The sequence below is a fragment of the Epinephelus moara genome, chromosome 1 (assembly GCF_006386435.1).
Source record: "Epinephelus moara isolate mb chromosome 1, YSFRI_EMoa_1.0, whole genome shotgun sequence".
In the NCBI taxonomy this organism is placed as follows: domain Eukaryota; kingdom Metazoa; phylum Chordata; class Actinopteri; order Perciformes; family Serranidae; genus Epinephelus; species Epinephelus moara.
Window position 1 is genome coordinate 17,071,875 of NC_065506.1, and position 68,750 is coordinate 17,140,624.

At 41.6% G+C, this 68,750-nt stretch overlaps 1 protein-coding gene across 1 annotated transcript; it reads left to right on the forward strand.

The window, feature by feature from the left end:
* Positions 1-29,706: 29,706 nt before the first annotated feature.
* On the forward strand, positions 29,707-53,314 carry loxl1 (lysyl oxidase-like 1). The gene is made up of 7 exons (XM_050051409.1): positions 29,707-31,280; positions 36,705-36,813; positions 37,917-38,054; positions 46,235-46,391; positions 46,776-46,871; positions 48,755-48,870; positions 51,683-53,314. Exons 1-7 carry the CDS (start codon positions 30,113-30,115, stop codon positions 51,687-51,689), a joined length of 1,791 nt encoding a protein of 596 aa, XP_049907366.1. The 5' UTR covers positions 29,707-30,112; the 3' UTR covers positions 51,690-53,314.
* The last annotated feature ends 15,436 nt before the right edge of the window (positions 53,315-68,750 follow it).

Genomic DNA, 68,750 nt, shown 5'->3' on the forward strand with positions numbered 1-68,750 from the left:
GCGGGTAGACACTTTTGTATCAGTTTCTTGGCCTCAGGTCAGATCCTCCTGCACAGCTCCTCGGCTACACAAGAAAGCTACCACACTTACCCATGCAAATCTGCTCAGATAATGGTATTAATGGCTACACCTACAGGCACAACAGTCTCTGTGCCACCTTGATAACCCTGAAAACTCTGTACACCGTCATAGGGGGAGTGAGGAGATCTTTACTAAAAGGTTTAAGATGAACATGCTTATACAGAGGTTGGAAGGATTATATACTTCCTAATAAACAACCCCAACACATGAAGAAGCCATCACTTTTTATCCTGGAGGGAACAGCGTCTAAATACTGTGGTGTACATGTCTTCCATACAGTACCTGCAAATTGGCAGACACACACGTATTTGGTGAAGGAAGCGATCAGGCGGTTGTAAGTCTGTGTGCGTTCAAACAAGAAGTCAAAGTACAGTGGTGAGAACAAGCATCATTCTGCCTCTCTCATGCACTCTCAGTCTCTCTCTGTCTATATGCTCTGGTAAAGCCGAGGCCAGTTTGGCTTCATTTGCAGCACAAGCCTCTTAATCCCTGGAGTCTCCAGTGTAGAAAGGGACATGAGGAGCATATGGAGGGCCTCTGATCCTTATTAGTACATGGCACAGACAGCCAGAAAAATTCAGGTAATTTTAGAAAGCTTGACTTTTTTTTAAGCTCTTCCGGTTTTATCTTTATTTCTCCTCACATCATGGCCCGTGGGGCTCCCTTTACTTCCTTTGTAAAAACTTCCCTCAGTGAACAATTCCTTCATATTTTAAGAAGTTAAAGGGGATATGAAATATATATTTACCTCACATTTTCCCCCAATATTTAAAGTTAAGATTTAAGTCTCATTTGTTCAGAGAATTTTCTGTGCATGTGTTCTCTTCTGCAGAAATGCCCTACTTTACGCTCACTGCTCATTCATGCATTAGAGCTGCCCACTAAGACCACAGTCTTTGACTGCAGGTCTCTAAATAGCTCCACTTAAGCTGTTGGGGTTAGGAAGAAGGGATTATTCATTCACTTTCAAAGCCAAGATTTTAGTGCTGGTGCAGATTTTTGACCCAGCAACCCTCCAGTCACACATTTGCTGCCATCCGTTTTCAGTTTGGTCCATGATTTGCCTTCCTCAGGCATATCATAACGTAGCTGTAAAAATCTGAAACAAGAGACCATCCAGCTTAGTGAAGCGTTCTCACAAATCACAAATTACTCCATCGTCTGGAATAAATCTTTCCACTCTGTCTGAGTGGATGGGATGCAGCAGCCCAAACACCACCTATCTGTCTGTGTACTGGCAACATCACATATTTAGCTATTTATAACATTTGTACCAAGAGTGGTTCAACCTTAACTTCACCCCACTGCTCAAAAAAGTGAACCATGATCTACCATGCTGGATGAATGCACCCCTCTCAATCACAGACTGAATGTCTACAATCTCTAAAAATAAACTGTAAATCTGTTTGCCATGGTTCCAGCTAATAACACTCCTATTTGATTCAAATCCCTTACTGCCAACATCTCAAAATTTCACTCTAAAAACAAAACACCCAGAATTAAAATATCCATACTTCAAAAATTCAAAACACTTAGAAGTCTTGAAGCCCCAGATTTATTTCCAATACATAATTAAGTGGATCCATTCAAATGAGTCAGACATCTTCTGGATAGAAGAATTCATCAAACCAGCTATCAAAACCTTGTTTCACTAAACAGTGGCACGTTTAGTGCTTATATCACAAAATTCACTTATCTGTTTTCCACAGTAATACCCTGGTTTCATTCTTTCATGTAGTGATGATTTGCGGCGGCCTGGTCCTGACAGCTTGGGGGTTTGAGGGTCAATAAAAAATACTTAGGAAGAGTTGGTCTAGTTGGCCTAAATGTGTCAGTTCACTGAAAAGAAGTAGTTTGTATGATAAGGCCTTCAACCTTATCTGAAAGCAAAAATGTTTATAGCTGTTCCGAAAGGCTACACTTGAAGACAGGGTTAAAAGCCTGTGGTCATAGAGAGGCAGGAGACATGATAATTGTTTAAATATGGGGATAACAGAACACACCACACCTGCGGACAGAATTTCCTTGAAGGAATTTATTGTGTTGCACTCAGCTGTACACAGAAATTTTAACAAAGCACTCCACACACTTGGCCAATAGCATAGTGGGCATGGTAAATGGAATAGTCCCAGTCTCAGTCCCAAAAAGTTAACATTCAGCAATTGTCAGACTTCATACTTTCTAGCAGCACTGGCAGGGCAGTTTTTTTCTTCAAAGTGAAATAGCTAAACAACCACTGGATAGATTGCTATGACATTTGATACACACATTTGAGGCCCCTCAGCATGAATCCTGATTTAAAGTGCCATTGCCAGGTCAAAACTGATATGCAGTCATTTAGTTTATGGCCAAATACCTACAAAAGTACTGACTAGCAAATGTTAGCTTGCTCACATGAGGATGAAGAACATGGTAAGCATTATACCTGCTAAACCTCAGCATGTTAGCATTGCTGGTGTGTATATGTTAGCCAGCTGATTTTAGTTTTTAGCTCACAGCACAACCAAGGTGGAGCAAGATGTTGAAACATTTAGGGCTCAGCTCAAACCTAAGGGGGTTCCAGGGGCATGCTCACTATGGCAGATTTCCACCCCCCCCCCCCATTTTCAGCAGCTATATGCACTCTTTTCATGCCATTTGAGATAATTGAATGCCTAAAAATCTGTACACCTCAGACAAAAAAAATCCTGCAGAGACTACATCATATTTTGTATCTAATTGTTATCCAACATTCAGAAATCATAATGTAATGTTTGGTATAACTAATTTTAATTCTTGCCACCTGAAAAGAGGTAAAAATTGTCTGTTACTATGTTACATAACACCGCTACCTGTACTTTAGGAATTAGAAGTTATATTGACTAGCAAGCTAACCACAGCTAGGGGTGTAACAATCCATTTATCTGAACTGATATATCTACTGAATGATCAACAATCCAAATCATCGATGCAAAGTGAAAACATTGATCAATATCATCATCTTAACATTATTAAATCAGGAATAAACTAGTCCATACCCACTGAGTGCACAGTTGCCCACGTACAGTTTCACACGGTGTGTGTTTGGGATACAGGTCATAGGAAATTGCAGATTAAATAGTCAACTGAACCCATTAAGAAGAGCAATGTATTCAGATAGAGTTTTTGTGAATTTGATAGTATGATTTCAGCCACAGCGATCTGTTGCATTTTAGCCATTTTTCTGTTGTTATAGCGCCACCAAGTTGCCAGTTAGAGTTAAATGTCTCCAGTTACCTTGAGGCGTCCTGTTCTACATATCTACCAAGTTTAGTAAAAATCGATATGGCGGTTAGGTCTAGATAAGAAATTAGCTCTCTAGCGCCCCCATTTTGTTTGATGGGGTCAATAATGAAGGGGTCCCCTCAGATTATGTGTGGTCATATGCCTACAAAGTTGTGTGGTGATCGGTGAAACCCTTGAGATGTTATACACCTTTATGTGATGAGCCACGCCCTCCGCAATATTCATTGCCTTATAGAAGCTCAGTTTTAGTAAGTTTTCCAACTTTTGCCAAGAGGGAACTTTAGATATTGGTCCCTAGATTATGTTCACCGCGTTTCATGCAGATTGGTCAAACTTCCTAGGAAGAGATAGATTTTAAGTGTTTTTCAAAAAATTCAAAATGGCGAAAAATCTATAAACCGGAAGTTATGGGTTCTTCAGGCAAATTTGTTCCTCATGAGGAGAGGCATCTCTGTGCAAAGTTTCATGTCTCTACAACATACGGGGCATGAGATATGCCCATTCAAAGTTTGCTATAGCGCCCCTCTTTGGCCAATTGATGTAATATTGCTTCATTCGCGTCCTCCCATGACCCTCTACCACTGTGCCAAATGTCACATGGATTGACCAAGTCAGTGAGGAGAAAAACGTGGAACAGACACACACACACACACAGACAGAGTTTTCGTCATTATATAGTAAGATCAGCGGTGTGGAAATATTTTCGATTGTGGAGATGGTGTATGTAAACACTACTGCTAAGAGATAAAACACAAGCATCTAACTCTGCTTACTTCTCACTACAGCAACATTAGCTGCTCTGTTTTAACAGTGTTGGGCTGAAAAAATGTGCATGCAGGCTGAAATTCCACTGAGCTGTTCTGTCAGGAGATGCAGTGACTTAAACCAGCAGTTAGTAAGAGAGTAATGTTACGTGTGATTTGTTAAGCTATGAGTAGAGGAAAAAAATCTGCTAGCCGCTAAGCTAATTTATGCAATGTGCAGTTTGGGTTAAAATGAAAAGATTTCTTCCAGTAAGAAATTCTCTGACAGAAAGCCCTTAAGATTACTTATCCCATGTGCTGTTTTATGTGTGTTAGTGGAGTCAGTTGAAAGTAAACTTTACTGTACTTGTTATTTATGTGCCATTTTTATTTTTTATGGTCAAAAGTAATAAAGAAAGGGGTCGCAGGCTCTTCTGTAACAGACAGTTAAATGGGCAGATGACATCGTCTCATATCGATGGCAGGCCCCTGAATCGAAATCGAATTGAATTGAAATACTAGGCCTATTGTGGCAGACTTTGTAATATCGGCAAATATTGTATTGTTGTCTGAAGAATCGATTTATCATATCGTGATTAAACTGGTGATTTACACCCCTAACCACAGCTAACGTTAGCTTACTAGCCAGCAATCCATATTAGGCTTGTCTTCTCACCATCTCACTGCTACCAGCCTACTTTAAGTGTTACAGCTGTGGATTCACAAACCTGAGGCAACATCTGTCTGCAGTCCACTGGCTGATTCTGCTGAACCACTTTATGTGTTTGGCAGCTGAGGTTGATTCCTCATGAAAAGCTCCCTTGTGTCCGTAGTCCATTGCCTAGATAGCTAGCTAGCCAGCAAATATGATGACTTAGTGAAACGCAACATATATAAATAAACAGCTCCCCCATGACCATGTTAGGGTGGACCTATGAATGACAGTATTTTACCATTGATTTGAGTCCGAGACACTGAGGGGAAATGAAAAAAAAAAGCTGAAGGTATTTTAAAAACCTTGAAAAATTTCAGCTTTTGAGAAAACATTAGGGGCTGGAGCCCCAGAGGCCACCCCACCCTCCACCCCTGAGCACAGCTGTGCCTGTACAGCCTCACAGAGCCGCTAGCATGGCTGTAGACTCCCTTGTGTATTGTAAAACCTATATAGTATCTCCACACTAACACATTATACATCCATACGCACACACACATGCACGTACATATACAATACTTAACATGCACATGTCTGCAAACACCAAGTACATAATATAACCTCAGGTTATTCTCCATATTGTTAACATAAACCTAAACTACATCGTATTTCCTGTGTTCAGCGCTGTCTCATGTACAGTACATCACACTGTCACTTTGAATTCAATGTCCCTTGTATGCACATACAATATAAAGTGCTGTATATTGTGAGCAGTAATCATCGCACTTATTTGGACTCACATGTCAGCAACACAAAATGTCCTCGCTATCATGAGTGCAGATCTCCAGCACAGACTCTTTTGGCTTAAACTGGGCTGAAAATGTCAGAGATTGCTTTAACAAAGTGGATTCATTACACAGCTAGAAAAGGGAGGGGAGAGCAAGGGCAAAGCCCCTCATCCTGCATCCACATTCGGATCACTCTTACCCTAACACCCCTCTGCCACACTCTCTAATCCACAGCTTTATTTTTGTTTATCTGTATTTTTTAAAATGTATCATGAACACGATCTTGTCTCATGCATCCATAATTTCTGCACCCTCAGAACTTCCTAACAGGGGCAATGTATTATTTTTTTTTCCTTTTTTTTTGGGTGGTGTGATCATTTGCATAACTAATCTGGTATTTACATTCATCAATTGCTTCATTAAATAGGTCAGTGATCAAAGCAGGATTTCTCTATCACTCGGGAGGGGAGGAAAAATACATTTCGGTGGCTCTCTGCTACAGCTCTGCGCAGTAACAAAAAGAAATAAAAGCAGGGAGTTTGGGTTGAGATCTAACGCATAATTTCTTATGGAGAGCCTGCTGAGAGATACTGCACTCTTATGTAACTTAGCAACATCATTATGAAGACAGTCGGAGACAGCAGAGAGCCTCCATCTTTAGCCACTACCTCTGGCAGAACAGTCAGATCGCCCACGCCATCTACTGGTGGCTAGGTAGAGGGATTTTAACAGACCTTAATGACCACCCAGGGGAGAGGGCCAGGGGCCGGGGAAAACTAACAGTCCTTTCAGGGACTGGATTTGAGGCTTTTGAACACTGATGACATGTATGATCCACCATCGGCCAGTATCATTAGTCATGTGAGACAAATCCAGGCTCTGGGACTCGCATTGCTGCTCGCCTGCTCACCTGCTCCTTTGTCAGTAGTGATGTGTAATTTGTCTACCTTCCACATTCATCTGACCTTCGTCTTGACAAGGCATCGTCTAAAAGACAGGTTTGTGTGTGCTGGGCGTTTGTGGTATCTTGCTGACACACACAATGTAACCATCGAGCAGCGCTGAGGTCCCTGTTCCACTTCTCCAATCTCTCATCTGCTGGCAGCACTACATCATAATCTGGAAACACCAAGCATAAGGCAGGAAAGGTACACAAATAGAAACTGCTGACCCACCTGTTTTATGTATGTGTGAAAAGGCTTGAATTATGAAATATACACAAAATGGAAAAAGGCATGATGAATTTGATAGGCATGACTGGATTGAAAAATGAGTGTTGCCTTGCTTTAATTGCACATATTGAAATTTTTGCGCCTCGCTGAGTTAAGCATCCTATTATTTCATGAGTTCACTCATTCTGTACAACCTGCTTAAAATAAACCTACTGCAAACAGAGGCACTATATATTTTTGTGTTTAGGATTTTGACCTAAATGACTGCAGTACATTAATTCATACACTGCTGTTTTTCCTGTTATAAACAAAACCAGTAAATTAGCAGCACCCAAATAGTTATCATTTTAGTTTTCTTACCCTTTATCATCAAGGGAATGTGATTTAGACCATACTGCAATGCCCCCAAACACATAAATCATTCTTTAAACTAGTGTTTTGCTTTACAGTAATTTCTTCCACAGCTTTGTGCACAACCATTACCTAATTTTGTTTTTGCTTATCAGACACAACAAAACTCCCTAAAGGAAGCTGTTTCAGTAATTAAAGAGAGAGCAGAACATTTCCCCCCTTATTTTCTCCTGCCCCCTCACTTTCACCTCACCCTCCAGAGTGTATGGACCCGAGATACTGATGCAAGTTTTTCAGCAGGCTGCCAATTAATCCACGTTGACCCCATAGAGTCACACAGGTCTGTCGCTGCTCCTCAAATACCCAGGAGCCACCAGCTTCTTCTTGAGGTCTTAACCCTCGTAGGACAGAACCATTTGTGACCACAGATGAATGCGATACACACATTTGTCTTGCATTTAGTGTTGAAAACATTCAGAAATCTGTTCCTGTGTCTGTTCTCCTATAACATCAAGCAGATGCTCCTGCCACCATCAAATACGTTTTTTTAAAAACGTTGCAGCAAAATGTGGTTACAGCTCCGCGGAGAACGAAAGTTTAAATGGATATGCGTTTTATAACTAAGCTTTTGTTGCACCTATTGTGCAGGTGGGTGACTTACTATGTAAAATATGTACTATATACTGTATATGTAAGAATCACACGTTCTGTTCACTCACTTTCATATTGTAGCAACAACAGCCATGACAAATCCAAGATTAAATGAGCTGGAGGGAGGGCACAAGGGCTATAGTAACTTGACATGGAGAGGGAAGATAGTGTTAATACACATAAACACAGACACACAAATATTCACTTGCGTTTACACAGAAATCCCTCTGCGAGGCTCAGAGTGTGGAAGATTAAATTCCATTAAATGACTCGCTGTTGCAGTAAAACAGGAAAAAGTGTCCTGATTGCACTTCAGGATTTATCTATGAATATTTTGATGGAATAAATGGCAGATATAGTAGCAAGCTAAGAATGTTGATTGGACTCAAAGTGTCTCCCAGCTATACTTAAGGACTGGGGGTTGCTATGCTGTTTGGAGACACCGGAGAAAAGACCTGTATTTTGTGTTTGTGAAAATTTGAAAGTAAAAGCAAAGAACAGCAAATGACAGATCAGGCAACATTGTCCGTCGCCACAGATTTAGTGATGGCTCGGTCCCAACAACAGGTTACAGCCTCCAATTCTCTGGTGAGCTGCTGAACTGTAATTGCCTGCTGTTGCTCTTATCAAACTCCTGCCACTTTCATGTTGCGCTTCCCTTTGCTGCCCTACTCTAACCCCTGGGAACCTCTTCAGAGTAAACAGAAATTGCATGAACAATGCAGTTTTTTGTCTTTTCCTACCTTGGGAGAGAGTTTGCGAAGCACCACCGGTGCTATTTTCACAAAGACAGAGACACTCAGTGCAAACAAGCGCCTCTTGGTATTGACCACTGGGCACCTTCAGTGATGCAAGAGAAAGGTAGATGCCCTTCTCAATAGGAAAGAGAATTAGATATTATTTCACTTTATGCAGTGTGGAACAACCAGCACAGTTAGACTAATAAGAGACTGAGGAAGCTGTGTTTGCCATTGATGCTATGTGAGTCTTCTTGATATTCAATGACATCACCTCTAACTAACATTGATCGGTGAAACAAAGTGATGTTTCAATAGATTTTACTCTTTTGGAAATGTGGCTTTGTGCTTATTACCACCAATTTAGTTTTGTGTTCCTTTGAAAAGAGCTTCTATCTCCACTTAAAGAGAGTCTGCCTTATTCTCTCTCTCTCTCTACAGTGAATTGGTTTTGGTGTCTGGTGTCAATTTGTTAAGACACTTACACAGCGACTGCACCATTCTTAATGGCAGCAAATTCTCGTTGGGGTATTGTAGGTACAGGCTTTCAATTTTAGAGTGTGGTGTTTGAAAGTCTTTGCTGGATTAGAGTTTTTCTGACAGAATATTGTGCTGTGTGTGATTTGAAACAAACGCTTTGAATTGCATGTATGCAGGGATTGATGCACACGTACCGTTTGCAAATGAATGAGAGACACAAAGAAAGGAAAGGTGAGGTAGAGAGAGGGAAGGGCAATATAGCAGAAATGGAAGTGTGTTTGGGGGGCGTGCAGAGGGCCAGGGGAGTAAATAAGAGTGTGGATGACAGCGATGCACCTCACTGTAATAAGTAAACACATCACAACCCCATGTGATTTATTGCTGGGCCAGGATGACATTTTCAGCTGCAGGACAAGGAGCCAGGGTCCTGTTTTTTGTTGTGTTTTTTTTAACCCAGAGGACAAATCCTGCATTCTTATTCTCGCATTTCCCCAGTGAAGAAAGGGCAGTCTGCTTATCTGGCAATAGGAGGAGAATCCAGCCGCTTGGGGCTGAAAGGGGTGAGAGGTACGGTATTGGAAAATAGGGGTGGGAGGTTGCAGTTTGATAAAGACCCAAGAAGTGCACCATGACAAGAATAATAAGTCGTTCCTGTCATTGATTCCTTTGTATGTATATTTATTATTTGGTTAAGGATTCCCACCTCCTGAAAAGGGCACGCTGAGGATGCAAAAAGAATCCAGATTTTGCACCAAACACTTGCAGTTACTCCCACTTAGTTGAAGTAGAAACTCAGATCATCAGGTCATCAAGTCCACACTTTGTACAAACTTATCGACAAACCATTGGGCATGTTGTTGTTTATGAGCATTTTGAACTTTAAAGGTCCAGTGTGTGTGTGATTAAGGGGGATATACTGGCAGAAATGGAACATAATATAATTTAATTTAGTGTATAATCACCTGAAAATAAGAATCATCTTGTTTTCATTTCAGATTTCCTTCATTTCCAGGCTGGTTTTGTGGATTTGGAGCTAAATGTTGTGCCTGGGGCACATCGTGTATCAATGACACTCGTCACCTGGAGAGGTTGGAAAAAGATATACGTTTCTTCCCTGTTCCAAAACCAAAATCAAACCCAGAAAAGTGTAGGGTTAGCTAGCTAGCTACTGAAGATATAGCCTACTGAATGTATACACACCTACGCTGCTCTACAAGAACCAGTGAAGGAAAGAAGGGAAACTTTGCTGATATTCAACCAGCTGTGTGTCATCACACTGTGCACAGATTAACATTGTGCGACTTCCCCCGGACATCCCTGCCCGTCAGGTGGCGGAGGTCCAGGTAGCCAAACACTGTTCATCTGCACACACTGCGATGCCACACAGCTGGTTCAATATCAAGCAAAGTTTCCCTTTGTATTCATTGTCTTCTGTGTCGATCAGCAGTGATAGTTCGGCTTTAGCTTCTAGCTATCTTTGTCTTTTTAACCTGTTGTTGCTGCTGAGTCAGTTTGACATCCTGGATATATCCTTCAAACACAGACTGTAGACCCCTCTGTCTGCTTCTCTCTGGTATAATTTTTTCATTTGTCCAAAAATATGATAATATTTCTTCAGGGAGTGCAGTTACGCTGGAATTCCACTGGATGCGTGTCCGTTGCGGAACGGCAGCGCTGGTTATCCGCTGCGTGCTCCGCCGTCCGTCAACACCCACCGGCTGCATTTGCTGTGAGGAGCGGTGCAGCTCCGCCGGACAGCAGGAGTCACGAGTACCCACGAGATCTTGCGAATTCACGCATAATCACGCGATATAACAAGATGTAGTTTCTATAAACAGAACCACAAAACCAGAGGAGTAGTAGGAAGACATCTCGGTGCACCGCCATGATTAACATCTCCTCATCCATGGTGTCAACAGGGTGAACTGACATCTTAAAACCTCTGACCTGTTGACTTCAGGTCTGCCTCTGCCCATTATGACATTTTCAAGGTGTAGTGCAAGGAAATATGATCTGCCGTGAACACTGTGTATTTTATTTTGAAAATTAACCGGATGTTATATTGTGTTTCTGTACACCACTTCCTGCTCCGCATGATCTGCTCTGTGCTGAGGGCTCCGGAGCGCCGCAGCTGTGACGGAGCCGGAATGCAGCACAGCCGCAGCCGGTGGAAGCTCACACATTGACTAGAATTGAAACGTATCAGCTCCGCTGCCGTGCCGGAGCGCAGACGCAACCAAAACGCATCTGGTGGAATTTGGGGGTTAGTCACAGTGTGAGCTTCATGCTTACTCCAATAGCTTGCAGGCCATCACAAAGGGGCGGGGCTTAGCGACAGGTCAATTACAAAGGGAGCAAGTCCACCATGTCCATGTTTCTACAATGGCCCAGAATGGACAAACCAAACACTGCCTGTGGAAAGGGCCATTTGCATTTGGCGTTGGCCATCATAATTAGCAGCCCTTTGATGAGCTGAACAGCATCAGAAAAACACATATTTTTAACCTAGTGCTTTATGCAGTGTTTTTACCTGTTTAAATCCCTGGGTTTGTTTGTTTTGAAGAAGAAGAGACCTCTGCAGATAATTTGACTCCTTGTAAAAACCTCCTGAACGTCTTGATCTTTAATTCTCTGAGAAAAAAGGTAAGCACACAATAAATTATCATAGAAAAAAGGTGTGCACACATTAGCAGGTGCTAGGCTAGTGGCACATCTGTGACAAGCCAAACAGTGTTGTAGAAACACTGACTCGTAATGTGAAACTGCTTTATTCAGTGTTTTTACTGGTTTAATCACCTTGTATGTTTTCCTCAGAAAGAGACCTTTAAGGAAAATCCAACTCCCACTGAAAAGGAACACTGATCCTAGCCAAACACTTGGCACATGGAAGTTTCATCTGGTTGCAGTCTGCAATCCTCACTGCTGGATGCCACTAAATCCTACACACTGTTCCCTAATAAATGCTCTAAAATGCAAATTGCAAAAACTCAACTAATTCAACTAATTCATCCAATCATATGAGCTGTCCATGTTACTTTGACAGAGCTTGTGTTGCTTTAAAAAAAAACTACTGAAACTGCTTTTTAATTCAGACCTGGACTCAGTATTTAACAAGAGAAGAAAGGTCTGGCAAAGCAGATCCCAAGTCAGCATTCCAGGGCTATTATGCCTGCCAAGGGAAGCTCATACACAATAAAACTAGAAACAGAAAGGTGTTGACAAGTGCTAAAGTAGTCGACTGTCTCCACCCGTGCTGAAGTGTTTACGTACAGTAATATACTGTACACTATATTCACTAGCTATCACATAAAATCACAGGGTACAGTGATGCTAAAAAGCCTCAGTGTGCACACTCACCCTTACCCCCAAAAGAGCCACATTAGGCGGCATGCTATTACCTCGTCATAGCTTTGCACTTATCTCCCCTCAGTGAAAGCAAAATGTGAGCTTATTGTCCTCATACATAGAGCGCAATTTATTATATCTAGCCACAGATAAGACTTCTGCATTATCAGGATTTTAAAGTGAGAATAATGCTAGTTATTCTATCGCTTATTTGAGATTATCTTTATGATAGCAAAGAGGATTTTCCCATCCATGACGACAGTTGACACAAACAAGATAAATAAATGTGTGAAAGGATTATGAGGGGATGTGCGTTGACAGGTCTAAGGTAACAATTCTGGGTATACAATGCAAGCTGCTTGATCTCATCCCCCCTCTGTAAAAAGTGGCTGAATTCATTGTTATTCAGACAACTTTGCCATGTCAGTCATTTGTGAAAGATGTAAGGGGAGTATTTGCGTCTCAGCATTCATTTGCCCATAAATAGACCCACAAGGGGGCAGTCATTTGTTGATGTCCTTGTCAGTTAAGCGGTGGCTGTGAGGGAAAGTTGAGCTGCATTCCACTACACCAGTAATGGTTAGAAACAAGAAGCCACTAATGGCTGTTAAACATATATTACTGGCATGTAACATTTCATACAGGACATTTTGGCAACTTATTAAAAAGAGCTGTCTCAATTTGTCCTGTCACATGCAGAAAAAAATTCATACATTATAATTTGATACTTCACTGCTGAGACTACCCCACTTATCTAATTCTGCAAGCATTTTAACCTAAAATGATTTGTATGTGATCGAGGTTCAATATCAGTCAGAGAAAATGAGTAGATGGGAGTCTTCTTGGAGTCTTCTTACACAATGGAAGGAAGACAAGAGAGGGAGGAGAGAGCATGACCTCACGTCTTCATCTCTGTCAGATTGAACATAGATTTGTCTGGCAGCCAACGTTTATCCGCCTACTATGTGATCATCAGGAAATGCCTGGGAAGTGTTTTAACCTGCCCATCTAAATCCAAAATGCCAGAACACTAAATCAGGCGGCCCAGAGCAAATATTCCAGTTGTTTTTTGGCTTGGCCTCTGCAGTGGGTTTGCACAGCACTCTCACCCTCTCTCTTTTCTCTGAAGCACTTTGGCATTGACCCCGCATAGCAGCATACATTACAGAAATACTCTGCCATTCCACTGGGCCAAGGCAGCATGTGTTTGTGAAATATTTATTACACACTCCTACTTCAACTATAGTGCTCTAGAGCAAGGCACCAGACCCTTCAGTGAAGCTGTACAGGGGCCAACAGTAGAAGAGAGTGTTTGGAGTAGCTTTGAGGTATGACTGCATGTGACTGGGAAGCAGGGCGTTATTGCAACAGAGCACATGTTCTCAGCACAGCCCTCCCAGGATAAATAAAGGTTTAAAAAAAACACATTTAAGCATTGGCCTCTGACTGCGGTATATGTAACCGAGATATTCTGTCATCCTGCTGGGACTATACAGCATCTATTAGTTTAAGATTGATTCCACATGTTCTTATTTTGGCTCTTAAATCAATGTGAAATTAGAGTTTCATATTATGTAGTTATTTCCCTGCACACAGTAGGCAAGAGACGAGATTCTTCTCTTGCCTATGGACGTTTCCTCCTACGCACCTGTCTTCAAAAAATTGAAGGTGTGCGTGAGCCTTCATATTCAAGATTACAGAACACAATAAATAATCCCAGCTGTGGCTTGTATTTGTGGCAAAGTTTATTTTTTTGCCGTAATCATTCTGAATAATAAACATTAGATGCCTTAAATCCCTCTGGGATAAGAATCTAGGTTCTAAAGGGTGAGAGGGTGTGATGAAGCTTAAATTCCCACACTTACCATCCTAACCCCTGCACAAGACAAGGTTTTAAAGGTGGAATTTCAGGAAGAAGCTCCACATTCAACACCTGACCGAAATGATTAAGATGCTTCACATTTCTGAGCAGATTCTCTCCTTGTTTAACTTCATTTCATCTGATATTTTGTATTTTTGCTCTCAGAAAAAACAAGACCAATAGTCTTGCTGCTGACCATTGGTGTGAAATTTCAGAGCCTATAAAATGTAATCAGTACTGAAGGCCTCGGATCAAAATGAATAATGATATCTGGCCAGAGAGGCTAGTTCTCCTTTTAGAAACACAGCCTCTCGGAGGAGATAAGGGGAAAGAAAATAGTTGTTTCGCTATTCTCTTATCAGTGAGAACTGCATAATGTAATCTGACTCAATGGCGTATCAGATCAATCACTCTGTCTGGGTGAGGAGGGAGGGGGAGAGAGAGGCACAGAGAGAAGGGAGGGGGAGAGACTTTACAGATGTAGGAAAAACTAAACTCCAGTAAAAATGTGCTTAGGCAGAAGGGAATCATCTGTGATGTTCTTCGATGAAGACACATTTTCCTGCTCCTTATTATTTGATATAGCACAATATAACGATTTAACTTATAGTGAGTGCCTCTATGCATACATTCACACAGTACACAGGGTGTTGTATATAGTAATACATGCTGTTAGCATGACCAGCACAGCCATTATACAGAACCCTAAACATTATCAACATATAAATTAAAGGTCCAGTATGTAGGATTTTGGGTAATATTTTGGCAAAAATTGAATAAAAGATTAGGAATATGTTTCCTCTCATGTTTAATGACCTGGAAATAAGAATGGTTGTGTGTTTGTTCCCGCAGAATAAATGGTTTAGATATGTATAGGGAGCAGGTCCTTGTCCGCCATGTTGCACTGCCATGTTTCTACAGTTGTGCAGCACAGACAAACCAAAAAATGGCTCTAAATAAGCCCAATTACGTTTTTGCGTTTTCACATTTTTGCATCAGCCACCATGGTTAGCTGCCCCTTCGCAATGTAAGCGTTTGAAAACCCCAGTTTTTTAATGTGAAACTGCTTTATTCAGTGTTTACACTGGTTTAAATCACTGGGTGCATTTGTTTTAGAGAGGTGCCTCTGTGGATAATACAGCTATCAGTATAAACCTCCTGAATGTCTGGATCCTAAGTTATCAGAGAATAAAGGTTTCATTAGCAGGTGCTGGGCTGGCTGCGACAACCCAAACAGCATCAGCGAAACACTACATTGTAACATGAAACTGCTTTATTCAGTGTTTTTACGTGTTTTAGTAACCTGGTGAGTTTGTTTCGGAGAGGAAGAGACATCTGCAGATAATTTGGCTCCCTGTAAAAACCTCCTGGACAATGAACACTGTAGGAATTCTAACCGGGAGAAGTTTCAGCTGGTTGCAGTTTAGCGCTAGATGCCGCTAAATCCTACACACTGCTCCTGTAGCTCTTTAACACCTACGGGAGCGCCCCATTTGCATATCTATTTTTAAATGCTGGTAGAATTGCAACCAAATAAGATAAAGCAATAATTAATTTTGCATATAAAGCCGGAGGAGTTACACTAACATATCATGCATTCATCATGTCCCAGAGCACTGTTTCCTTGCACTAATGGGTTTGTAGAAATCCAGTAAAAAGCGCACACAACAAAAACGTTAACATCCAGACCACAGGTATTCACAGCACTTCCTACGTTGGAATAAGCGTCATAAAACAAAATCCAATTTTTGTAGTTCATTGCACTTGTTTTGGCAATTTATTTCATTAGTGTGGACATAAGTCCATGCATATTATTAAAATTTGGCATATAAAGGTTGCACCAAGTCCACAATAACCCAAGGAATGGGTATTGTGTAGTATTTTCCCACTATGTGGAAGCTGATACTGGATGATATTAGAGTTTAGGCTAATATTAGCAGCTCTGTCCTAATCTTTGGATTTGGAGACGTTTTACACCGGGCCCCCGCGAAAACATGCCAGGCTTTGAAGCTAATTTTATATATTGGCTAAATGTGGAATTAACAATGTCCAGATCTGTCACATGATGTCTTTTATCCAAATAAGATTTTTTTTCCCGTCACCTTACATTATGAAAGAAACATCTGTAAATTAGTGGATCGTTGTTGTTGTTGTTTTTTTTCAGCATCACAACCCCTGTGAAATTATTCATTTTGGGATTTAATTCACTCAGTCTTATTACGTTCTGAAAGTCCAAAAGAGCTGGACGATTAAATCATTTTATCCCCATTCAAGTTAGCAGAGGGCAAAAGCAGAAGTTAGCCACTCGGACACTGGGAGTCTCTAATGTACTGGCTCAATGGGCCCAACGATGCAGTGGATCCTGGTAATTTCATATGATAATGAAGTTGTTTTGGCTTCATGTGCCACTGAGCAACTTTCAGTGGAATGAATGGAGCCCGTCCTCCAACACTGTATCCAGTACTTTTTATACATCCATGGTTTAACACTCTAGCAACCCAAATTAACATTACCTCAGCGCTATGCTTGTCAAACACAATGGTGAGTCCCTAAAAGGCCCTTTTGCTTGTAATGTTTAAAGTCAAAACAAGGTTACATTCAAAGGAAATCATCTAGAAATATTCAAAAGTAACCATGGAGATGATGTTTTCACCATGGAGCTAACATTGGCTTTGTTGGCTAGCTAGTTATAGCTGATAAAATGTGACAGGAACATTTGGAGGCAGACTAGAAATGAGATGCTTGGGTTCATCTACCCCTGTCTGACATCAAGCACTCATTGTTTAGAAAACCACTGAGATTTTCCAGTGGTTAATCTTCTTTCAGCAAATGTATTGCGTCACGCTAATGCCATGATAACATTACCCTGCCCTCTAAGAGATAAATCACTCCACACCTTCACAATCCCACTGAATGCAGGCTTTTCCATTATTTTTGTCCATTATTCTGAATGTGGGTGTGTTTGAGTGTGCCTGCCTTTGTGTCTGTACAGAGGAGCGCCTTTGATGACTCTTTCTCCTTGAACAATATCAAGCGGAGGTGTGAGATGATTTCAGATTCAGCCTGTTGTCTGTCTCTATGCTCCATATCCTGGCTCAGCCAGCATCTGATTGCCAGGACCTTGTTGTGTTGTCTAGAGAATGTAACAAAGAGGGGAGGAGAGAGTTGAGAGAAAGAGAGAGAACAGAGGAAGGGTTGTTCTCTGGGATGTGGAGACAACAGCACACAACACATCTGTGGAGATGACTCTCTGGGGACCAGCTGTGGATATCTGGAGCTAATTGAATAGACTGCTCTAACAAATTTACAGGCTCCTCTTTCTTTTCGAAATACATGACAATTGAATTCTCCCTCTTGCGTCACTTGCCCCTGCCCACACCTCCTTACCCATCTTGACTTTGTTTTCCCTCTTTTCCTTTTTGCTCAATGTCTCCCAGCAGTCATCGTGGTGCATAGTGTGTGCTGGAGGTGCCCACAGACAAGCGGCAGGCGCTTACTATGCCAGTCACTTCCTTCCATCTCCATGTCCCTGAGAGACCTAATTGATATTCCAAAGCAGAGTTGAAGCTGCATCTCAGGCTCACCTTAGTCATTAGTGAGCCCCACAGGGCTGTTTGCATTATAATCTCTGATTTAGATTGTGTGTTGCCTCCGTGTCCTTCCCCTCGAGGTTGAGCTGTGTGTGCAAAAGGCCACCGTCGTAGGGATCCGAGCTCAAATTAGCCCCTGCCTCTGAAGTTTGCGACTGAGGCGAGGGTTACAGGTCGTGAACTCGCACTTAAACAGACAGATCAGATGAGCAGATTAATATCCCCCCGAGTTCTGTCACAATGTGTGAGGAGTGAACACCACCATCTAAAGGTCCGCCTGGACATTTGTATGGTAAAGAGGGAAGTGTAGGGCTCATATCTCATCAAATCTGGCTTATTTGTGAAGGGAGCATGAGAGGAATGGTAAGGCTTTGGGAACTTCAAATGCATACTGTAGTATCTGTGTATGGATGCATGAGCCAGCTATATGTGTGTGTGTGTGTGTGTGTGTGTGTGTGTGTGTGTGTGAATGCACATCTCTGCTTCGCTCAGCTGCATGTTGTTCTCATCAGCCTGCTACACTCTAACACACTCATCAGCACCAAACAAGCACAGACATTCTCCACAGCTCCTGCTTCCCTTGGCTAGACTCAGTCAGAATTTTACATCAATCACAAATCTTCCCCCGCCCAAACATCACAACACTGTGGGGAGGGCAGCCATTGTCAAAGCAATGTACCTGTTAGGCAATTATCTCTGTGTCTTTCCTTCTCCATCCTTACCCCCTGATTTCCACTCTTTCGGGTCAATAGCATCCAGTGTCTGAATAATCTCACCCCCCTTGGCAAACTGTACTTTGAAGGTTCTGTGAACCTGATGCCTTATTTACAGATGCGGTAGGTGATATGTCTTTCCTCAAGCAAATATGTTGCCTATAAAGACATTATCATATAAATTTCTGTTTATTTTTTTTAGGAATTAATGTTGTGTACGAAACAAATTCCTCACCTTCATGTGTTGTTGCTCCCACATTTACTCCTCCTTGGTGATGCAATTGATTACCAGAAGAATCTAAATGACGTAATCAGCGCTGTTGTGTCCAAAATGATCCCACCGGGAACAATCAACACACTCTTGGAGTCTACTCTTAACATTAATACGTAGGGAGGGAGTTAAATGCCCAATTTAATTGTCTTAAACATGAGAAGACCATATAAAACACCAGGGGGTTCAGCTTGGCACATGCAATTATATATGTTGTTGTAATATGCACTATGAGGCAAGCAGTGTTGCCTAATAAGATCCTAATTGTCTTAGCTGCAGGCCTATTAGCTTTTACTGTGGCTTGAAATATTGAACTTAAACCATTACACATATTCACAGCATGCATTTGGTACCACGTAACAGAGGCCTGTTGGTGTTGACATTTTACCTTCCTGCGACCCTGTGTCCACTTATAATGACATTACATTCTGGGATTTCTGCACCTTACACTTCATTCTGCCTAACTTAGTTCTGTTTTCCTTGTTTGTGGACACTTTCATGTGCCATCCAGTGGTAGCAAAAGCACAATACACTAAGGCCCTGATCACACAGAAAGTGTTTTAGCAGCTGGAGGCACCTTTTTCTAATTGTTTTTAATGAGAATGAAGCATTTTGCTCACAGTTTTTACGTTGCTAAACGCCTCGCATTTCTGCACTCTATGCACCTAACGTTTTTGCTGGAGCGCTCTGGACTCCTCGAGTTGAAAAATCTTCAACTCTGAGTGGAAATGCGCCCCACGGCATCTCTTTTTTCATCATCTTTTTTCCCATTTTCCAATCAGATGGTTTGAGAGGCGGGCCTTCTGTGGTGGTCATGACAACAAGTTTACAGTTGGTAAACACTGGAGGAGAAACTGGTGGTAGTGGTTGGATACTCAGAGCTATATGGCCCAATGATAGACAGCAGGTTGTCAACCTGCCCCCGAGTCATCCTGAAATACGTCTGGAAATGGCCTTCAACAATGCGAAGCTCCTGAACCAACTGGTGGTACTCCCCATCACCCGCCTTTTTTTTAGGGTCTCATGTACCCATACAGATCTCCGTTTTCCTGTGCCCAGCAAACTATTTGCTGATGGCCTGTCACCCTCAACCAGAGCTAGAGCGAGCACCCTCTGCCTGAACATTTTAGGAACTAGATACTAATTACTGGGGAAAAAATGGTGGATTGATTACACAGTTAGTGTAAGGATGTGATGGGGTGGTTGCCTGTCATCAACAAAAAGCGTTTTTTTGTTTTTGTTTTGTTTTGTTTTGTTTTGGGGTTTTTTTTTTCTTTTAATTGTGGCATTCAATTTAAAAAAAAAAAAAAAAAAGGTCAGTGGGCGCGCCTGGCGATTTGCAACCTGCAAAATGCTTTCTGTGTGATCGGGGCCTAACCCATATAAAACAAGATGGCGGCCATCACTGCCAAATACGTTTCCAGCCGATCCCGACACAAAAGTGAACAAAATACAAATCAAATTTTATGTTTGAAACTTGTTTAATCATGCATAATAAATACTGCTATGGCATACAAATTTGACCAATTTTAGCAATAGTAACAAGCTAAGACCCTGTTAGACAGTACTTGTATCATTTCAGTAAAGGACATTGGGACTTTGTTGCTGTATTATTGCAGCATCTCACACAGGCCATTTACAGTAGGTGTGACAGACTGTTCCCACAGACCAAAAAAAGGCATTCCTAGCTTGAACTGTGGCACAGGGGAAATTCATATAGAGTTTCAAAATTAACAATTCCCAAGGCTTTTAGATATGTTGCATTATTTGCAATTTTGTTTTTGCACAGTCATGTTCAAGCACTGAGTTGAGCAGTTTTGAACAGTTTCAGACTTGAACAGTGACCCCTAACCCACCGAGTTACAAAACATGAAACAAAAGTTGCACTGTTTGTAATTTTATTTTAGCACAACTATTTTCAAGCATTGAAGAGACAGTTTTATATTTTATTACACACTCGTGACTATTAAAAATAAACCTAGTGCCCCAATATGAGGACATCATCTTTTCAAAAAACAACTCACTGTTCAAAGACGGCGCTTGGTTTTTTATGATTATCAGGTCCTACTTATCCGAAATAGCTACGAGAAATTAAAAATGCATACCAAACAAAAGCTCAGGTCTCAGTAGGTTAAGACTTTACAAATATGCTCCAAGAAAATGAAGAGAAATGACACTTTGCAGCAGTGCACTGAGGGTGGATCAAATAATCCTTCTCTTAGTGTCTTTTTAAAAGGAAGATCACAAGGTTCGTTTTGATTTTGGTGCTAAGAAGGAAAAAATATTTAAATTACCCAATGATTGAAGGCATTTTTATCGTCTCTGTCTCGTGGTATCTGATACTGAGCCAAGAACAGAGTGCAGGTGCCTGATGACTCTCCTTGAATGAAAATGAAATTAATGGAAAGCAGGTGGGTACTTCAAAGGCTGACTGCTCCAACGGCATGGCCAAATGTGCTCGCAACCGCCAACCTCAGCTGTTGTCTCTGCTATGGTGAAGTGGAAGATAGGATTGCGAATGGAAGTAATTAGTTAATATTAGAGACACTGTAGAGTAAAGCAGATGGAGGATGAAGGATCTGATGTGTTCCTCTGGAGTCAACAGTTATAGGGTCAATCTACAGATAGAGATAGTGGTTCATCATTGCCAGTCTCACCAGTTACAGTCACAAAGTGCCTTCTGAGCTCTGTGTTGTCTTTGTTGTGTCCTTACTTTATAACTTAGCTATAGTACGAGTAAGTGAGCTATATGACTGCCGTACACATACTGCTTTCACTACACTCATGAACTCATTTTACTTCAGCCGTGTTTAAATAATTTAACTGGCCTATTTTAACACATGACCGATGAAATCAGTGCTCCCAAACAACAAAGGCACATTCCTCAATGTTTGGATTAATAATAATAAAAAAAATCCCCATGACCCAAAAACATCTTTGCAAAATAGCTGGAAATGTTCCACAGAAAATGCAGCCACAGCAATCTTTTAATGTTTCTCCAGCAGATTACAGATGGGAAGGAAAGCTGTAGGACAACAAAATGCTGAATGTGTCAAATTCCTAACCAACTTCAGGAAGTGGTTTATCATCATGTCTGACATTGAACACACAAACTAAGCCATCCCAGAAGTCTCCGTTTTTAACGTCTTTTGTTCCTGCGTTTTTCCATTCTAAATGCAGAAACACAACACAAATGCAGGATGTGTTTGGTATGTGCAGGATAGCAGCTGCTCTGCACGGGAAGCCAACTAACAGCCATCTAACTTTTGCAGTTTTTCTGCATCTTCCTCATCTATCTTTCATTTTGTATATCAGACAGTTTCCTTTTTGGAATAAGGAAGAATGAAATAAGTATATAGCAAAACGCAACTCTTGCAACATCTGACAGCTGCAAAGTTGAAAGATTTTTTTTCCTCTAAGAAAGAGAGTTTTTTTTCCCCCCGTAATTATGAGATCACTTTATTTGATCTTGTGTTGTCAGCTGTCAAAATTAGCATGAAATCTGCACTGCGCAAAACCTGTTTCCATGGAGAACAGGCATCTTTTTTGACAGAAAGAGAAACTGGTGTCTGGCCTGATGTAAAAAACATTTATCAGTTAAAAAACCTTTGTGAGTATGATCACAAGACTGTGTTTGGTCCCTGTTTTCCGCAATGCTGCTTGACTTTTCCTTTTTAGGACACAAAACCAGGACACAGTTTGAAGCATACTGTATTAGTTTGTACTTGTATATTATTGTCCAAAATACTTTATCTGATTGAACTGTGAACTAAAACCCTGATAAGTTTGTTGTAACATCACAAATGAGAACTTCTATCTACTATCTACATTGACTCCAGGGATGAATGTAGTTCTGAGTGTATAAGAGCATCCCTAGCTCTGATTCTGTGCAGCTAAAGGTTGCTCTCAGCAGGATGCCGACTCCCTGGGCTTTCCTCCTGTGCTGCATAGTCACTCAGATCAATGCGTTCTTTCACCAAACTTCACAGAGTACATGGTGTTTCCAGCAGACAGGAGACGCACACAGCAGTCACACAAAAACAACCAACCTTGCCTCACAACTTTGACTAATCTCTGTGGAATGTTTCAGTGACAGGATTTCAAGGCTGTTGGTCTGCCTCTTTTAAACAGCAATCTCTGTCTCTGAGGAAAAATCCCCTGGGATCAATCTGTAATTAAGAAGAAAAAAAAAACTCAAGCTTAATATAAAAAGCTGAAGAGGATTTAATACAAATGCAGGAGTCTGAGGTGAAAACAAGACTGATCCAAAAGATAAAAAGACTCTTGGCTTTTAAAAGCACCAAACAAAGTGGGACTTGAAGCTCTAGAAGAATCTGATACCTCGTTTACACGTAGGAAAAACGCACATATTTTCATGCGGTTTGGCCTCTTGTTTACACGCAAACGGAGTTTGTTTCACGGAAAACGATCATTCGTAAAAACTCCGGCCAAAGTGTGTTGCCGTCTAAACTGGGTGAAACGGGGTTTTAGGTTCTGAAACGTCACAGCATGCGCCAGCAAATGCTTGATGTCATGTGAGCGACCTATGTTTACACTTTGCTTGGCTGCTGATCATGGATGCTGTTAAGGTGGTACTCATTTTTACGTTTGTGCTAACGCTTTGTTACGACCTTTTTCCACCAGATGCATGTCGGTTGCGTCTCCGCTCCGGCATGGCAGCGGAGCCGACAGGATTCAATTCTAGTCAATGTGTGTGTTTCCACCGGCTGCGGCTGAGCTGCGTTCCGGCTCCGTCTCAGCTCCGGCACTCCGGAGCCCTCCGCAACAGACACGCAGGACTTCTATTTTTGCCGGACGCTGGAGCACAACGCAGCAATTCAGCACAGAGCAGATCGTGCGGGGCAGGAAGTCGTGCACACAAACAAAATAAAACATCCGGCTAATTTTCAAAATAAAATACACTGTTCACGGCGGATCACATTTCCCTGCACTACACCTTAAAAACTACATAATGGGCAGAGGCAGGCCTGAAGTCAACAGGTCAGAGGTTTTCAGACGTCATTTCACCCCGTTGACACCATGGACGAGGAGATATTAATCATGGCAGTGCACCGAGATGTCTTCCGGCGGAGCTGCACCGCTCCACACAGCAAACGCAGCCGGTGGGTATTGACGGATGGCGGAGCACGCAGCGGATAACCAGCGCTGCCGTTCCGCAACGGACACGCATCCAGTGGAAATCCGGCGTTTAAAGCGACATTTAGGAGTAGCTCCACTTCACTGTCAGTCCACACAAACGAACCTCTCGCCATGTTTAACTGTCAGTCCACACAAACGAACCTCTCGCCATGTTTACTGTTTTGAAAGGAACAGGAAGCCGCGCGTCTTATTCGTTGTTGTTGTTGTTGTTGTTGTTGTTGTCGATTCTGAGGATTCTGATTGGCTTGCATGGCTTCATCCTTCTCCCTACACTGCCGCCCATAGGTTTGGCATAGTTATGACGGCGCTCGACGGCGTATTTATCCGGGTTCATGTAAATGACAACATTTTTGAAAACAATGTTGTGTGCACAATGTTATTATTGAACGGAGGGGGGGAAATATTCGTTTCTCTAAATACCCGGCTATGTGTAAACGTGGTGTGACTCTGTCCTTCCTTGAGGAATTTCTCCATTTTGTGTCATTTTCAAGTAAAATCCTCTCACAACGCACCACAGCAGAAAGATCCACTAACACTGTAAAGGGCTACTGAAAATAAATCAATAAATGAGACAAGATACACCGTTAAACTTCAAATAAAAGCCTAGTCCAAATTAAACGCCCAGTCCCTTTTACTAGCCGGGCTACACATTTTGACAAATAAAGGCCTGGTCTGGTTGCCTTGTAGTAATTTTTATAAAACTTCTTTGTATGTATAAAACCGGGTTGTTTGCTACCCGCTGGAGGTTATATTTGTTAGTTGCTTAGATCGCACATACAAATATAAAGCCCTGTTTCCACGAGCAGTACCGTACAGTTCAGTTCAATTCGGTTCTCTTTTTTTCCGTTTCCACTGTGAAGAGTTGTGGATGGTACCAATGGAAATGTTCCGTACTGTCCCCATTTTTGGTCACCCCTCTGTTGGGATACCTAGCACACAGATCTGGTACTAAAAGGGGGAGCTGTGAACACTGCAGTCCGTTGATTTGTCAATAGCGGACAGTCACTCTGCTCAGGGCCGAGTTGTGGCTGGTTTTGGGGCTCATGTAACCATTGCTCGTACCGTGAAGAGTTTTTTTATGGTAGACTGTACCTGTAAAATGAAAGGATGTTTTGCTGCCTCTTGCAGCAGCTGTAGTTGGAGAAAAAAATAATTTAATTCACTAGGCCGACTGCTGGCGACTTTTAAGGTGGAACTTTAGCTTGTAATGTTACTCAATGCGCGAGATGACGGTGCAAATCTATCAGCCCACCTTAAATTTCAAACAACTTTGACCGTTACTTTAGTTTTTATATGACATACACTTGTAGTAATGAATGAATCTTCAAGCTTTTATATATATTAATTTAGACCAAATTATGTGAACAGCATATATTGTAATATTCATTCGGAGGGAAAAATAGCAGCACAGGGCGCCCTTCCTGTGGGCTCCAGCAACACTAAATCCCCAAGCTTGCCTGAGAAGGACTGAATGCACAAACCTGCTTTTTTCTAGATATCCCATGGAGAGAGACTCTCACTGCTGCCTGTTTTATTTTGTTCTGAAAATGTTGGCGTGCAGCCTTGTTCTGTGGACGATAAACGAGGTGCAGAATCCCATTTGTGTCACCGGTAATAAGGAAATAAAGTGAGAGCTGGACCGAGCGATGAGCAGTGTTCGAAATGAGGGGGGATGCCATCCCCTTTGTTAGAAAATTGACCAAAAAGCATCCCCCTCGTTAATCTAGAATCTGTGTGTGCAGGCACAGACATAGTTTGAGTGGGGGACACAGGGGACATGTCTCCCGCACTTCCCGTATCTGTGCCCTCCATCCCCCGCACTTTCTACAGCCGTTACAACCGTTCAGTTCGTTTTTAACATGTTGGTAACGTGTTTTTCCGAGCTGTCTTTAAACGCACCATGAGTAGGCGGCGCCAGGCGACATGTTGTGATCAGAGTCAATTGCACAGACGAGAGGTGTGCTGCTGGGCAGTGCTACTGTGTTAACTATGTTCAGCAAATCAGCCAGCAAGAAGCAAAAAACCTTGCACAGTTTCTTCCAAACAAACCGTGTGCTGTTGCATGTAGATAATGTTAGCTAAATGATGACTAATTAATAGATGCCAATATATCAAGTTAAAGCCGCTACAAAGAACTTTTAACTGGATATGCAAAAGTTTTCTGCTGATGTCTGTGCGTGACCTACAACAGCAAATGAGACCATCAGTGTGAAGATAAGCTATTTCTATATAGGGTATATCCATACCTTTAGGAAACTGTCTCCGGGTCCGCCCCAGGTCGCTTCCAGGACGAAGCGATTCGGGTCCGCCCCAGGTCGCTTCCAGGACGAAGCGATTTATGGCACTCAGACGGCACACTTCATCTTACCTAGCTGCTTACATTTAGTGACTCTTATAAATAGTCGCTATTCCTCCTCCTCGACCTGACATCCGCGGGGAGTTAAAATAGCAGCAATCATCGGGTAAAAGTTCTGTGAAAGCACTGGACTCACCAACAGTCAGCCACGTCTCAGTCACACAGAGAAAATCCAATCCTCGGGAAGTCAGGAAATCCTTCAGGATAAACGTTTTGTTCGCTAGCGATCTAGCATTTACCAGCCCAATCCTGGCAGGAGCCGGCGGGTCCACGGCGTTAGCTGTCCGGGGAGCCACACACAGAGGCCGCAGGTTGCGCAGATTCACCCCGCGCCAGCGGGGACGAGGAGAGCAGGGGCCGCGGGGCTGGAACACCTCATCCGGGCCGACGACAGGTACCAGCCAGGCGTCGACAGGGTCCAGCGAGTGCCGAGAAATAAAGAGGCGAGGCACCGCTCCATACTCAGTCCAAGAAGCCGTGGAAGTGCTTGCAAAACAGGCCTTCAGCCTTACCAGCCGACCGCTGCGTTTACCCCGGCGGCAGTGGCGCTTATGCCAGAGAGGTGGAGCTGGGGCGCAGCAGAGGTGAGCTGGGATCCCCGATAGGAGCGGGGGCAAAGTTTTCCCGTCTTGTTGTTTCATTCATCCCCAAAACAAACACATGCGCGAGCCAGGTAAGCGTCTTTACGACAATACGCGCTAGTGCTCATGGGAAATGTAGGCTTCATTCCGGCAAAACACTACCGCTTTTGTCCACAGGGTCGCCAAAATCAACTCAAAATGAAAGTTCCTTGTAGGGGCTTTAAGCTAGTTAACAAGAATACTAATGTTATTGTTACCTATGTTAAATCGCTTGCTAGCTAGTTTCATGCTAGGAATAAACCCACTTCTCCTTAATAAGAACTTGTGCGCACTATTGCTTTGCACATATTTTTTAATCTTTATTGCCACAATAGGAAGAGCAGGGTCAGGGAGGAGACAGTGGACCAGAGGCCAGCAAGGGTGATCATGCAGTGTTCTCAAAGGTGAGGAGAGATTTTAACTGGCTGAGAGAAAATATCTAGAGCATAAAAGTGACTTTGAGCTTAATTTCAACAGCTATGTCACCACTACTATTCTTAATTCTATTTATGAATTTTGCTTTGCACATGTATTATCTATATCATTGCAATAGATAGAAGAGGGACAGGGAGAAACCATGCAGGTATCAGGACAGGGACCTGACAGCAGCACCAATTATCAGCCCAAGGCTTCACAGGTAAGGAGAAATCATAACTGGCTAAGGAAATGTCTGTAGGATAAGAGTGACTCTAGATTAATTTTTAGAGCTATTTCAGAACTACTCTTATTTATACTCTAAAATGTTTTTTGTCTGTACTGCAATAGCAATACTACTGCATTATTTGTGTTTTTTAAAGGCAGCAGGCACAGGTCATGCCATTTTTCTTTATCTTGATTAATTTTGCACATCTGTGCTGTCATATTTGATGATGTGTGCATGCAAAAACATCAAAGCTACATTGCATCCCCTTTGTTAAAAATTAACAATTCGACCACTGGCGATGAGTGACAACAACCCCACCCACATTTAAAAGTAATGTTTGCAGTGAAAACAAGTCTAGGTACCATGTCTGAAGGGTTACTTTTGGTTCCCAAGGTACCATACCATAAATTTTTGTCCATGCTACACATATTGTTAGCTTGGTAAAATTCTCTACAATTCAATCATTCAGTTCATTTTACTGAAAGCATGAGCACCAAAAAATACCTTAATTAATTCAGATGTTATTCAAAACCAAATATTCAAACAAGTAATAGTCACACTAATTTATATAAACAATTTCATTGTGTTTCCTGCCTTTGCAGTTCAGCAGTTTTGTGTAAAAGGAAATAAAAGCCTGTCTCAAATATGAGCCAGTTTAGTTAAGTGATTTAAACAAATAATAGCCCGGGCTATAATTGAAGTTTTACAGTACTTCACTGCCCTGTCACTTGCAAATAATAGATTCTAGTGGTGGTGTACTGATGGTACTTTGATGATTACCACTTGTGTAAAAGTTAGATAAAAAAATACAGTGTAAGGTCCATGTTTGATCTTCAGTCATGAATGTGTCAGCCTTTTAGAAATCTGTTTTGAGTCATTGCATAGCAGAAAACAGCTCATGTCTGCAGACCCAGCTGTGATATATATAGTAATGAGATCATACCCATATTGATGCACTCTGCTCCACTCATGGCCAACCATTTTCCCTCAAGACTTCTCACTACATTCTATTGTACAAGACTGATCATGATGCTTCTCTTGTGTATTGGCCTGTTCGTGAGATAGGATGTAAATTGAAATCAGCATGTGTGCATCAGGTTGTTGTTCTGGATCCTGTCTTGGAGAGGCGATGTGAATGCTGACTGCCCTGGAGGAATGTTGTCCTTTATTTGGTCCGTGGCACACTGTGGCCATTGCCCATGCGAGCCATGCCAAGGAAAATACCTTACGAACTGCTGACTTTGATAACAGGGGGAAATCTGATTCTGTCTGCATGCACTCACTCTATCAAGGCGAGCAGTAACCAAGCTGTTTAAAATCCCACGTGAATGTGTTCACTGATGACTTGTCTCTCAGAACATTTGTGTAAATGAGGGTCTCAGAGTGCAACAGCGCTTTGATAGTATTTGCAGACAACAGCACACACAGTGTTGTCTGCATGTATGAATGTCTTTTGTGCATTCAGTGTACTACAAGCAACAAGGGGAATGAGGGGTGGAGAGAGGTGTGTGTGTGTGTGTGTGTGTGTGTGTGTGTGTGTGTGTGTGTGTGTGTGTGTGTGTGTGTGGTGGGAGGAGGATTTTGGAACACTTTCCTAATTGACCTCAGTTTGATATTTCTTAGGGTGGAGGATACAGACCACTTTTCCTACACACTCACCACATAAATAAAGGATTAGTTGTAGAGACAAGACTCATTGATTCACATGAACTCAAATTACATATTATGACGCATCACTTGTGCACGTGCCAGCTTATTTCACATTGACATTGCTCCATAAAATATTTTACAGCACAATTGAGTTTAAAAGAATCTGTTGTTGATTGTTTGATCTGAATCACTGCGGTTCCCTGTAACAGAGTGCTCCTGTTACCATTTAGGTAATTTCCCATCTGCACGTGGTTACTGTAATTTTTTTTAAGGTTTAAAGGCAAAGCAAAAACATACCAAGCCTTTGAAACACCTGTGGAAAAATTAAGGTCATGTTGTCCCTATCTATGCTCGCACTGTACAAGATGAGAAAAGAAAGCCCCTGAAAGTGAGATGTGTTACATGTCTAAATGCCTTTGCAGATGGTAATGTTGACTCTGGAAGCCTCATGGAGCTGTGGCTGCTGCAGGCCAGGAAACATCACTAGCACTAGGGCCATGTGGGACCTCTCCTTAAAAAAAAGTTTGAGATTTTTTCACAGCCCATTGTAAGCAATCAGGCAAATAGAAGCTTGCAGCCGTACAGTGCACAGACACTTCTTTCCAGAAGGCAGAGAGCAATGCTCAGTCTACTGACAGGCGAGCCAGCAGACCGACAAGAAGTCAGGACATACTCTCATAGCGTTAACAGACGGTAACACCACAAGTGGGTCTTCTGAAGCCCACTTTTGCTCTCCTGGGTTTGATTGCTCCTGAATGCACATTCAACCTCCTCTACTGCTGCCAGTGAAGACCTGCAGATGCACTCAACCACAGGCTTACTTTTCAACCCTGCATCTGTCTCAACACTCACACCAAAGTTGTACCAGCGAAAAGAGGATACACATGTTTTATTGACAGAGCTACAGGTGGTTTGAGTTTGAGCTGCTGGTGGACTGGAGGGGTTTTTTCCTGTGTGGTGAGCTGTGGCGTCTTTGGAGCCAGTATGTTGCCTATTGTTGCGGCATGTTTGGTATTCGTCCTGCTGGGCTCGGGGCAGGCTCAGGTTGCCACACAGACTCAGGGGCAGAGCCAGAGTCGGGGCCAGGGGCAGGACAGCTCTGCCACCCCTTGGAGGCAGGTTATTCAGTGGGAGAACAATGGCCGGCTGTTTAGCTTGCTGAACAGTGGAGCTGAATATGTCCCTGCAGGGGTAGGGGCTCAGGACAGTGGTCCCAGGGTGGTTGTAGCAGACAGTCGTCCACGCTCTTCGCGTAGACCTCAGGGAGGCAATGTCCGCCGACAGGCTCCATCAAGAGGATCCTCTGAGACTGTCCGTGGGCAGGCTAGACATCCCTTTGGCTTTGGGCAAGTTCCTGATAACTGGAGACAAACTGCAGGCAGCACAGGGGGTAGCCAGTTCCAAGGATCTACTAGCACTCGCTTCAGGCCATCCACAGGCTCTTCATCTTCATCGTCATCGTCATCGTCATCCTTTTCTTCATCATCTTATAATATACCATCCTACCCACAGAACCCTTTTCCTCAACAGCCGCCCTTCCAACCAGTACCTTATGACCCTAGTTTTGGAGATGGACCAGTCAGGAGCTACGAGCCACCTTTTCAGCCTGTTGCTGGTGGAGGATATGGTGGTGGAGGATATGGCGGTGGAGGATATGGCGGTGGAGTGTATGGCGGTGGGGGGTATGGTGGTGGTGGACAGGGGTATACAGGAGCAGGGTATGGAGGTGGTCTGGCGCCAGTGCTCCCAGGCTCTCCCTCTGATTTTACAGACGATGGCTACCGTTACTTCCAGTCTTATGGCTACGGGGCCAATCCTGTGGTTCCTGTGGTGCCTGCACGCGCTGCCCAACCACCGTTTACAGATGGTCTGGACCACAGATACACCCACAGTCTCTTCAACGGGGAGACTGCTCCTGCTGTCCCTGCTGTCCCCGCCCCTGACCCCAACCAGGCAGCTCCCGTGATAGTGGACAGGACAGGACCAGCTGGTCAACCTCAAATCAGGAGCCCTCAGTATGAGCAGTTTCCTCCATTTGGAAGACCCCAGCCTCCTTTCCTGCAGCCCGCTCCATCAGGCAGAAGTTCTCCAAACTCCGGCCTTGAGAACCCCAGCATAAATGTTGGAAGTGTGTACCGACAAGAACAAAGAGGTACAGTAAGCTTTCTGTTTTTGGTTTTAAAAACACACAATGTATCTTTTATTTCCCATTTTAATCAGGAAGTTTGACCAGATCTTGATAATATAAGGAAAGGCTGTGGCACAAGGATAGGACTGCAGATTTGTGTTATGTCTTCAACAAAATTCTAAGGCACTTAAAACATTTGAATGTTCAGCTGAAACATGGAACACGTTCACTTGTGGGCATTCACCCAAAAAGATGTCTGCCTTTGTGAGTAGGTTTCTGTTATTGCTGGACATATGAATTTGAAATCTGTCAAACCCAGGAGAGTAGAGAGCTCACCACCCCCTCAAGAGCACGTTCATGTTTTTCCAATTTTCCTCTTTCATGTTTGTCAGATATCTGGAGTAATCAGACTGAAACAGCTGCTTAAAATTCAGCCTGTTTTTCAGTTTACAAACAAAGCAAAATGAACACAAGGTTCATCTTTTCCCACTTGTATGGTTATTGAAACCAGGTGTTGAGCAAGCCCTGCCAATGTACAGAGTGCACACACAGGAACCACTGTGTTTTTGTGCAGAGAGTCCTGTGCTGCACGTAAGTAGACTGGTTCAAGCAGCGTGTGGTGTTGGGTAATGGTGGTGACCTCATAGGGGGTCTGGTGACAGGGGGTGTCGGTGGGCCGTGGCTGCCTCCTGGGCTTGAGGACAGGAGAGGGGGAACAAGGGAGGGGGATACAGTACTTCCTCACTCCCTGAGGGGGAGGGAGAGCATGGAAAGTCCCTGTAACACACATGGGGTCTATTGCTCCAGCTACAGGAAATCAAAGAAATATTTAGTCAGAGTTCTTAGGGGAAGAATGAGTGTCAAACGTGCAATACCCTGGCTTAAAAAATCTAAATAATCTAATAACCTATCACTGTATTGTGAAGGGAGAAGTTTCTCTAGAGTTTATTGTTAATGCTCAGGAAATTATGACTAAATGCAAACAACATGTGAATTTTTTTTATGTTCTTACTGCCAGAGGCTGCGTCTAGTCCGAGTTGAGGGGAGATAAGGACCTCCAACAAGATTCTTAATAACGCAGATTTATTTTTTGTTTAACTCAATGATCTGCCTTACTGTGCAGCAGTCTCTCCAGTGTGCTGTGTGCCTTGAAACCATCATTCATTAGCTACTCTAGTGCTTGGAGCCATTTCTACAGCACAAAAAACAACAACATGTGTGCAGATTCCTTAGTGCTTCCAGTAATCATTGTGATAAAGATTCAGCCATTGGGAGCTGTTGAAAAGTTGACATTTTTATTGCACTGCTTCATGACTCAGCATTAAGCTGTTATAGTATCCTAATAACTATTGTGATCTACATGTTTAAAGTTTACCTACAACTGAAGCATATTTAAGCATATTTCCATTAAAGCCAATGTTGTGTTGTATTAATTAGAGGCAGCAAAGTACATAAGATAAACTACCTCATCATACTGTATGTCAGTCACTGACGGGTTCAGATAATTATTCCAACTGTCTGGCAACATTATGGAAATTATCCCTACAGAGATATGCCTTTTTTTTAAGGAATAAGATCCTTATTGTTTATCCAGAAACAGAAATTCGCCAGCATAGTGTCACATCTAACTTAGTGTATTATGGGTTTATTTCAACCAAAGCGGAGTTAGTGATTTTTGGAACAGGAAGAGGAACCAGTCTTGTGAGTGAGTTTCAACTTTGAATAAAGTGTGTTTTACAATGATATCATTACTGTTTTTTTAAATGGAGTCTGGTGTTTTTGACAAAAAGAGATTTTGGGACTGTTCCTGGTTGAACAAAGGGGATCTAATTCATTCACAAAAGGTAGACCTCTGTAAGGATTCTCTCCATAAATCAGCAGACACTTAAAATAACATGTCAGTGGCAAACACAAGCACTTTTAGTAGACTTCAATTGAAGGTGCAAATATGTCCTGAGTGGTTCTATGGCAGCCTGTTTCACCGCCGCCAGCTGAAGTGATATCGCTCAATACTGGACCAATTTCAAAAACTGTTGTTTCCATTAGTTACTCAGGCACAAAACATGGGGAAATAGTGTAGAAAAATACCAAACTTACCCTTTAACCCGCAGCGAAAGCTGTAAGGGGTTGGCGGTGATGGCAGAGTGTGGTGTAAAGAGAACAAGAACATTACTCAGCACTGTGTACTGTATGTACAGTGTGTTCAAAGTGTTACGAAAATAGATGGTTCCGCCGTATGTGCAAAATTGGAGCAATGGATCAAGTTCGCCAGTGTTTTTCTTTAATCCACAGTAGCTATAGCATCAGTCAGAGAGGCACTTTTGTTGTTAAAGAGCTATAGTTTGTAATGGGACTATGACTTTAAGCTATCTCCATTTGATTTGAGGTACACAACACCAGTTCCAACACTAAAAGGCTGAGTCACAGCCATCTCTTTTTACCCCCTGAGAAATTCCTGTGTCAGATTATCAGGAAAACTGACAAAGAAGAGATTCTGATCTACCACAAGCTCAAGGGGATGAATCAAATCTATTCAGAAGGGCCGTTTACTCTGTGTTAGTAGTAAGGCTGGATTGTGTTTGAAAAATGACAATACCATTACTAATACCAGTACCATTAAAGTGATACTGATACTAATAGAGTACTCCTTTCAGTACCCATGATATGAATGGAGTAGTGTGTAGTACAGCCATACTTTTAACAGTTTTGGTGACCTGCTAACTCCATCAAATACACCACACTCAACTTCACCACAGCACAGACTGTATGGGTATTAGCTGCTGCTGCGGGAGTGGGAGCTCCATACCAAAGACAGTGAGTCTGCCTGTACACACCAGTGTAAGGGCTAACTGTAAGTGTCACACCGCTAACATTACCTAACAGTTATTAACAGGGTTAACAACAGAATTGAGTTGTTTCTGTCCCTTTGATGCTACTTGGTATTGGGTTATTTCAATCAATACCAGGAATACAAGGTATTAAATACTAATACCAAGCCCTAGTTAGTAGGGCTCCAACCCAGATGCTGCTAGAGGGATTTCTTGGATTGTGAAGCCTTGATGTGGGTTTGCACTCTTTGAGTGTTGTTTCAAAAGGTGAAATTTTGCATTGGTTTTGTAATGAAGCTTCATCGCAAAGGTCATTTAAAAAGTTAGCATATCGTCCCCACTATATCAGTTGTCATTTCATCTCACTCTTCCTTGCTCTCACACACTCCCTGACAAAGCCACAAGCAGTCATAGGTAAGAATAATAGACTGTAAAATTAATTCATTAAGGCAGCTGCGAGGCAGAGCTGCATTTATTTCACTCATTAGCTTAAATGTGATATCTTCAAATTAATAAGAGAAAAGGTTTTAGTATCTCATTTTGTTGAAATTAAGCTGTAACATATCAACTGACCACCAAAAGTAAAATGGTTGATAATCATGAAAAAAGATAAGGTGTAATACAAGGCGTAGAGAGAATAATGAGCTACCTGGCAAAAGAAGCTGTGATATACTTTATACTAAATAATCAAACGGCAGCTGTTTTGATTTTTTTCTTTTTCGTTTTAAAATGACCTCCATGAATTTCAAGTATTCCAATCTGTCAGTCCCCTGCAGCTACCAGCCTATAGCTTAAAGCGCAGAGAGAGCCCTCATGTCTTTTATTATGCTTTATTAGATGGCATAAAAAGCATGGCAAGATTCAGTTTCTTTTCTCCGTGCCCCACTTAGAGTGTAATGTGTGGCTTTGTCACATGCTGTCGAGAGCTGATCAGCTTTGGTTTCTCAATACACTTTATCCCTCTGAAAGAGACCCAATTTCACATTTCAAAAGATTAGGAAGCAGAGAACAAAGCCTTCCTAGGGTGAAGAGAAAAAAATGGGGTTGAGAGTGCTGCTGGAAAACCTCAGCATTTCACATTGGTCTTACAGTGTTTACATGGTCTGCCCCAGGAAGCTTCCCCCTGTTCTTTACATCTGCCTCTGAGAGAGCTGTCATATAGGATGTTTACACAATGCCAGCAAAGGCAAAGCCCTCATTTAAACTTGCAGCTGAGCAGGGAGGACTCACTGGGACGTTAAACTGGGCAAATATAAAATAGGAAACTTCTTATTTGATTTCCATAAACAGACCATAACTAAAGCCCTTCATGTTAATCCAAAATCAAAAGACAGAGCATTATTTCATTATCGTTTATTTCCCTTCCTGTGGTTTAAGCTTGCTGCAACACAAATTAAAGGTTGTACATACTTTTTTCTTTTATTCATGCTTCCAGGCTTAGAGGTCAGATGGTTTGACTTTTGGTTTCTTGAACAAGCTCACATTAAAGCATGTCTGGCCTTTGTGAGCTAAACAGAGAGGGGTGATAAGACTACGCCAGAGACCCTTGCTGGCATGGCCTTTACTGGGAACGGGACAGACCGACATTCACTCTGACAAGTCAGGCCTGCTTTTTTTTGTACCTGTTCCTCAGGTTTTCTGACAGACTTGGTCAGTGGCCCACTTTAAAAACAGCAGTGGTGTGAGATCACTGTTGTTTTTGCCCTGGCACGCACGTTCTCCCTCTCTGTGTCTCTGTCTGGCTCTCTTGCTGTGTCTCTGTGCACCTACGCCTTCCCTCATCTCTTCATCTCTGTCACTTGTTTGCAGAATCCAAAGTATGAAAAAACACAGGCTGCATTGCAACAAGCTCTCCTGTGATACTGTAGCTCAGATATATCCAAGTTTAGCCTTATCCCCAACAGATAGTGACTAGGCATCCTGCGTTTACTATATTAAAGGTTAAGCTGAAGTGACACGTTCACATAAAGATCAGTGCACATGAAAGAACACATGACATTAGCCAAGAAGGCAATTATTGGTAAAAAAAAAAAAAAAACTTTCTTCCCTCTTGCAACTCTTGTGCTCTCTCACCCCAGACTCACCCCTGTCTGACAGCCCTATGGAGCAAAAGTGTCTCATTAGAAAACCATGATAATAATCTGGAATGCACAGTAATTAGTGGCCAAAGGCTCTCTCTTGAGTGACCCAGTCATGAACTGTGGGCCCTGTCGCTGCATTTTTGTTCATCATATCCTCCGATCAGCAGCCAGCTAATAAAAAGTAGATGACAAATACATGAAAGAGTTCCTCTGTTTATGGGGTGTTTCAGTGTTACTGATGGGAAAGGCTGGAATTCAAAGAGCTCAAAAGGTGACCTGTAACAGATGACCAATCACTGGATGACTAAATGAAGTCATAATAACACTGCTGTAAATTAGTTTGTCAGCTTTAACCACACTTAATAACATTGTTAAGATGTATTATCATGTTTGAGTCTAAACCAATAAGTAATTACTCTTTTGTTTTTTAAGTGTTGCAAGCAGGTTTGCTAGCAAATTACTCCTCTTCAAACAAGGTTGTGTGTAATTTAAAGTGGCTGTATGGCAATAAAGGATGAGCAGTCTGTCTGTTGTTGCAGGTTTGCCGGATCTGGTTCCTGATCCCAACTATGTCCAGGCTTCCACATATATCCAAAGAGCCCACATGTATTCTCTCCGCTGTGCTGCAGAAGAAAAATGTCTGTCAAGGTAAAACCAATTCAAGATGTCCTTTGCTGGCCTTTATTTATTTATTTATTTAATAATGTGTTTCTTTACTTTTTCAGTGGGTTCATTCGAATGACACAGTATCAGAAATGTACTTACTTGCCCCTGTGGGTTTTGTTTTCATGTTAATGTTTTCATGTTAGTGACAAATGTTCTCATTTTATTGGTTTCTGCAATATCTTAGGGGCAGCGTGGTGGCATTCGGCCGAGGTATATGAGAAACTATAAATAATTTCCTGTCTCAGTTGTAGCCCTCTGATAGCCTGATGTCCTGACCAGTGTTGTACTCTACTTTGGATCATGCATTAACAGCAAAGTGCTAATTTGTATGATGGATTAACATTCTTCATAAGCTGCTTCACCTTGGGGTAGCATTTACCAGCGAGTGAACCATCCACAATTCTAACGTAGCCTTCAGGATTATGCCAGTTCTGCACAGCACTATCTGAAAGAAGTAATGAAAAAAGTTGACCACTGCACAACATAAGTGAACTGAATCCTGGTCACCTCCGGGGATACAGACTGTTGTTAGTTTCATCTCTCTGTGTTGGTGGATACCATCCCTTGATCCCCGGGCCTGGGCCCTTTGACTGCCTCCGCACTAAAGACACTATTGAAATGATGGAAGTGTGCTGTCCCCATGGCTGCTCTATTTGCCCTCTTCCCATCACAAGCACAGCCATCCCTCAAAGCCCTTTCATATCCTGTCTGAGTTTGCAGCAATCACCGACAGATGGGCTGTTGTAATTTGCCATACACTCCAATGTCAACAACAGCCGCAAGATGAATGGCTTAGATGTTCAGTGGTATTGTGAACTCGGGGTTGTTCCTCCCTCTTCACACAAAAAAGTGAATCGTGCAACAGAATGTTCCTTCTCCCCGTGTTGAAACTGTGTATTTGGAGAGATGGTTGTAATCTGTAGAATGAATTATTTAGTAGATGTGCTCCTGCCTCCAAGCCTTCCCAGCCCTGCTCTTTTTTTCTTTCCTTGTCTTAGTTATGAGAAACAGACATGCCGACATAATTTTTCAGCCACTTGTGCAGTTTCCCCTCACTGTTTTTTGTCTTGACGTATGTGATTCAGCTCCGCCTATGGCCCTGAGACCACCGACTATGATGTAAGGGTCCTGCTGCGATTCCCACAGAGGGTGAAGAACAAGGGGACTGCCGACTTCATGCCAAACAGGCCACGTCATACCTGGGAGTGGCATAGCTGTCATCAGTGAGTACTTAATACAAAACAGATTTCACCCAATCAAATGATTATGCTTTACTGGCTACACTATTAGCTATTGCGGTAACCAGGGAACTAGTTGGCAAGCATCTTTATGTCAGTCTGATTTTATCTTTACAGAGTGTGTTTATGTGTGTGAGTAATGTGCTGATCACCTTTCCCATGATTCAAGGTTATTGCAGTGTTATAAAACGGACTGAACTTGTTAATTTTGATTTTGATTTGTTTGTTTGATCTAGCTGTGGCTAATTAATGAACTGTATTTAACCATAGTCGATGATGATGTGCGTTCCTCAGTCTAGACTTTTCTCTCCATAAAGGGTGCTTCAACTCTACTCTGCATCTGACATGGCAACAGCATGACAAAGCAAAAGAGCTCCACATTTGCTCATAGAAATGGGGGTTCAGTTCAAATGAAAGGTGAAAATTTCGAATTGCTTTGTTCAGTTCAGTTCAAAGATTGGTAGTCACTGTCAGTGTAGTTTGTTCACTCTTTTTTCCTGAGCTGTGTGGTTGCATCACCTCAAGTGAACACACCACCGTTCAAATGCACTTCAGTAAGTGAATACATCACCCTTCATAGAGCCCAACATTCAGCACTGATTATTACTGTCTTCAGTTCAGTAGTATGTTCAGTCTGTTCAAGCTGTCACGTTCAGCACTGCACATAGAGTTAATAGCTTAGCAGCCTATTATTTATGACAGCGTTATCAGATCATGATTGTTTCTGTTGCTTTTGCAGTCTTCTAAAAAGGAAGTAATGTACTGTGAATTACAACTGCACTCTCAGACACCTGTGAGGGGAGCTCTGTTACGAGAAATGTTGCTGATTTGTACAGTGCACCAATTTTGAATGTTATTACTCCAGATACAGGTTAAAAGGCTTAGAAAAAAGGTCATGGTTGGCCTTAAAATAAGTACATTATGTGATGTATGTCACGTGATATATGTCACATAATGTCACATGACGTACATCACATACTTAAAATAACTCACCGTTGAATTTTTGTTTCACATGGGACACAAACTTTGGTCTCCTATGTGAAAGTCCTGTGTTTGTTCTATCCACCACCTGACCGACCTCACTAAGTGGACTTTCACACTCTTAATACTATTTTGACCTCAGCTCACTTCATCTGACTGCGTATCAGCCTTCAAATGAGCTGATAACAGCATTCTGAACACACTAGTCAGTGTAGCAGGACCCTTCTAACCAAAATCACTGAGACACTGATAACCACTAATAACGCCCATTTAATCAAGTGATAATATTGAAACCTGCTGATTCAGTGACAAATTTACCTTGAAAATGTGCCAAGTAAGATTTTATTCGTACAAACTAAACATTTTCAGTTTAAACCAAACTGTAGGGCTGTAAAATGCAACATAAACGTTGTCCGTTCTGCACTAAAATTGATCTGTGTAATCAAAGAAATGACCACAGTAGCAAACATGCAATACCGATCTGCGCCTGGATGCAACAGATCTGTTTATAAAATGCAGTGCAGTGACAGCACAGAAATTTGATACACAGACATAGTGTCAATATAAATAACGCAGACCTGCCGATACCAGTCAAACCTTATTGGACCTGTTCATGAGTCCACCATTACTCTGTTTGTCTCTTTAAAAAGACTCTTGTCTGCAGTTTAGTTCATAGACTTCACTGATGAACCAGAGAACTGAAGAGTAACACTGGACTTCATCATCAAAGAAATAGCTTTCGGCTTTAGTCTCTTTGTCTCTCTCCACATATCCATGTGTACTACACAAATGGCCTGTATTTCAGTAAGAAAGGGGGAACACTTTAATTTTAACTCTATAAAGTGATTGTTTTGTGATTCCTCTTTTTAGGGGGTGCTGCAACCTCCCCAGCACCCGTACTTCCTAAATAATAATAAATAAGCACAGATTTTTAAAACAATTTGTGTATTTCTCAGTACTGTATTCATTTGAAAGACCATGGAAAATAACTTTTGAACTCCCCCAACACAGAATTTGACTCGTCTCGAACTACAGTGGACTTAGACTACTTGATAGGCTACTTTATGCTCATGCTACAATTTTGTGGCCTGTGTTATAAAACTTTCAACCTCTGTAGCATGACTGCTGTCTGCAAAAAAGTTAACATACAGCCCTGCCTAACTGACCTTGTACAATACAGCAGCAGCAGCAGCAGCATCACTCACCCCCTCACCATTGGGAGTCTGATGTTTCCCAACCTAAGAACCCCAGTTGGCCTTATTATATCTAGGTGGACACCAGGAGAAGAAAATGCTCAAGTAGTAAATTATTTTAGATGTAGCCTTGGTTAACAAAATAGAGTGCAGTTGCCATTTCTCTGGTGATGGCCCCTCAGATGGGCATGACCTTGGCACTGCTGGTGTAAAGTTCTCTGTTGAAGTGAGACAATGTGTGGATGTCGGTCCATATCAGCGTATCCTTGCTGCTCAGCAAGTCTTGGAGGACACAGAGCATAGAGTCCATGTCCAGTGAAGTTATGTAGCACATGTCAATGAAATATAACTGAAGATGAATGCAGATTGGGTGTTATAGTGCCCAGTGAGATCAGTATTGAGCCCTACATGGTCATACTCCAAGAAAAGACCAGACTTGCCCTGGTTGGACCCAGAGAGTACACACACATTTCAGTCTCTTGGTCTAAAAAGGAGAGGGCGCAAACCTATGGAGAGCCATTGGAGAGCCAACTCTGTGTGAAATAAATCAACAGGACAAAATACTCAAATTTCCACGTTACATGAAATATAATGGTATGTAGCTATGTGGGGTTGATCAACTTCGCAAGCACATTTATCATTGTGTCTTTTTTAGCAAGCCATCCGAGGCTTGTGGGGACTACTGATGAGGTGATTTTGAGGGTATCATCAGTGTTTTTTAACATATATTCCAAAGACTGGCTTTTATCTCAGCTCCAGCCAGTCCGCCCACTGACGTGAGTGCCAGTCTCTGCTTTACTATCCTCATCTTAGAGGAATGTTGACTGGCCGTTAGGAGATTGGCAGTGTTTTTACTGTCTGACATCAGTCTGCATTTACACAGTGGTTCCCAGGAGGCAGAAAGCCAAGACAATCATTCCACTGGCTGTGTGATCGGAATGACAAATCAATCCATTTTTCTTGTCAATCTGTGACACCAGATCACACAGCTGCTAAAGTGTGATGGCGTGGATATGGGTTACTGGGACACAGTGTTTGTTAAGAAAGAAATCTCTTTTGGGGAAGAAAATCTCTAGCCCAGATTTTCACGATAAACTTTCCTGCCCTACATTTTTGTCGAAAAAGCTGTGTAGTTGACAGTTTTGCTTTTCATTACACTCACCCCTATCTTTCTCACTGGAGTATTAGAAGAAGTGAAGGGAACAGCATCCTCTTGAGTATCATGGTGCTGTGAAAATGTTGGAATTCCTGTATTTTATTTTATTTTTTAAACAAATGAGGACACAGAATTCCATGTAGAAGTTGTTTTTTTATGCCAATCAGTGTGGGAAGCAAGTGGGAGTCATTAAAGTGTTCTGCTTATGTAGTAGAACTTTTTTGTTTGATAGTGCGAAAGTTATTAAACAGATTTCTTCAACTTATTTACCTCAGTCCCTTACGGTACAACTTTATTAAAGTATGTGACCTTTGTGGTCAGAGATCACGGCTGCTATTTGCGCAGGTGCTTGGACGTATGTCTTCGTATCCTGGTTGCACTCTGTGGAAGGCAAATGTCAGGGCACTGCTAAATAGTTCTCAAAGAACCTACTGTGTTTTACAACCCAAGCTGTGATCTGAGAAACCCCTTAAAGTCTTGTTTGTTGCAACATGAGTGGAAAATGACTCATGACTTCGAAGAGGGATTGGAATGTTTTGCATATTCCGATTACAAATTATTCTTGTTAAATCCTCTATTTGTCCTTCCAACACTACATTCCCTATAGTTGACATAGTCAGTGAGGGGATCCAGGAATCCAAGGAGGCAGGGGACCCTTCCAGGCACCTCGTAATCCAGCACCTCCTGCTCTCAATCTTTTCCTCTACTTACCGCAATCTTTCTTTCTATTTCACACACACACACACACACACACACACACACACACACACACACACACACACACATACACAAAGTAGATAATCATCTCAAGACTGCCACTGAAATGAATGCCAGTTTCAGGGAACACAAACAAAGACTGCATCAACCTTCCAGGCCCTGCAGTTCCCGCCCTGGTTTGAACATGTGCAAATTTACAGTATGCACTCACACATGTACAAAATTAATGTGTGCCCATGAACACCCACAAAATAAGCCTGTTAAGCATGTTAACAGAAACAGAAGAGTAGTACATGCCCACAGTCACAACACAGATAGTGTTAAGCCGCAGATAACAGCTGACAGGTTTCTACCTGAGAGCAGCTCATAATTGGTTGCCTCTCCTATGGAAAGAATGAGTCCTTGAATGGTCACTTGCTCCATTAGTGGAAAGTACCCACGTTTCCTTCCAAGTCATCCTTCAATCTTTAATGACTGTTCCAGTAAAAGCTGTTGCTATGTTGAAACATGGGCCATGAGGTAAGGCGAAAGGGCAATATTTATATAGTCTAGAGTTTGTCTGACTGTAGGAGATCCAGTGCTTACCTCACCTGCTACAACAACTTAAGTCAGCACCACTTGAATATACGGTACAGAGCAATTTAAGAATCAAAGGATAATGGAAATAAATACTTTAAATGACTGGTAGTAATTTCAGTTGGCTGTCCCCTTCAGGAACATTGTCATATTGATGTAGGTCATTTTTGTATCTACTGGATCAGCATCATCATCATCATCATCATCATTAGGAGGGGTTGTGCTTTCTAATCTAATCATTAGTGTGATGGATTGAAAACATTTATACCTCTACGGCTCTCAAGTGTTATCAGAATTTAAGGAATAGTTATTTGGCTAATGAGTTTATCATGGGGAATTTTGGTAACATTGAATGGAACCACTTTGTTGCACAAAGGAGCTTTTATCATAATCAAAAAGGGTGGGGTGCAGCCACACTTTGTTTTGTTTTGTTTTGTTATTGTCACGTTTGGTGTATAATGTTGATTTGTCTATGAACCGTGTTCTATGTTGTATTTTTATGGCTGCAGTATGGGTGAAGAGCCTAAGACAAATTTCCCACTTTGTGGGACTATAAAGTTAATCTTGACAGAACACGAAAATAGGCCACTAGGGCTGACCTGAATGCTTCAAAGCTTCCGTCATTGCCACAGTAATCAATATCTAAATCAGTATTCAAATGCTTGTTATCTGTGGGTGACAACTGTTGTAAAGCACTTGCTTTGCATCTAGTGATGCGGCTTGACCTGCAGTGTTGGAGCTGTTAATAACATACAGAAACATTGCGTGCAATAGTCCACCTTCCACCTTCACTCACTCACACACGCATCTTTGCTACCAAAGTCTGTTCGGGTAGTTGATTAGTGTGTATCATGGGTCTTCAACAGCAGGCCTGTGGCCCTCAGGGGGTCCTCAGAGTTACTGCAGGGGGACTGCCAAATTATTGTTTGATAATTAAGTTGTTGTTGTTTTTTTAAATAAATTATGTCTGAAAATACACATTAGATCCAACATATTATAGCAAAAACAAATCCCAGCCCATATAATTTACAGTACACAAGACCAAATACACAAGAACAAATTATTCCATGTTTTAGAAATATATCTGTCAAAAATGATTATTTTAGTAGTTTAGTATTGTATGAACCATATCAAGGTATGTTTATACTTGGCACTTTAAGCCACCACATATGTTAATGTAGGCCCAGTTTAATATGCAGCTCAATTTTATATATGTAGTAGGGGGTCCCTGCTCCATCTCTTATTCAAGGGGTCTTTGGCCTGTAAAACACAGAAGACCCCTGGCGTATATGAGTATTACACTGTTACTGTTACTGTTACTATGACAACTGTGTTAATTTCAGAGGTTGTAGTTTTTGGTGGTGGTATTGAATAGTGTTATTATAATAGTTGTAATAGAAATGTTGTAGACTTGAAATATTTTGTTAGTATGGGTTGAATCATATGTGATGTAATACAGTGCAATACAATAGCACAACACCCACATTTTTTAAAATGGCCCCAGAGTTAGATAAACACCTCTCTGACCTTTATTAAGGTCGGGTTTATTGCTGAGCTGTTGCATTAGATTGCCATACATTTAGCTACGGGTGCACAGAAAAGTGTACATAGTGTAGGAACTGTAGGAACATTGCTATCTTAGTTATGCAGACCAGAATACTCACTGCTGACACACTGTAATCGTTGTGCCTGTGACAAATGATGTCATGTCTGGAAGCCTGACAGCCATACTTCATGTTCAGCAGTACTCCACAGCCCCTGCCATAGTCATGTGATTCTATAAATCCTCTGCTCTTACTTATGCTACCAACAGCACACAACTTAGCTTAAAATTGATTGTCAGTACTGTGCTATCGGAAAGCATAGTTTGCTCATGTTGTTGGAGGGGGATTTTCTGCCATATCAGGACATCTGGGCTTTGTGACCACACAACTTGGTTCACCATTGGCTTTTTGATGTGTACACGCAAGTTACAGAGAAAAACCATGACAAGGAACATGTCCTTTTTGATGTTGTCTTGTATTGTTGTGACAAACTCCAGCAGGCTTGTAAAAACTTAATAGGATCCCGAGTCACTTTGATATTTGGGAGAGGTCCAAGCCCTACAGCAGTTAATGCTGCAGATGTTTTAAAATGGACGAGTTCTTCGACAGGGTAACTTCTTTCATATTCCGGTTCAGTTGAGATGATCAGTGGCCGTGTGCATTCAGGCTTCGCTAGGCTGCTAAAGCTGTGCAAACAAACACACACCACAGCACGCATACTGTGATACACACACACACACACACACACACACAAATAGATACGTGCACAGGTGAAAATAACCACAAGTGCACACACACATAAACCAATACCGACACACACGCTCACACACACACACACAAACACCTCTGATCTTGCCGACTGATACAAGCTAATTAACAGCATTCATACATCATTAGGGTGTTAATGTCGTGCTTCAGCAATACTTTATTGTTACCATTAATTAGTATCCATTGTCCTTCAGTACTTTATGATGTGTTCAGTCAAGGTGCAACATCACCAACATAAATGTTAGCAGATGGGGTCAATGAGTTGAGTATACAGTTTAGAAATTCAGGGTCTTTAAAGTCGCGCTTTAACTTGGAGAAACTAAATTTTAACAAAATGAAGATGCAGTTAACAAACTTTTTAAACTGACAATGATCTCTGCTTAGATACTGTTTCTTAGGAAGATATGGCATCACAGATAGCACCACAATGAACCCTTTGATTGCCTACCTTAAAGGGACAGTTGTCCCCCAAAGAGTGTTGGCGATATCAACCGTAGAGATGTCTGCCTTCTTTCCAATATAATGGAACTAGATGGCACTCAGCATGTGGTGCTCAAAGCGCCAAAAAAATACATTTGAAAAACTCAACCACAATGTCTCTTTCCAGAAATCATGACGTGGTTACTCAAGATAATCCAAAGATGTCATTGTGAGCAGTGAGATTTCATGTAGAAAGTATTTCCTTTTTTTACCGAACTACAGCTGCCAACTGTTTCATTGTGCAGAAGGAAGCGTGCATCTATTCACGAACGAGAGGCTTGTGCTCGTGACAGTGTGAGATGTTAACATTAATGGCGTACACTTCAACTGAACCGTAATGTTAGCTAGCTCAGTGGTGCTAGGTGAGTTAGCAGTAGATGCACACTTCCTTCTGCACAGTGATTTGGTTGGTGGTAGAAATAAAATAGTTCCTACATGAAACTGCTCACAACAAGATCTGTGTATTATCTTGAGTAACCAGGTCATGATTTCTGAAAAGAGACATTGCTGTTTAGACTTTCAAACATTTTTTTTTGTCACTTTGAGTACCACAAGCCGAGTGCCATCTAATTCCATTATATTGGACAGAAGGTAGACATCTCCACAGCCCATATCTGCAACACTCAGCCACTCACACCAAAACAGTCTAAACTGATGAACAGCACTACAGGAAAGAGAAAATGGGGGGTGAACTGTCCCTTTAACTGAAATGTTTCTTTCACTTTTGACTACATCTTTTGCTTCCGACAGGCACTACCACAGTATGGATGAGTTCAGCCACTACGATTTACTGGAGGTCAGCACCGGCCGTAAAGTGGCAGAGGGACACAAAGCTAGTTTCTGTTTGGAGGATACCACCTGTGACTTTGGTCACCTGAAGCGCTATGCCTGCACCACTCACACTCAGGTAACACAGCAAACAAAAACATGACATTATGAATTTCACCTTCATTTGGTGGTCACCCGCAGCACTCTTAGAACGCTTCCTTTCACCACATGCTTTATCCGCCACAAGGCCGTTATCTATCTACTTTGGTTATGCTATTATCAACTAGTGCAACTGCAAAAAGCCACTCAGATAAGCAATATTGTGCCCAAGGATTGTTGTGGTGAAAACTGAATGAAATACATGTATTATATTTGTTGGTTGCTACAATAACATCTTGCTTTATTCATTGATTATTGCAACATCTTATATTACTTTCTTTTTTTTTTTACTACTGACTTAAAACTGTTTCTGACTCAGATCAGTATTCCTCATGAGCGTCTCTCCTCCCCTCTGTTTCTTCAGGGTCTGAGCCCAGGCTGCTACGATACATACAATGCTGATATTGACTGCCAGTGGATCGATATCACAGACGTCCAGCCTGGAAACTACATACTTAAGGTAGGAGTCAAGTGAGAATCTAGTGGGCATGGGTATGGCAAGTTTGTGGAGAGCACAAGGTCACATTTCATGGAGGGCGGTGAAGGTCAAGGCCACCAAAACAAATTGATCTAGGTTATAAAAGAGTTATAAAGCTGCTAAAGTTTTTAGTTTTCTCGTTACCTGGCATTTGAGCACTACATGGCTCAGTGGCACTGGTTTCCCATCCATCTTATTGTCTATTTTCATGCATATTTTATTTGGTCAGTATGGCTGAAAGATGTTAAAGATTTATACATGATTGTGTTCAGTGTTATTTATCCCAGGTGCCAGGCACGTGCAGAGGGGGAGGCTGAGGGTGCTCGAGCATCTGCCCCTTTGCCTTTTTGTCAAGGCTTTTTCTGTGTGTGTGTGTGAAGGCCTGCCTGCAGCCCTTTTCAAGTAGGACACTTAATAATAACAGTAATACTGATATAATAATTTAGCTATAAATAACATGACCTGGCTGCTGTCAGACAGTTTACATTACATGATGACATTTTACCTGCAGCAGGTGAAAGGTCTGTGATGTCCTCTCCATTGCAACACAGGACACGGCAGACAGACACTCTGCTGTGATGTTTAGATAATGAGTTTCATTTGTGTGAGTGACTATCACATTATATTTATGATATTAGTGTTACACAACGTCACCTTCAAATCTTGCATGAGTTATGCAACATCAGTTTAGTAGTGGTTCTTACTTCAGTCGAGTGAGCTGCTGTGGGGATTTTGATGCTTATCTGTTATGGTACAGGTGCTTGGAGCAGCCAAAAAGCTCAGAGAAAGAGCAGCATTTCAGCAATAATTTCTCACTTTCGATATACAGAGTGAACCAACATTATGTTGCACATTATGTGAAATCAAATTATAATAAAGTTTAAAGGTATTCTGCTGTAGGCTTATACTGTTTTTTTACTTAAAGAAGTTAAAATATCATCAAACAACCTAACCTTCTTTGACCTGTCATAGAAAGCTTTCCTCCATGGGTCAGCTGAAAGGATGGCACTATGACTATACAAAGGTTCATATGGTTTTACTGCACCATGTTCAAGAAATATTCATGTAAAGTCACCTCAAATTACATTATAACAAGTTTCCTCATTTCAAAACATCATATTGTGGGCCATGGTCGAAAAATGGGTCTCGGCTCCATTCTGAATGGACCACAAGTGACTCGCAAGCATATCAAGTTTGTAAAAAAAACACACTTTATTTTGAAGTACAGTGATTTTCCAGCAGAGTTTTTATTCTGAAGAGCCTCAGAATAGAGTGAGTGACTAATGGACTACTGCTTGATAGAGACAGATAACTAGCTCAATGACATGGCCAAACACAAGTATGATGCTGAATGTATTTAACTGTGTGCACCTTGAATTAATGACTCAGGTGAAATCTGGACCCTGTAGCCGGACCATATATTAAATATATATATATATATTAAATATGAAATGACCCTGATTGTGTCCATGTCAAATTTCATGTGATTTTGCTGAAGTGTTTTTGAGAAATTTAAAGGGAATGTCAGCTCAAATGACATTATAACACCCATATATTTCTTATATTTATCTACCATCAACCTCCTTTGATTTCATCAGGTGGAGGACAATGATAATGGCATGATACAATTAGTTTTAAGGTTCCATAACACATTCTGTTTGATAAATTACTAAAATTAAACACGTTATGCTGTATATTATATCGGTTTATGATGTTTTAAAATACTTTTACATGTGCCCCTTTTGAACCCAAAGCACCTGCCCCTCTAAAGGTCTTTTTTAAGCATTACTGGGCCCGTTAGCTGTTTTAGTTTAGTTTAGCGATTATGGTGAGTTGTAATGTGCATTCTGTCCTTTGTCTCTCAGCTCCAGGTCAATCCCAAGTTCTTGGTGCTGGAATCAGACTTCACCAACAATGTGGTCAGGTGTAATATACACTACACAGGACGGTTTGTGACAACAACCAACTGCAAGATAGCACAGTAAGTAAGACAGAACGTACAAACTTGGATCACATAATTGGTAATCTTTTTTAGTGTTACATTTATTTGCAGTGTTCTGATAATCTGCTGCCTGTTTGTACAAGTCAAACCTGGGCAATTATCAGATACCGTGCTCATGTAGAATGGAAACTTAAAGGCAAACTATAAATCAGGGTTTTTGTCATGTTCCCACCACTGAGTTACACTGAAGCATGTGACAAGGTGGCAGCTAAATGCAGTTTTATGAAGAGCCTCACAGTGTTTTGAATTACTTAGTGGACTTAATGGGTTCCTGGCTGAAATATTTGATGATTTAATGAATTATGTTCTCATTCTCCAGTTAAGATTAATAGCCTTTGAAACTTTCATATTCTCCCTCAAAGGGAGATGTAGGGGTGTTGAACTTTTGAATAGCGCTATTAGGAAGTGTATCATTGCACTCAGAATTACCATCATATCCTCTTGAAAAGACTTTATATAGAGAGTGGATATACATGAGGAAAGCATCATTAGGTTCAAGTGCTCTAGTCGGTCTCCCTTAGTTTCACTGGTGCAGTGGAATGTAGTCTTAAAATATGTTTGCCGAAGCATTTACGCACTAAATGAAAGCTGAATATAACCGTTAGGTACTGATGCCAATAAAAGAATTACAATAGCAGATGCCATGAGCTCTATTTCCATCATTAAAGCCTGATATTTGAACAGTTTCTATATCTAATAAAAATCGACTCACATCATGTTAATGTGTGTAATTATGTCCACACTAATATAGTAACAGTTTAACAGACATTTTATGCCCAATATGGTACGAGGGGTGAACGTTAAAAATCTGTAATTTAATCAATTACAAAAACAAATGAGTGTAATTATAATTGCAAATAAATTAAATAATTTAGAATTGAAACAAAATAGCACAGATGTTGATAACGGTATGTCTTGATTATAACAAATGTCTTTAACTATAATTAGGATGACATACTAGACAGCATATGCATTTAAAAATAGTTTTTTAAGTATTGTGTTGATGCATTGTGGCTGATTACAAAACAGAGGCTGTGTTAATGATATTATTTTTCATCTCTCTTGTAAAATGATAACACAAGCATGAAAAAGTTATTTGATTAAATGCTAAATGTCAATTCATGAAACTACCATCAAATTAATTACATACTGTAGCTAGCATTCTGCTGGAAATCTTTATTAGTTTTGGCAGATGCCACTGGTCCCCCTCTGCTTTGAATAGATTTCCTGCAACTTAAAATCCGCCGTGTCAATTACAACTATTCATCTGATATGGGGCGTGTTTATGACGTCGGGGAGAGCCACTGAGGCATTTTAAAAAACAACCAAGCTGGCTGCAGCTAATGTGGAATTTTCTGTTGAAGCTGCTATCATGTCAGTATTAAACGAACTGGAGGGTATATTTTTGCTAAAAGACGAACAATCATCTGCACATAAAGCTTTTATAAAGATAAGTTTGAGTCATATTTGCTGAAACTGTCACTATATTTTGAAAGAATTACATGAAGCAGATAGTCTGTGAAAAATATTATGTCCCTCCTCCTTTTCCTACCGCCTCTAATGGCATTTACTAGAATCAGACCAAAGTATGGTCAGCAACAACCAATCAGAGCTAAGACACAGCAGTCAATCATGTTAATTGTTACGTAAACACTTTCAAACTGTCAAACTAGGCAGCGCGGATTAAATATGAATCACAACTCTGTTACTGCATTGCCTATTTCTCCCCTCAAATGTTTTCAGAAACATATTTTAGTGCACTGTTTAGCTGTAAAATGAGAGTTGTTCTGGCTGATAGGCGGTGCTTGGTATTCCTGTTCCTTTCTCATTTTACAGCCAAACAGAGTCAGAGTTGTTACTGCATTATGTGCCTATTGAGGATGTTAAGATTGCCAGACATAGCAACACTTATTGTGGGGGTGCGGGGCTTAGTGCACAGCCAAACTCCATTCTAGATGGTGGTTGTAATTTACAGTTTGGTTGTTTGGTAACCAGTATCAAATTCTAATAAAAAAGTGTAGACTTTTGGCATTACAGTGAAAACTAGTCCATACCCATTGGTAGCTTTGTCACCTTCTACCTATGCCAATCCTCAATGCCTATGTGCAGTTTCACATAGATTGNCCCTAGATTATGTTCACCGAGTTTCATACAGATCGGTCAAACTTCCTTGGAAGAGATCGATTTTAAGTGTTTTTCAAAATAAATCAAAATGGTGGAAAATCTATCTATATATATATATCTATATAACCGGAAGTTATTGGTTCTGAGGCAAATTTGTTCCTCATGAGGAGAGGCATCTCTGTGCAAAGTTTCATGTCTCTACGACATACGGGGCATGAGATATGCCCATTCAAAGTTTGCAATTTCAGTTGGTTGCTATAGCGCCCCCCTTTGGCCAATTGATGTAATATTGCTTCATTCTCATCCTCCCATGACCCTCTACCACTGTGCCAAATTTCACATGGATTGACCAAGTCAGTGAGGAGAAAAGCGTGGAACAGACACACACACACCCACAGACAGAGTTTTCGTCATTATATAGTAAGATAAAATAGTCATATGGTCTTAAAATAATTGAGACCAGAGAACATGTTTTGTGTGGATGGAATTTTGGATCTGCAAACTATTTTGGACAATTCATGGGTCAGAGATAGTTAACGTCATCTGAGCAGTTATTTTGTTTGAGCCCAGTCAAATTGTTCATTAAGTACAGTATCTTATGTTGCATTATAATTCTCTGGAGTGATACAGTTCCTCTAACAACATTTGTTGTGTGTTTATTTTACAGGTCTTGATCAGGCACTGGAAGGCTGCCACGCCAGAGTGACCCTGATTGCTATTCCATTGAAATGTGAATGGAATCCATTTGTTGTTGGCCTATTGTTGATGTTGTTTGTCTCTACTATTTTGTGCTGTCTCAGTATCCTGAGCCCATGGCAAATGAGGGTTCCACTGGCACTGACAAGAATGAGGGGGTTTAAAATAGACACACACACACACACACACACACACACACACACACACACACACACACACTGTTGCATGATGCATATTGCACGTTGATATCCCCAAAATGAATCAGCACTTCACATCCCTTTAATCAACGTTATAATAACGTCCTACCCACTGCATATTTCATTTTCCATCTCTACCAGTCTGGTTTGGTTAATGCCAGGCCGTGCTATTGACTTTCAAAAGAGGTGTTTACTGTATCTGCACACAAACATCTATGCACACCCCCGGCAGAGTGGTTCTGTTTGAATTATAAATAAAGCGTGAAACAGTGCTGGTGCTGAAATTAGTGGTTCCAGACGAGTCAGGGTTCAGCTGCGATCCAACAAATAAAATTAGGGGACAAAGTCTTTCCCAGGTGCATTCATCCATGCTGCGTGGGGACAGACAGAGATGCCCAGTGACTCAGAAGAACTATAATGTGTTAGTTTTTTTCCCCTCTCTTCACTGCCTCAGTGGGTTAGGCTGGGATACTGTGATTCTCTGGGCACATCCTGTTTAATGTTGTGTTAACAGCAAGAGGAAGACAGCAGGTCATATTTGTATTTGTCAAATTATAAGTCAACATAAAAACAGACTGTCAGTACTGGGCGCTGAACTCCTCTAAATCCTTGCATATTTATGCCGTGTCCCCATTCGTCCTTTCTTACTTCAGTAAAACAGGAACAGGAAGCTCAACTGGCAGAAAAGGGTGCTTTCCAGAAAACAAGCCTCGCAGATTGTAAGCTGTATATTTACACTGTCTTGGGGTCCCTTCTTCAACTACCAACACTGGTCAGATGGCACATAGGTCATCTTTACCTTTTGAAGAATGTTTAAACAAATATTCCACTGATGCATGACTTTAATGATGGAAATGATTTTGTTGTAACTGATTTTACTTTGTTATCCAGTTTCACCTGTTACTGTAATTTGTGAAATTTAATGAACTTATATATATTTTTTCTTGATAATCTGAATCATTCAAATAGTTTTTGGAAAAAACACTACTGCTACAGACTTAGTGTTATAATGCAGAGCAAAAGAAAGCTGTCTCTACCTACCTCTCCAATCAAGTGAGCTGTTGTTTCCTGTTAACTGTTTGGTTTCCATTGGAAATTCTTGCAATGGTTGCAGCACACAACCCACAAATCCGTTAAATATATCAAAGGTTACACATTGTGATGCAAGCAATGACTTAGTAACATAACAAAAGACTTAAAGTTAGAATCCTTGAGATGTCAGTCCTGGTTGGTTTGGGGACACATGGTTATTGATGGTAACAGCAAATGCAGTTTAATACTACATCAGACAATCCTTGAGCAGCTTCTTTGTCAACAGCAGTACAGCGAAAGAGCTCCTGGTGTATCTGTGTACAGTGGAACCAAACAAACTCAAGTTTTAATAAAGAAGTCAGTCAATAATGGGACTTCCTCCATCATGTCATGAGTTGTAATGTGATTTCATAGCACACATGGGGTGAGCAGTTTTCCACACAACGGCAGTAGTTGGGTTTTATACAATTGTAGCGCAAATTTCAAGAGAGTTTTCAGAAAATTAGCTCAAGAAAATGCGAATTTATGTGTTTTTCCAACCACTGCTGTTGCGCGAACATTAAGGTTCATGGAGATAAGCAGTAGGTGGCGCCAATTCTCCAATTAGGTGCCACTGCAGAAGACCATGCAACAAGATGACATAATTAAAATGGCGCCAGTCAAACTTCAAATCAAGAAAAACAATGCTTGTATCATGACAGTGCACACTGGCCAATGGAAAAAGAGTGATTTGAAGACAGTTTTGAGTTCTGGAAACAGCCCGTGTGCATAAAGAAATCCAGAGACCACAAAGAGAACTTACCGTGGCCGATACAATGACTGTGTGTCATCATATTCACTGAATCTGTCGCATTTACCTTTAATCGATACATCAACTTTTCCTCCAGTGTAAAAGCTTTTTTGGCAATATTTCGAGATTTTTTTAAACTTTTGGCATTTATATTCAGTTTTTTTATGTCCAAAATGACAATGCACATAAAAAAAGTGCATAGAAACGCACCTTGTAACAGGAGTTGATTCCCTTGCGGGGATGTTATTGTTACGCAGTCTGTTCCCTGCAGCTTTTCATCAGCAGCTCACTGTAACTGGGCCTTCTTGTCCCTGCAATATGTACAACTGACATGCTGCTGTTTTGTAGGCAATCGTAGTTAGCACTAACCTTGGAGACAAAAATATTGCATTTCCTGGGCCTGCTTTGCATAAACCTGCCCATGTGTCGCCACTTTTTTTGTGAACCAGCCACAGTAGGAAATATTTGGTTTTCATTAATACAGCAGTGATATGGACTAAAGAGAGTGAACAGTGAACTATGAGGATATCAATGAGATATAATTACAAACACTAACAGTGAACAGTGTATCTAGGATTTGAGGACATTAGGGGCTGTGTCTGGACCTCTGTTGGGGGCTCCGTAGGATCCTCCCCTGGTACTTTTTTTGAAAACCGGGCTCTATTTTGATGCTTTTTTTATGAACTCTAAGACCTTATTTATATTCAAAGAAGAAAAACAAATTCCCAGTATGAATCAGTTGATTTTGTGAATTGGGAAATTCCCAACACCCTGTTGCAGGCCAGGTTGGGCCCGCTAACATAGGTTGAGTATCACTGCTTAACAGCATCAAAAATCAATTACCTCTGACAAATAGCCTGGATTACAAACTTGGGTTGTGTAGTTTCAAAGAGGTGGTCATTTATCAGACAAGGTAAGTCTAATGGCAGATGCTACGGAGTTATGGGAAATGTAGGAACCAGTATTTCTGGAGTTGGCCCACACTAGATAATAAAAGTCAGGACATTTCAACCTCTGCTTCTTTGATTTGAATCCTTCTTTTAGAAGTCTCTCACAAATCCTTAACTTATGGGAATACAATGACAACTTGGTGGAATACCCCTTTAATTGTAATTTAATGGCCAACTAATGGACTTGGTAAGTAGCGAGCTAAAGAAGATATAGGTCTGGTTGGTTAAAATGCCTGGCTCTAGAGTGGGCTTTTTAAGAAGTGGTTTAATTGAAGTTACTTCAAAGCACTGGTTCTCAACCTCGGGGCACGAGGGGTCACCAATGCATCATGGGGGTCGAAAGGCCTTCTTGATTGGTAGTAGGCCTGTATTTCAGCATGTAATTGATTTATGTGAGAAAAAAAACCCCGAAATAAAATAAAAAGTTGAGATTATTATTCAAGATAAAAATTTAAAAGAAATCTCTGGGGGCGCAATGAAGACCTGAACACAAACTATAATCAAAGAACCTTCATCCTCTGCTAAACTACTTCTTCCTGCATTAGAAAAGTACCCAGTTAATACAACCACAGAGCCAAAAAAGGAGAAGGAAAATACTGAATTAAAATTGAAATAAACAAATAAGAATAAATAACGAAATAAAAAATAATAATAATAATCCAAATAATCCTACAAAAAGTTCCCACAAATATCAGGCAACCTCATATCTGATGCGATATTCACAGAAAATAATCTGCCCAAAAATGATTAGAATCACTCATTTTACACAGACCCCCTGCAGTCAGGCATTTGGGTTAATTGTACAGTTTATCAGCTGTTCTTTACCCTTACTGTTATGCATTAGATATATTAAGGAATATCCATAAAATATGTCATTTAGTCAGGGGTTGTTTGGCATCCAATTTATTGCCCCTTTTTTTAAAACTGTAAATAGCCAGCTCTTTAATTTGATCTGCATTTTTCCACTCGGGTAGCTCATGATCATACTGTGCGCTCACTGACGACATGCAACAACATGATTCTGACATTCAATGGAATGACAGCACAAGAGTAGGTGACAGTTATACAGCATCTTTGACACGTGGTGATGAAATTTGTATTTTTCTAACCGCGAACACCTGTCAAAAATGTCATATACAATAAATACATTCACACATCTGCTGTGTGCACTGAATGGAATATGAACGCTATGCACCACTCATCCAGTAGTGGATCCCTGTGCTTCTTCATATGAGGTTTACACAGAATATGTATCAGTAGATTGTAAGGAAATGCTGTGTGACAGGTGTGACAAGTTACCGAAATCCTCCCCGTCATAAAAGATTAGGTGTAATATGTTTAATTCATTAAGGCATTTTCCTGGGTACTGTATGTAATTCTGTCATGCATGATTCAGGCAGGGATGCAAATCTGACCTTTATAGATACAAAAAAATACACACTGCATATAAGATGCCTGCAAACACTGAACATTGGATGCTGGGTGGTGGCACTGGTGCTGTGCATAAATGAATCAGTCACACTAGTTTTTATGTTGTAGTGGATTTTCCACAATCTGCGAGATGTGTGTAGACATTCCTAAAAGTAATCTGCCTGTGCCACACACTGTCACCCCACAACCACAGATCAGTTAATTTCTTCCAAGTTAAAGCTAGAGTACAGGACTTTTAACATATAAATGAACGTCCATGACATTTAAGCCCTTGCAAAAGGAGTTCACACAATGCTGAGAAGACCCATCGTTGCCAGGGAAAGCTCTCTGTATTTTGCAGAATACCGCAGTTGTGGTGTCTGTGGCTTTCCACAGCACGACGTGATTTTGCCAAGTAGGATGTGTTCCTGGATCAACATCCCACATCGCATTCCAGGTCCAACATTGCAATCAACCAGTCACAGCCCTCTGATATCATCAGTGTGCTGCTCCTGTGCTTCTGTCAATATTCATTTTGTGCTTCTTCAGAGCTGAGCTAGTTCTCCAAATGGAAGTCAGCACAATTAAACAAAATCCTCAGTATCAGGGTTAGCAGGGTTAGCGAGTTAGCTTGCTAACTAGGCTGACTATGCTAACAAGGAAATTTGCCGATAGACTAAAATATTGTTTGTGAACATTAAGAGTAAAGATAAGATCATTTTGCAGGTCCAAAGGAGAAGAAGTTGCAAGATTGCAGTGCTCGTGTTGATCCAGCACCATTACTGCCATGTTGACTCTGGATAATTGGTTTGTTGATCTGGAACCATCATCATTATCCTTATCCTGCATAATTTGTTGAGGTTAATCAAGGGACATCATTGCCATGTTGGTGCTGGAAAACTTGTTGATCCAGGACTATCATCACCATGTTGTCTCAGGGTAAGATATTGATACAGGTCCAACACTGCTTATTTTGATCCAGGATTATCATCTTCATGTTGACCCTGGATAATTTGTTGATGTTGATCTTGACCATCATTGCCATGTCGATCCTGAATAGAATCGCAGATGTTGATCCAGGACAATCACCGCTATGTCGATGTCTACATAAACAAATTATCCAGAATCAGTGATTGTGATGATGATGATGATGGTCCTGGATTAACCTACCCAAATCCTTCCAGGCTCAAGATGGAAAAAGGAGGGAAAATGTGTTAATTGAAGGAATTTGCAACTGAAAAATGCTGTTATCCTTACTCTTTGTAATTGAACAGTATATTCTAGGCTATTTGCATGCTTGCCTGTTAGCTTAGCCTACCTAGTTAGCAGACTAACTTGTTAAGAGTCTTGTCTATTGGCAAGGTTACTCATTAGTATAGCCAGACTAGTTAGCAAGCTAACTCGCTAACCCTGCAGTAGCCTACAAGGTTTTTGTTCAGTGTTACTGAGAATTATTTGTTCAACTAGAAACTTCAATTTGGAAAACTAGCTTAGCTCTGAAGAATCACAAAGTAGGCTAATTTTAAAAGAAGCACAGGAGCAGCACACTGATGATGTCAGCGGGCTGTGATGCAAATCCAGGAACCCAATGTCGGATGTTGATCCAGGAGCATGTCCTATTTGGCAAAATCACGTCATCCCTTTTTCATGCTTGTGCACCAGAAGCGAAGCGGTTTATGTCACCCAGCCAGAGCAGGAGGGGGCACATGTAGCAACGGGGCAGCAGCTAGCAGTGTGGTGGAAGCTATGGCAGAAAATCCTACAAAGCAACCAAGAAAAGTTTCTGGAGTCGATGCTCCAGAGAAAAAGAAACTGCACTCAGAGGAGGGATTTAAGTACAGAAAAAGTGCTCCTGAGAGCAGGGGAAATGTGGCAACTCCCCTGCAGGCATACGGCATAGGCATGCGTCAACAGGGTTTATGTAATTACTGTCACTGCCAGAGGGGGGAGACGAAAGGTCCGCACATCAGCTTTAACTCTCGTCAGAAAGGTTTGTGTTGCCAATTATCATTTGACATTTCACCTGACCTCATTGGGCAGCAAACAGACACCAAGCGCAACAGTGAGAGAGAGCTCATAATGTTATCAAAACTTAATAAGGAACTATACAAAAACTAATATTCTTGGTTTTGTCAGGACAGAAGTGTCTTACTCACTCTCTACTGTTTTGTTTTCCTCAAACATTGTTGCAGGTTTCTCATAACCATATAGTAACAATAACTGCAAAAGAGGTAGCAGCGTTGTACCATCTTGTCATTTGAAATGGAAATGTAGACTAATGGACAGTACTTGTGGAGTGATTACAAGCTCCATCACATTTTTATGACTAAGTGTCAAGATAATCTGTTGTCACTTTTGAACAGAAAACCATTCAAGTGGGAACAAAAATCACAACCTCTAAAAAAATAATCTACTTCAATAGAAATATGAGGACTTGCCTTCCAAAACATTGATTCGGTCTCTGAAAAATAAGATGGAGGGAATGAAAGGAAAGCAAACAGAGGAGAGGACCATGGAGTATACGCAAACACAACACACAACACACACTTGCACAGAAGCACACACATGCAGAGTCAATCAAAGAAGAGGCAGGTTGAAAATTGTATTTTTTTAGTTTTATTCAGGCTAGAAGATCAACCGTAATCCAGCTGGTTGTCCAAATGTTCATTTTACTTTAATTTCTATTGAAAGGACATCAGATACAACAACACTGTTCCCTCCCTTTTCATTTTCATTCTTGACAAGATAAGGATAATTAGAAAAGAAAATAAGATAAAATGAAAGTTTTCATCTCTCTTACTTTAGCCCTTATAACTTTAATGTTAAAAAAAAAAGAAATCTCAAGGTACCCACTAGCTCACCTGGTACAGCAGGCGCCCCATAAACAAAGGCTGTGTCCCTGCCACAGCGAGAGGAATGTCATGCAGCAAGGGACCGTGGGTTGGAATCAAACCTGTGGCCCTTTGCTGCATGTCATTATAGTGTTCTATCAAATAAAGGCAAAAAGACCCCCCCAAAAATCTTACATCTCATTCCTTGATAACTGGGCAAACGTCATCTGCTGAAGAAGATCATGTCATATGTTTGAAAGCTCTGTTTGTTCAGATAGCAATGGTCACTGTGGTGAGGTAGTTTGACCCACAACCCGAAAATTGACAATAAAAGTGAGTCAAATAGTCAAAGAGTGGACATGAAAAGATTCGCAAAGGAAATATTCATTGCAGTGCTGCTGTATTTGATTGCCTTTGATTGTGCAGTGTACCTAATAAACTGGTGACAGTGTGGTTAGTTTCAGTTGTGAAATATAATATTTGGAGAAACACACACACATTCCTCATAGAAGTATTTCCTGCCCCCCCCCCCCCCCAACCCAGAAGAGTAAGAATCCATTATCTGGTTGTTTTGATACGCTGTTCTCACTCTCATATTTGGGCCGTCCTGACAAAAACCCTGACCCCCTTGATGGGACTTCCTCTTGGTATGGGCTGTTTGTTCAGGCTGCTCACACGAAATCACCCCATTCCAGCTCTCTATGCCACATTATGTTGTTTTGTGAAAGTGCTGCAGTACGTGACGCCATGCACTCGACTTTGACCGTATGTGTTTATGTTGGTGTGTTAGTGTGTGTCTGTGTATACATATTTGTGTGTGTGTAAGAGAGAGAGAAAGACAGATGGGTAGCTCGTAATGAGGGAGAGAGAAGCCAAATGATGCAATGAATTGTTTTACTTAGAGGTATTTTTCCAAAAAGTGCGGACAGTCTTTGTCTGTCCCATTGAAAAGTCTCGGTTATGTATCCATTTTTCATGAGCACACCTCTGTTTTTGCACCTATGTTTTCTCGTGCAGCTGCTGGTTTAAGCAGCTTAAATGAAGCCTTATATTCCTCTGTGGATTGTAGGCAATAATGCACAATGTCCACCAGGAGCCTCTTTTACAGTGCTGGCTTCGTGCTCTTGTTATTGATAATGAAAAGGACATACTGCAGCACATTCCCAGCAGCGGATTCTGCAATGGCTGTCAATGCATTTGAGTTTCGTAAATGATTCAGGACCGTTTCTTGCAACAAATGAATATGCAATTGTATTTATCAGAGATGTGCTAGAGGGTGTTTCCCAAGTGAATCCAAACAGTGTGCAATTCTGAGTGGAGCACATAAAAATACCCCAGGGGGTGTACAGAACAAAATCCCACACATACTGCATTGCCGAGATACGAAATATACATGATGCACAACGCCAGAGATGCCAACGCAAGCATGTTCATAAGAAACTGGAACAGGAGGAGACTGGTGGGGACAAATTAGCATAGCTAGTAGCATGTAGCAGGAGGAAGTGTCTGTATAAATGGTCAGAACAGCTTCTTGCATAATAAAGTGATTGTAGGAGTCAGATTATTCAGATCTGGTGAGGGGTTGTGCAGCGGCAATGGTTTTCCTGATCCAGGAGATAAATCATGATGAGGTACTCCTTGTGGTGTAAAACACTTTGCACTTAGGGCTCCATCCCAAAGGAATCCAAGCAGCAAAAAAGATCTAAAACTACCGTCTTAATAATGAATTTTCCAGCCCTATGTCCTGGTGGCAGTGCTTAGCAGTGTCACCTCAAAGCCAGAGAGTTTCTGGTTAAAACCCAGGTTGGGGGAGCCCCTCTGTGCGGAGCCTGATGTTCTCCTCATGTCAACCAGAGCACCTGGAGCAAACCCGAGTTTTGTCTGGGTACTCTGGCTTCCTCCCACAGAACAAAGATATTGGAAATCGTCATGTACATATCAGACTAGTGAAAAGTAGTAATTTGGTAATGATAGAGATGCCAAATGACATAGTGGTGATCATAGATCCCACTGCAAGATGTCATTTGTAACATAACAGCAACCAAAATCAAAGAATTTCACTTAGATCATCAAACGTTTGGTGTGACCTGAAATAGTCATATGCCTATCAGACTGGTGAAAATAGTAGTGTCAGTCAGGATTTTGCAGCTTTAAATGAATATAGGTAGCTTTGAATTATGTTGGGTGGCATGGTGGTGCAGTGTTTAGTGTTGTCGCCTCACAGCAAGATGGTTCCTGGTTTAAACCCAGGGTGGGGAAGCCCTCCCGTGCAGAGTTTTCATGATCTTCCCGTGTCAGCGTGGGTTTTCTCCGGGTACTCTGGCTTCCTCCCACAGTCCAAAGACATGCAGGCGAGGTTAATTGGTAACTCTAGGTGTGAATGTGAGCGTGAATGGTTGTCTGTCTCTATGTGTCAGCCCTGTGATAGTCTGGTGACCTGTCCAGGGTGTACCCTGCCTCTCGCCCAATGTCAGCTGGGATAGGCTCCAGCCCCCCCGCAACCCTCAAGAGGATAAGCAGTTGGACGAAAATGGATGGATGGATGGATGGATGGATGGATAGATATATAATGCCCAGCTAGTTATGTTTTTTATTAAAATAATAAGGAAATGTTGATAAATAACATATTTAGCACGTTGCAAAAATGTTGATACTGAGGGTATCAGCAAAATCTTCATTCAAAACATTCATATGTTATCTAACAAATTTGCGCTCTACAAATGGCGTAGTCAAATTAAGACCTTAACGTAAAGTTAGGTAGGTTAGCTTTAAGCGAGTGCAGTTACATAGGTTTAGGAAAGAAACATGGTGATGATATATCATACGCCTCATTTCCAAAGTTTTGTTTCATGTTATAGTATAAGGAGTATACTCTCTTACTTATACTCTTTACGCTGCTATGTGGATTTCATTTGGTTTCACATGGTCCCGAACACTGGCCGCCTTTGGGAAAGTCTTGTGGTGTTTATACTACTTCCTTACAACTGGCTCTTGATTACTTGGGTTATAAACAAATTATGGTATGTTACTTTTCATAAGTACATGAGAACAGCCTGATTGATACTGGAATTTCTCAATTATGGGATCAATAAAGGTGTATCTTATCTTATCTTATCTTATCTTATCTTATTTTACTAGCAAAATGTTAACTGACAATGTATTTCAGTTGTTTTCAGTCTTGCATTACAGTATGCACTTGAAGTGACTACGGCATTATTTTTTTTCTGTTCCCTTTTTTAATAACATCTCACTGAAATCATGATCTTTCCCTCACCTTAACCAAAGTGCTTTGTTGTTGAAACCCAAGAAAGGAGTCTGGATGCAAACCCAAAGTTCTGGTAATCAAGGTCCTGTATATACACCCTCCCCACCTGCAGTCTTCCAAAGCCCACATGGTACATGAATGTAGTGTTTGTTACCTGAAAGAAACATTGTCACTGAGCATAATCCAGGCAGCCATTAAGTTCCCAAAACAACCTAATTAAGCAGTTTAGTAACATACAGATGCAATTTCTAGAAGACAGGGTTGCATTTCTGACTTCATCCAAAGCAACAGGCATGTTGTAATTCCCCTTGAATGTTGCAGGCCCCCTCTCATTCTGTGAGTGAGCTCTGCAAACATGCTGGCGCCTGATCAAAGGAACATGTGGCAAGATAGTGTAGTGGTAAGGGAAGGGCTCACACAGATGAGGTTGCAACATGATAAGAGCAAATCCATTACATATGTAAATACTTCGCTTTGGGCAGCAAAATGTTACGTCTGATCATCGATAAGCAGAAGATCTGTAGGGAGGGCTGTAAAGGACCTCAAGACAAATATTTCCGCTTACAGCAAGCTGCGTTTACTTTACCAGCAAACCCATGTAAAGCAACAACCATTTTGCAGCTGCAAGCTTGCAACCTAATTGAGGAAACAGATCAAGTGAAGTGAAGCAGGACTGATTAGATCTTCCAGCGTTCTCAGTGGCAAGACGTCATTGAATACACAATACCCCCCCGGGAACAGGAGCCATGGGTGTAATGCTGCTGATGCTGAAAATGGAAAAACACGAGGAAACACCTTTTTCGGTGTTTGAAGTTGTCACTCATGACCAAATGAGGGCTCTGTATCGTGAATGGCCTTTGGCTTAAATTTCTGGCATTACCAGTAAAGCAGGATGATAGCGGGCCATTACAGTATCACTGCCTACGTGGTGATGAATTTGAAAGGGGTCGGACCTTGGGGATCTGTGATGAGTACAAGCAGATTGTGGAGGTTGTTATGCCTGTCATCACTGACCTATCATCATCTACTGAGGCTGTGCTGTCCCTCTATAACATCCATCACATCTCTGCTTGGCCATGATCACAGTGTAATCTATGTAGCACCTTCGGCAAGTTGTGAAGATGATAAACACGAAATAATAAATTGAATACAATAAATAAAGTGAATAAATAAGACAAACTCCCAATTCTCCCGTGACCTTTTCCTTCACTTTGAAAAATATTATTACAAAATGACATCCCTGCTCCTATCTTCTTTACCTTCTTTTTTTTCTTCCCCCGTGCACCAGATAGTTTAGTTGACCTGACATTTATTTCACTCATGCAGCGCATAATCATAAGTTTGTAGTGACACTGATGACAAGGTGACAACATTCAGCTTCAGTAATTTGCTCACCCTCCCCACCCCTGTCCCATTTTAGCCACAGTGTGTGTATTGGTTCATGGCGAGGTCACGTCATGAGGGAGTGTTTGTGCTCAAATTATAATTATTATTTGTGTTTAATCAGACTTTTTGTCGGGGGCACTTTGCCTCGCTAATCCACATGCTGCATGTGAAGGAGCTTAATTAAGCTTTTACTAAATGCATACATCTTTATTTAATAGTTTTTACTATCTCTCAGGCGTTTTGTTTGTTTTTTTAATATTAATTTGCAACATTTACAGATGTAATGTTAAAACCACAAGTCCTAAACGTGTTAACGCGCTCTCTATCCTGGACAGTGACAAAGTTCTCTGATACATTTGTTAGACTTTCTCCCATATCAACAAAAAGACTATTGACAAATACTCAAACCCCTCCACCCTAATTTAACCAGCTGGCTTACACTGAGACAGACCTAAAAGACATGACTTGAGACCTCCATTCTTCACTCCAGCAGGTTTATGTGAGGATAATTGAATTTAGTAGAAAGAGAGAATAGGGACTAGTCTGTGAGCCGACATTGCCAAAAAGCCCACCTCCAGACTTGAGGTCTAATTTCTGCAGAGCCTACTGTGTAGAGATTCTGTGGCACAATATCAAGGCCACAGGTAATTCATCTTCTGGCTCTAGCTCTGCTTTGCGACCTAATTAAATGAATAAAGATGTGAAGAAATCTTCATTTCCGTAGGGATAAACACATTGCTGCATGGGATAGGTAAGAGGAAAGGCTGGCTTTGTAAAGGAAGAATAGATGCAGATGAGAAACCACTGGCTGGGAGATAGTGAATGGCTGAAGACATTTGAATAGTGAGAGGCGAAAAACTGTGCTCTGATTTACATGCAGCTGCAGTTGCTGGCTCATTTGTTTTGATAACACCTCATCCTGCGCACACTTTGTGCAGAGCTGACTCCACCATATATATCTGAGTTAACAAACATTTCACTTCTTGTGTTAACACTCCACATCGAAAGCGATGGGCGTTATACGAGACAAAGAAGCAGCTTGTGTCATAGGCACAAGACACACTCGAGTGCACTGCCTGACAGTTTAAATACCGCCTGCCTCATCACTGAAACATCTGGCTTGTATTTGGTGTCGGCTGCAAAAAAAGCACCCACTCTTATAACTTAGTTCCCTCACTTTCCCCACTCATCAATTCTAAGGAGTATGCAAATGGACAATTCCTCCAGCATCCCTAGGAGTCCGCACGGTTACAACAACATGGCAATAAATTCTCATTAAGGCTTTCCTTCCTTGAAAGGCAGAAATTGAAGTTGGGATATTCGTGTTTATAGTCCCAGGCAATTGGAACAAATGAGGAGATCTTGTGGAGGGAAGATGGGCTTCTAGCCTTAATCGGGTCCCCGCAAAAGCCCCCCGCTCCCACACCCACTCACCCACCCACAACTCCACTGGCTCCATGGGGAGTGTCACTGATGAAGTCAGTCACGGGGAGCGACGGCCCTGCACCACTGTGCTCAGCCTCTCTCCCCTCTGACAGGCCCATATTTCACCAGACTCATTCTCCAACCTCCACTGTCACCGTTTCCTGTGCTGTCAGGGGGACGACTCCCATCATCAGATCGGTGATTTCACAGGCTGGTGGCAGCAGCACTCCCTCGCTGTAGCTGACTAACACGGCCCCGCTCCAGACAGCTGGGTGACCCCTCCTTAGTAGCTGGCTGGATGCTCTGATTCCTCTCATCATGCACATGTAAAGATGATCTAGGGTGGGATTTTGTTGCTGCATGATGCCAATAGTCACTGTTAAAGGAACAGTTCAACATTTTGTGGAATACACTTATTTGCTGTCATTTGGGGGTTAGATAAGAAGATTGATACCACTGTCATATCTGTCCAGTAAATATGAAGATACAGCCGGCAACTTGTTAGCTTAGCTTAGCATGAAGACTGGAATTAGGGAGAAACAGCTAGCCTGGCTCTGAAATAAAGCCAACATGGAAGTACCAAAAACTGCAGTTCTTTGAATGGCCACTTGAGGCTGGCACCAGAAGCCAGTCGATCCCAAAATGCCCAACTTTACAGCAGAAATAACCATATTTACAGCTTGGTACAAAAAAATATTTTGGCCTCTATAGCTATTTCTCTCTTCATGACAACTGTAGGAGGGCTGATTTCTTTATGTAACCACCCATTTACATTTTATTAAGACTTGTGCATAATTGAGTGACAGACTGTCACTCAAAGCAGCGTCCTCGGGTTCTCAGTTGGATCAACCCCATGCTTCTCCACAGTGCCACCCTCTCACCCAAATATGGTCACTTCTGGCCCCAAAAAAACAAGATGGCCATGCTGAACTCAAGGCTTCAGAACAGGTGTCCACTAGTCTCGCTCACCAGACCTTTCTCAAGAAAAGAAAGGTCTGGCTGGGCCGACTCTCACTTTAAGATTGGAGAAAAAAACACCCCGGCTGCTTGTATTTCTTTCAACCAATTACAGTCGTTCTGGGCGGTGCCACAGCAACGGTGCGCTTGCAAAAATATTGCCGGGGGGAAACAGGTTTTGGTGTAACACGCCCACAAAAATATCGCCTACAGGACGCGAACCATGACAGAAAAATGGCTACATCCCCGCAAGATCAAACACCGCAAAAGTTAGTAAAGGACGTGTTGAAAACGGTTGAAAACTGCTACACAACCGGAGGTGGTAGGGCGGGACTTCAGCGGGTGGCTCGTTCCGCCCAGTGAGAGGCTGATCTATGCAGTGAACTTCCGCCCACTCAGACTACGTGTCCACAAACCAATGGGTGACGTCATGGTAGCTATGTCCATTGCTTTTACAGTCTATGGCTGGGAGCAGCAATTTGCCAGGCAGTTTGCCAGGCAACCAGCAGAGACTCCAGGAAGTCACTGTGTTGGCTAAGAAATAGTCTGACATTAAGTATAATTCCTTGTAAAATTGCACCTTGTTTTTTTAACAAGATGTATGGTGTTACTTAGATAGCTTTGGAGGTACTTGTAGGCAGGTTCTGTAACCTTTGCTAGCGATTTCCCCTGCTGAGCTTACTGGCTGCCAGTTGTAGCCACATTTAGAGAGTGGACAAAAATGAGTGTGGCATCGATCTTCTCATCTAACCCTAGCACTTTCCAAAATGTCAGACTGTTTCTTTAAGAATAACATAAACACCTATCAGTGTTCAGCGTTGCAGTGTAATCATAAAGCTTAGTATGGAGACAGAGGGCATTTAAGTCCGTCCCCCACTGGAGGGTAAAACAGTTCATTGCTCTCCATCGAGGTGCCTCACTGTCACTTAAACTTGTTAGCAAACAACAGGAAAAAGCTGAGAAGTTGCTGCATGGTGAGATGCAGTAGGCCATACTAACAGGGTAAAGAACCCAGAGCTAAGTTTACATAAGCTGCTCAACAGAAAAACAGAGCCTTTTAAGCAATAAGACAAGAGGCATCAGCAGGAAGAATGAGAAGAGGATCCTGACAGTATGCTGTGAGCAGCAAGCATTTTGCTAATTTGGCCAGACACTCTGTAATGCCTGGGTTTGATCTTTGTTAGGTTAGATTGTGATCTTCCTTAATGATTCGATCAAATAGTTGTAAACATCGAAGTATTGCACTTTTGGCCATTCAGTAGGATCATTTCTCTTAAGTAAGGACAGGAAGGAAAAGGGACACTGAGACAGGCCAACAATATTGTGTTTGTCAGTTTAACGTTTCCAATCAGATGAAATGCTGAAATTGAATGATTTCACTAGCTACAGGCATTTAGTTAGCATTTGTGGCCTTGATTGCATAACGTGGCGCCGACTGTTTTACCTGCCGGTGTGGTTTTCAGAGTGTGAGGCGTTGCGCTCTTTCTCTGCAGTTAGCTGAAATCAATACTGTAGCAACACGTCCAGGTATGCTATGCAGGTGCTATGTCCAAATAGTTTGTAATAAAGTAAAAAGAAAACAGTGCTGGAACCTTCTCCTGCTGACATTGTGAGGGGCAGTGTACACCCTGGACCACTGATGGACTCAGGGCGACTGCCCCCCCCGGTGCCGCCTTGGTTGTGGGAGGCAACCGGAGAACCCGAAAAAATCCCATGCTGGCACAGGGAGAACATGCAAACTCCGCACAGAAGGGCTCCCCCGCCCTGGGTTCAAACCAGGAACCATCTTGCTTTAAGGTGACACTGCTAACTACTGCACCACCATGCTGCCAAACATAATTCAAAGCTACCTATATTCATTTAAAGCTGCAAAATCCTGACTGACACCACTATTTTCACCAGCCTGACATGTACGCGACTATTTCAGGTCACACTGAACGTTTGATGATCAAAGTGTAATTCTTTGATTTTGATTGTTGTTATGTTACAAATGACATCTTACAGTGGGATCTGTGATCACACAAAGGCAGAGAGTTTTCTTTGGGTCACCAGCTTCCAGGCCATAATTAACAGCAATTGCTTTACAGAGATGCAAATGGCCGATTTTGCAAACAATTATGAGCATGATTATTTTGCTCCCTTTTAGTTTTTATTCTATTTTAAGCCAGCCTGATCATTAACTTCCCAATTTGCAAAACCTCAGGCTGCAGATGCACATTCATAGAGGCAGAGGTAAATGACTCACTCCCAGACATTGATTCCAGTCTTTTTCTTGAGGTCATTTGGTAAACTCAGTCCAAACATTTGTTTCGGATTCTTGTCATGTGCTTATCATTAGTCTCAGTCAACTTTGTCTCCCCTAGACCAAAAAAGAAAGTCTAAACAGGTAGCCTATTGAATGACAAAATGCCCAATTACATAGAGAGAGTACTTCCTACCTAGCCTTCTTCATTCTGTTACATTTCACCCACGAGTAGTCTTAGTGGATCCATGACCTCAGAAAACAGTGATATATGTGGGATATATGTTGAGTTGTGGTACCCCAGCACCATGAGCACATGTGTGATACACAAACATAAATGTACGTCTTTGTCGAGATAGTAACGTGTGTGTGTGTGTGTGTGTGTGTGTGTGTGTGTGTGTGTGTGTGTGTGTGTTTAACAGCATGAAAGGGCACTCTATCTCCATCTCTCCTGAGAAATTTAAACAAAAAGGCCCTCTGTGCTTCGTCAACTTTAGGTCATACTGTGCCCTTTATGTGGCCCTCACCTCCCCCCCCCCCCCCCCCCCCCCCCC

Excerpts from the sequence above, each read along its gene's own strand:
- loxl1 (XM_050051409.1), top strand. The coding sequence starts at position 30,113 with ATGTTGCCTATTGTTGCGGCATGTTTGGTATTCGTCCTGCTGGGCTCG. Across the intron at positions 31,281-36,704 it reads GTACCGACAAGAACAAAGAG|GTTTGCCGGATCTGGTTCCT; the intron begins GTACAGTAAGCT and ends CTGTTGTTGCAG. Across the intron at positions 36,814-37,916 it reads GAAGAAAAATGTCTGTCAAG|CTCCGCCTATGGCCCTGAGA; the intron begins GTAAAACCAATT and ends TATGTGATTCAG.